General features: G+C 43.9%; 1 protein-coding gene and 1 pseudogene across 1 annotated transcript; both read left to right on the top strand.

Moving 5' to 3' along the window:
• The first annotated feature begins 42,037 nt into the window (after positions 1 to 42,037).
• LOC110194765 (N-lysine methyltransferase KMT5A pseudogene) lies at positions 42,038 to 43,564 on the top strand (annotated as a pseudogene).
• A 19,152-nt stretch (positions 43,565 to 62,716) lies between these two features.
• On the top strand, positions 62,717 to 70,470 carry NXT2 (nuclear transport factor 2 like export factor 2). The gene is made up of 4 exons (XM_020967291.2): positions 62,717 to 62,897; positions 64,308 to 64,394; positions 67,010 to 67,154; positions 69,638 to 70,470. The coding sequence occupies exons 1-4, from the start codon at positions 62,883 to 62,885 to the stop codon at positions 69,814 to 69,816; spliced, it is 426 nt and encodes a 141-aa protein (XP_020822950.1). The 5' UTR covers positions 62,717 to 62,882; the 3' UTR covers positions 69,817 to 70,470.
• Positions 70,471 to 72,089: the final 1,619 nt, after the last annotated feature.

Here is a 72,089-nt window from a genome sequence, read left to right as displayed (position 1 = left end):
GCACATAGTAAGTGCTACATAAATGTTATTATTATTATTATTTTATGGCCTTTTTACAGGAGAGAAGGGCACATAGATGAGAGATGTTGTGAAGGTAGAAATGTTAAGATTTGGCAATTGAATATGGGGTGAAGTCTAGCGAGGAGCTCAAGATTATACTATGGTTGTAGTCCTGGGTGAGGGGGCAAATGGTGGTACCCTTGGTAATAACAAGAAAGTGGAGGAAATTGAAGGATTGAAGGTGAGAGATAATGAGTTTAGTTCTGGACTTGTTGCCTTCAAAATGTTTAGTAGGTTTCAGAGAAATCTGGGAGGATTTGTTTTAACAAATGCAGAGCAAAGTAAAAAGAACCCAGAGAATAATTGATAGTGTAACAAAAATATTGTAAAGGCAAATATCTGAAAGCCTTATAAACTCTGTTAAATGAAATGACCAACCATAATTCCAGAGGACTTCTAATGAAACATGCTTCCTACCTCCTGAGAGTTAGTAGACTCAAGGCGCAGGTCAAGAGACACGGTGTTGGACGTGGCCTGTGTGGGAATTTGTTTGGCTTGACCATGCATATTTGCAGAGGACGGTGTTTGAAGTTTGTTTGTTTTTCAGTTGGAGGAAGGGAGAGAAAATCAACTTTTGTTCATTGAAAAATAAATAAATGACCACTAGGCAGCAGGTGATGCTCAGGAGAGAGCTTAGAGCTGGCTTCCACTAACCCTACCAAGTTGGAAAGGCTTTAACTGTGGGCTGTGATAAAGTACAGCTGTCACCTGAGGACCAGACTGTCAAAGTCACCAGAAGGCTCATCACCAAGCTGATGAATTTTCTTGATCACAGTAACTGCTGAAGTACTATCCACTAAGGTTTATGTGGCTAATAAGATGAAATATAATGAGGATAAATGTAAACTCTTACAATTAGGTTCAAAAATTAACTTCACCATTTATATGTAAACTGATGTAGAGGGAAGTAAGCAGAGCCAGGAAAACAATACACAATGACTAGCATGATGTAAATGGAAGGAACAGTAAAATAAATCTGAATGCTGTATAATTATAATGACCAAGCTTGGCTTGGGAGAAGAGTTGAGAAAATACACTTCCCTCTCCTCATTGCAGGGGTGAGGGAATATGGATGATCTATTTCATATGCTGCCAGACAACAGTCAAGGTCTTGATTGGTTTTTACTGAACTGCTTTTCTTCCTCTTCCTTTTGTAATTTTTTTTTGCAAGAAATGGTTCACTGGGTAGAGAAAGGCTATGTTCAGAAATGAAGAAAATCCATCAATAAAAAATAAATTTTCAAAAAACAAAAACCAAGCTCACAAATCAATGATACATGGCTAGACAGCAGATCATTTGAAAAAGATCTGAGGGTCTTAGTGGAATGCAGGTTCAATATGAGTCATCAGTATGACATGGAAGGCTAAAAAAAAGAGAATCCCATCTTTGGTTGCATAAAGAGGACTAGGGAGGTGATTGTCTCACTGACCTTTGTCCTGGTTCAGACCACATATGGAGTGGTTCTTGAGGGGGGTAGATTTTAAGGACACTGATGAGCAGGATATTATTTAGGTCAGGGCAACCAGAATTGTGAAAGGCCTTGAGATAATGTCATGTGGGGATCGGTTCATTCATTCAACAAACATTTATTAAGAGATTGTTACATATGGAGAAAACTTGGAAGGGAGTGACTAGGGAAGGGAGATCAGATTTGTTCTGCTTGTTCCAAAGGGCCCAACTAGGAACAGTGGGTAGAAGATGCAAGGGAACAAAAATAAACTTAGTTGCCAAAAAAAAAAAAAAGATGAGAACGGATTGTACAAATGTAGAACGAACTGCTTCTGGAGATAGTGAGCTCCCCTTTACTGTTGTGGATGTTGAAGGGTGGATTTTTGGTCAGGTGCCAGTTGGACTAGATGGTCTCTTGAGGTCTCTTTTAACTTGGAGATGCTATGACTATGTGATTTTGTGTGTAGGACTTGTGATGAAGTACCTTTGGTAAAATCACAAATCTTTTGAAGTGGCAGGAACTTGGTTCTGTTACCAGCTAGTCTGATGGTCTTAGACACATCATTCAGCTCCTATCTCTCAATCCCAACAGAAGCATGGATTTCAAGCTGGAAGGAACTCCACTGGGGCCACTAAGCCCAAATCCATCATTTTACAGTTGAGGAAACTGAGGCTGACAGGTAAAGAAGGTCACATAGTGAGCAAGGATCTGTGGCAGGATTTGAACTTGAGTCTTCCTGACTCATATCAGTTTCTTCATCTGTAAGACCAAGTAGTACTTTCCCTGCCTATTTTAAGAGGAAAAGAATGAAATTATAGGTGTGGAAGCATTTTGAAAGCTCATATCTTGGAGAGAAGATAGATACTGAGATCTAAAGCAGGGGTGGGGAACCTGCAGCCTCGAGGCTACATTTAGCCCTCTAGGTCCTCAAGTGCAGCCCTCTGACTGAATCCAAACTTCACAGAACAAATCCTTGCCCTCTGGGTCCTCCAGTGCAGCCCTCTGACTGAATCCAAACTTCACAGAACAAATCCTTGCCCTCTGGGTCCTCAAGTGCAGCCCTCTGACTGAACCCAAACTTCACAGAACAAATTCCCTGAATAAAAGGATGTGTTCTGTAAAACTTGGATTCGGTCAAAAGACTGCACCTGAGGACCTAGAAGGCCACATGTGGCCTCCAGGCTGCAGGTTCTCCACCCCTGGTCTAAAGATTCACAGAAAGTAAAAATCACAATAATGAAAAGTACCCTCAAAGTCCCTTAAATGACCCATAAAAGACAGTAAGGTATCTTTAAGTAGTTGTTGCTGGAAGGGGCTAGTTTCTCTTTAAGTGAAAGGGATCTGTGTCAGAGGCAGCCGACTGTGAGGTGGCTGCTATGGAAACAATTGAAAGTAAATTGTATTTTTTCAAAACACCTAGCTAATCTACTATTCAGGAGAGAGGCACGAATCAGGGAGAACGCAAAGACATGTCAAGATCTAGCTGGCAGGAGACCTCAGAATGGAGGGTGGGGAAGGAGCCACCCTGGAAAGGTTTGGAAAAACCAAAAGCAAGCTCCCAGCCCTCCATAAGGGCAGTTTCATTAGAGGGTCCGAAGTCCCAGGGGCACCCAGCAGGGCCCCTCTAGCTGACCAGGAATGCTAGGAAAGCCAATGGAGGCTGCCTTGCCCATTACTCTAGCAGCCTCAGCCAAAGGAATAGCCCGCCTATAGAACAGTAATACTGTAAGAAGACTGCAGACCTAGCAATCACCTTCACTTCAGGGAGACCCTCGACCTCTGAGAAGCCCTAAGGCTGAGAGAAGAACCAACTCATGGCCCCCTAGCTCACGCTCACCGGCGGAGAGTCTCAGTGAGTGCCGTGGCAGGAGGAACCTGGGGAATTCTTTAAACCATCGACGATAAGAGTGCCCGACTCAGAAAGATCCAGGTTCAAATCCTGCCTCAGATACTTCCTAGCTGTGTGACCCTGGGCAAGGCGCTTCCCCTCTCTTACTCTCAGTTTCCTCACCTGTAAAACACAGAAATATTGCAAGGACCCAGTGACTCTCTGACAAGTGTTTTGCAAACCTTAAAAGAGCTATGTAAATGTTAGCTGTTATTATTATTATTATTTTGTGTCCCTCTCCTTATCCTCTCTCCCTCTGCTTCTCCTTCTGTATCTCTCTGGCATTGTCTCTCTAGCTCTGTCTCTGTCTTTTGGTCTCCATCTCTGCTCTTTGTGTGTGTGTGTCTGTCTGTCTTGTCTGTCTCTCTGAATCTCCCTGTTTCTGTCTCTCTCTTTACCTCTCTCTCTGACTCTGTCTTTCTGTCTCTGTCTCTCTCTGAATCTCCCCTGTCTCTGTCTCTCTTTCTCTCTCTGAATCTGTCTCTCTGTCTGTGTATGTGTCTCTTTCTGAATCTCCCTGTTTCTGTCTCTCTCTTTATCTCTCTCTCTGGCTCTGTCTTTCTGTCTCTCTCTCTGAATCTCCCTGTCTCTGTCTCTCTCTCTTTCTTCGTCTCTTTCTGTCTCACTTTCTTTCTCTGAATCTGGCTGTCTATCTGTCTCTCTCTGAATGTCCCATCTCTGTCTCTTTCTTTGTGTCTGTCTCTCTTTCTCTCTCTGAATCTGTCTCTCTACCTCCTCTCTTTTGCCAAGCACAGAGCTGAGTTAATGTGAAGTTAAATGAGTATATGATGAGACTCCATTGTAAAAACCCTGTGCAAATGCCAGGTATTATTTCCTGATTTTTACTGGATGACATCTTGGGATAGAGGGGAATAACCCAGTCACCATAACTTCATGTACAGAAAGAGCCGGGGTTGAAGCCCCACATGGCTTTTCACTGTTCCCTGCAGAGCCTGGTGACCTCATTCCCACTGAGGGAAGAAGAGGAAGAAACAAAGACCGTGGGGTATGGCTAGAGTGATGTGACTGGTTGTTTGACAAACACACCAGAATCTCCATCCCAAAGAGTGCTCTTCAAAGCGGCCCCTTTGGGAGGCAGTGACTGATTCCAGCGAGGTAGCCACTACTCAAACCATATGTTTGGAAGCTACCTCCAGAGCCTGAACTAGTACAGGGAAAGAGTGCAGACTCTGGGGTCAAAGGACCTGAATTCAAATCCAACCTTGGAAGCTTACTACCTGTATCAACTTAAGCAAGCCCCTTCCCCTCCCTGGGTCTTGATTTCCCTCTCTGTAAAAGGACAGTGTGGAACTCAATGGCCCTGGAGCTCCTTTCCAGATCTAGGCCTATGGTCCCTATAGGTAACCTTGGACAGGTGCCTTCCCTTCTCAGGGCCTCAGTTTCCTCCTCTGTAAAATGAGGTCCCTTCCAGCTCCAGAGCTATGACCCACATAATTCTTCTGTACCTTCCCAATGTGAAGAGACAACTCTCCTCCATTCTTTGGAAGTGAACCTGATTTGTGGAAAGCCATTCTGAGCCCAGAATGATGGATGAATCAGGTGAGGGATCCAGCCCCTTGGGAGAAAATATGGCTCTAAAAGCACAGCCAAATTTTCTTCCAGGGCTGGTGAATTCGCCCATTGTATTTGAAAACAAAAAAAAACCCAAACCCTCCATCTGTGACCCCCCCTTTGTTCCTCCCAACAATTCTGTGAGTTAGATAAGGAAAGTATTATTCCCATTTTATAGATTAGAAAACTGAAGCCTAGGGGTGAATTGGTTCAGCCCAGGTCACATGATCAATTGGGGGTGAGCCAGGACGAGCCCAGGCTCCTGCTCTCCTCAGCCCAGCCCAGCCTGGGCTCCCCTCCTGGTGACATACTGGCTGGTCAGTGTTCCCAGGAACACCCAGCTCCCCCCTGACTTGCATATGCCCCAAAGGCTTTGGAAGCAGGGCAGCGCTGATGCAGAGAATGCTTGCCCTTCTCCAGGGAGGGGCACAGGAGAAATAGCAGAATTTGGGCTCACCCTCCAGGGACTTTAGCAGTTTATCTCTTTTGAGGAAGACAAATTGTCTTGGCAAACCAGAGACCATTGCTTCAAGAGCCCCAGCCGCTTACATACATACCTTCTGCAGCAACAAAACTTGGCATCTGTTCTGAAATCCAGAGATGAGCTCTTGGAGAAAATATGCTTGCAAAGATGCTTGGGGGCCCCGGCTGCCTGGGCACATGGTCCTGATTAGAACAAGGGCCTGAAAAGCCATTTCCCCCTGCAAACCCCCTCACCTCATGCCAGCAGCCAACACCCCACACTGCCAGCTGCTGAGGATGCTACGGGGGGGGGGGGAGAAGAAGGGCAAGGTAGCAGCAGCCCCAGGAGGGCAGGCAGGGAGGGAGCATGACCCCCTGAACCACTGTATTTCCCCCCTTTCCCCAACTCTGAGTCTCCTTCAACTCCTTCAAGCTGGAAAGGACTTTTGGGGTCATCCAGTCTAACCTTTTTACAGATGAGGAAACTGAGGTAGAGGTAAAGCTACTTACCCAGGGTAACACAGCTAAGCTGGGTTAATAGTTTATCAAGGGCTCCAATGCAGAGCAGTAAATAAACTGCCTTATGGGCATGGGGCACAAGAGGGGGCCTGGAATTCCAGCAGGTCCAGAACAATCAGTGAAGGTGGCACTGAGGGGCGGGGGTTGGGGGGGGTGGGGTGGGTGGGGAACAGATCAAGCTCCAGGCTTTCCAAGTAAGCCTGCCCAGACTCGCCCAGCCAGCCTGAAGTAAGCTCTGTTCCCATTCCCTCTCTCCTGGCCTCCCATAGCGTTGCCCTGCATCATGTCCTGAATTCCGTCCTGGCTTGTGCTAGAGACACTGCCTCATGTATGTACATCTTGTCCCCACCCCCCCCAGCCCCCCTCCAACTGGACTATGAGTTCCTTGAGGGCCTGCAGGGATAGCTAATACTTCTTTGTAACCCCCACAGAGCAGAGCCCAAGGCTAGTTCCACACACTGTGAGCTCAGGAAATCTGGGACTGATTGATCGACTTTGTAGTAGGGGATTCGTTGCCAGCCATGTTTGCATGTGAAAGGCAGGAATTTAGAACAAAGGGTTGGAGGTAGATTCTGGGATGCTCCCAGTGACTCCACTGACCCCTTTTTTGTTGTTGCCTTTCCCCACCCCTTGGTTTGTGTGGCAGACCCAGAGAATGTGGGGGGCTGAGCAGCAGTTTCTCAGGCCCATACAACACTCTGTGATTTGTTGGAATGCAGCACACCTCTCCCACACATACCCCAAAAATGATTTGGGGAGGAATACAGCTAATAATCAAGAACTGGCTGGATCTAAAGTGGGCTTTCTAACCCTAAGTCAGATAGAGACTTGGGACAAAGACAAAGATCCTATTAGCTCTAGGAAGTAAATTCAAAAGACAGACTATTAGAGCAGATGAACTCTTTAGCTGACTATCTGGTCTGGGTTCCAAAAAAATCTTAGCACTGGGTTGGAACCCGGAAAACCTGAGTTCAAATCCCACCTCAGCCACTTACCTGCTGTGTGGCCCTGAGGAAGTCACTTAACCCTATTTGCCTCAGTTTCTTCACTGACCTCTGAGGTCCCTTCTAGCTCTAAAATATGACCTTTTCTACTCGAATAGCTAATGTGTATGGGCCTGGCTTTCTCACTAAAAAAGAAAAAGACTGAGAGAAAGAGAAATACAAAACCAACTCTTCCTCTTGGGAGGATGTGGAACCTCAGCTGAAGATTACAGTGAAGTGCCAGTAGATGGCAGCAGTGAGAAGAGTGGGTGGAGGAGAGAGAGAGAGTCCTCAGAGTAAGGGAACAGGCCCAAAAGAGAGCATCATGAGGATGTTACTGGAAGACTCCAATTCTGTTGTATCTGAGGCATGAGTCTCCTTAAAAGAAAGTAATGTGGTGACCAACATGTGTGCTTTTCCACATGTATACCCCGATTCATGTGCACTGACCAGTGGTGTTCCATGTATGTGGGCCTCCCCCCACATGATCTCTATCACAGGATGGATGGGTGGCATGGGGGAGGGGCAGAATGGGTAGAGTGTGCTTTAGGTTTATGGAGAGGGAGTGTGGAAGAGCAACTCTTCTAACTGTTCTTTTCTGCTTCTTTCCAGTCAAATCCATCCCCCCCTCTCCAGATCCTGGAGGCCACTCTCCTTCAGGACCCAGATTATTCTTCCTCTTTTCTCAGTTCAGTACCTGGCATATGATCTCAGCTGCCCCAAACCTGGGAGACTTTGCCTTACATTTTGACATCCTCCCACCCCCCATGTCCTTTGCCCTCAGACTCACTCAGCCACACAGACGCCCTTGATCCCTCATCACTACGTGTTCCACCTGCGTGATCTACACCTTTTCTAGTTCTCTTTCAGTTTCTCCTAGCTTTCTATCCTTCCCTGTGCCTCAGCCTACCCAAACTTGTTCTCCATCTTTACCACAACTTCCAATCACTCTGCTCTTTCCTGCTGTCTTACTCTCTCCAAATTCTAATCACTTCAGCCTTATTCTCCTCTCTACCCTGGAATCGTTTGCTCTCTCATTCCAGCTTAAGTCCCAGCCCTGGATTAGTCTCCCCATCTGCCATCTCTACCCCTGTTCACATGCCATAAAAACTCTACTGGGGCAAGTCCCACAACCCTGCCGACCCGGTCTACTCTACGGACAATGGGCCTCTACAAAGTGATGTTAGGAAATCTTGACGGAGCTCTCACTGGCACCTGGCAAGGACTGGCACTCCTCCCTGATAGGGAGCCCCCACAAGATCTGTTCCAAAGTTTCTCTTTTCTCCTCAGGCCACCTAAACCTCCCGACACCTTCTCAGCACAGGACCTCACCCCATACATACTTTATTAAGAAAATCCACACTTGGAACCACCCCAGCATCATCCCTGGTTCTCTCCTCTCTTGCTCCAGCCACTAATCAAGAGGTGGCCCTTTTCTTGGCCAACCCAACCCCTCTACTTGTACCCCTGATCTCATGCCTTTCCTACTGCTCCAGTAAACTTCCCCTTCAACCACTTCTTTACCTCCAATTTTTGAACTCTCCTTATCCACCTGCTCCTTCTCTACTACCTAGAAACACACCCAGATCTTCTCCATCCTTAACAAACCTTTACTTAACCCTACTATCCCCTCAAGCCATCATTCTACTTTTCTCCTTTCATTGGCAACCAGACTCTTAGAAAAAGCTGTCTATACTACCTCCCATTCGCTCCATGTCTATACTCATCTCCCATTCACTTCTCAACCCTTTGCCATCTAGCTTACAGCTTGAAACTGCTCTCTAGGGTCACCAAAGATCTCCTTATTGCTGAATCCATGAACATTTTTCAGTTCCCATCTTTCTCTACCTTTCTCCCGTGTTCTACACTGTTAGCCACCCCCCTTGTCCTGACCAGGCTTTCCTTCCTGTGTTTTAGTGACACTGCTCACTTGTCCTCTTCCTACCCATCTGACCCATTCATCTTGTGTCTTTATAGGCTAATCATCCCCATCCTGCCCCCTGTGGGTAGGTGTCCCCAGGGCCCTGTCATGGGCCTTCACCTCTTTTCTTTCTGCCTATACTCACTCTCTTTCTCTGTCTCTGTCTGTCTCTGTCTGTCTCTCTCTGACTCTCTGTCTCTGTCTCTGTCTTTGTCTCTCTCTGACTTTCTCTCTGCCTCTGTCTCTCTGTCTCTGTCTCTGACTCTCTGCACCTGTCTGCCTCTGTCTCTCTGTCTGTCTCTGACTTTCTGTCTCTCTCTCTCTTTCTGTCTCTGTCTGTCTCTCTCTCTCTGTCTCTGTCTCTCTGTGTCTATCTTTGTCTCTCTCTCTGTCTCTGTCTCTCTGACTCTCTGCACCTGTCTGTCTCTGTCTCTCTCTCTGTCTCTGACTCTCTGTCTCTCTCTGTGTCTATCTTTGTCTCTCTCTCTGTATGTCTCTCTCTGACTGTCTCTGTCTCTCTCGGTCTGTCTCTGTCTCTCTCTCTCTCTGTCTCTCTCTGACTCTGTGTCGGTCTGTCTCTGTCTCTCTCTGTCTCTCTGTCTGTCTCCCTCTGCCTCTGTCTCTCTCTCTGTCTCTGTCTCTGTCTCTCTCTGTCTCTGACTCTCTGTCTCTCTCTGTGTCTATCTTTGTCTCTCTCTCTGTATGTCTCTCTCTGACTGTCTCTGTCTCTCTCGGTCTGTCTCTGTCTCTCTCTCTGTCTCTCTCTGACTCTGTGTCCATCTGTCTCTGTCTCTCTCTGTCTCCCTCTGTCTCTGTCTCTCTCCATCTCTCTCCCCCTCTCTCTTTCACAGTGAGCTTATCAGCTCCCATGGATTCAATTATGATCTCTGAGCTGTTGATGATCAGATCATATACAACTAGGTTTTGATTAGTGTAAATAATGAATCCCCTGAAGTGGCCGCATTATTCAAATTCACACTGCATATTTCCATTGGGCTGGAAATAATTACCATATTTTACATAATTATAACTTAGAATAGTGTGAATTCAAAAACATGTGACCACTTCTGGGGACTGATTCTCCTATTCATTGGTATCTAACTGTAGCCAGCTATCTCCTAAGCTCTAGTCTCACATTTCCAAATGCCTGTTGGACATCTCTACATCTGGATGTCCTGTCGGCATCTAGAATCAACATGTCCAAGAAGAGAACTCATTGTCTTTCCCCAAAACCCTTCTATCTTCTTTTCCCCCCCTATTTTTATTGAGGGCATCGCCATTCTTCCAGCTATCTAGGTTCAAAACTTTGGAATCTCCCTCAATTCTTCCTTTTCTCCTAACCCTCATATCACTTGCCAATTCTTGCCAGCCTCTTCCCCATCCATCTCTTCTCCCTCTCTGCTCTCACCACGACCACACCAGTCCTCATCACCTCTCACCTAGACTGTTGCAATAACCTCCACATTGGTCTCCCTGACTCCAAGCTTTCCTTCTCCAATCAATTCCTCATACGGCTGCCAAAACACGACTCTAATCATGGCACTCCCCTGCTCAATAACTTACAAGGCTTCTCCACTGCCCCTAGGATCAAAGGCAAACCCCTCTGCTTGGCATTTAAAACCCTTCACAACCTGGTTCCATCTGCCCTTTCTAGGCTTTCCACATCACTCCCCTTCATGTACTCTGGGTTCCTGCCAAACCTTTCTACTTGCTCCTTCCTATGCTCAACATTTCTTTTTTTTTCTTTTTTTGCTTTTTTAGGCAATTGGGGTTAAGTGACTTGCCCAGGGTCACACAGCTAGTAAGTGTAGAGTGTGTGGTCTGAGGCCGGATTTGAACTCAGGTCCTCCTGACTTCAGGGCCGGTGCTCTATCCACCGTGCCACCTAGCTGCCCCTATACTCAACATTTCAACAAGAGGTGGCATGTGCCACCTTGACGACCACCTCACCCCTACCCCTGATGAAGACAGCTGACGACTCTTGGCCCAAGGGCCCCAAGAGTATCGCTGCCCCAAAATATCAGTCCCTGCAGCCATCGTTCAGGGTGGCAAACCCTACAGAGAATGGACTTGCCATTTTTATTGCCAACAACACCACTAACCATTGACAGTTATTTATGGGCAGGTAAGGCCAAGAGCCAGGAAGTATAGTGACACCCCCCAGACCACCAACACTGTTCCAGCCCAACCCTTACAGCCATTATCCACGGGAGCAACCCTTTTGTCAATAAGTCAGTCAACAAGCCCTGGGGATACCAAAAAAAAAGGGCAAAAACATTGTCCCTGCCCTCAGGAAGCTAACATTCTCATGAGAGAAGCTACAAATAAGAAATATACAGTATAAATTGGAGATAATCTACAGAGGGAAGGCATGGTGGGGGGGAGGCAGGAAAAAAAATTGGGAAATCTTTAACAAAATAAATCAAAATATAATACCACATAAATAATGTTAAACCAATTGCCAGTTTGCATCTCCATGAGGGCTGATTTCCTGGATGATGGTGGCAGGGCCTGGGCTTATGGTCTGGGGAATGCTGCTATTCCCAGGGCTCTTGGGTTCAGGGGCCTGTACTCTGTCTGGGGATGAGGGGAGATGGTGGCTGAGGTGGTGGCTGGACTTGCTTGGACTGTGCACCTCTTGTCTCTCCCTTAGGGCACCTTGCTGCCTCAGCTAGGGTGGCTTGCCATCATTTACATGTGTACCCCTTCCATGTTCATGAACTCTGAAATTCCTCTATCTGATCATAATCTTTTAGCATTATATCTTTCTCTCTGCCTTATGACCCCCAAAATTATCCTTCATACTCATCATGATCTCTAAACCGTCCACCCCTCAATTCTTTCTCAGGCCATCACCTCATGCACTCTTCCCTTCCCTATCATTACCTACTCTACTTGAGCCCTTTGCCCTCCCATCCTCTCACTGATCATCCTTTGCCAAGTTCTCTGATGCCCACTATTCACTGCCTTCACACCTATTCACATGGTGCTGGAGTAAGTCACAAAACTGGGCTTGATTAGGTCCATTCCAACTTTCCATTACATAATTCTGAACTGATCCCTCCCGAATTGATTCACTGTCCCACTCACCACAGCAGCTTTTACAGATCTTTTCATTCTTCCTTGAATCTCTTATGGCTCCCTTTCTCTAACCACTCCCCCAAGATGAGGACCTTGCCTCATATTTTACTGAAAAAAAAAATGAGGTGGGGGTAGCTAGGTAGTGCAGTGGATAGAGCTTTGGCCTTGGAGTCAAGAGGACCTGAGTTCAAATCCAACCTCAGATACTTGACACTTACTAGCTGCGTGACCCTGGGCAAGTCACTTAACCCCAACTGCCTCACCAAAAAGCAAAACCAAAAAAAAAAAAATGAGGCCATCAGCTGTGAGCTCCCTCTTCTCCTCTGGCTGTCATCTTACATCACCTAGATGCCTTCTGCTACTATCTCCTTCTTCAGCTCTAGACCTCCCACCAAACTGACATCAACATGTTACTGATTACACTTTGGATCCAGTCTTTCAGCCAGGTCCAAATACAACCCAAATGCACTGGAATTTGCCCCTCACTTTGCTAGAAGGAAGGGGTAGTCACAGAATAGTGAAGGAGGCTGAGAACTGAGACAAAGCCATGGCATTGAGCAGTTCAGAGTCCTTCGAGAGAGGCTGCTCAGGAGAGTAATGGGGTTTGGAAGAGAGACTGGAAGAGATAGAGGAGCGAATACATAGTAAGGAACTGGAGGCAGAGGAATATAGAAGATATTAGGAGGAGTTTGGCATTGAATGGGAGGAGTAGAAGAGATCCATTGTTCAAAGGTCAAGGAGATTGTTTAGGTTAGATGAGAACTTACAGTAACAGGGAAGAAACCAATAGAAAGGGAGCAACTGACGATGAGTTCATCAATGAGTTACCTGTGTGTAGTCACCCTCCTCCCCACCATGTCCATTTTCTTCCCCACCATAATCATTTGTATCTGTGTTGTCAAGACTTCATTCTTGAGTGTCTCCCACCTCTTTTCAGATGACTTCTCTTTCAGAGGAGCATCTTACTTATCCCATGTCTGAATTTGCAAACAAATTCTGCTTCAATAGGATCATAGGTTTGGAGCTGGAAGGGACCTCATTCTAGTCCAAATCTCTCATTTTATGGATGAGAAGACCAAGGCTAGGGAAGGGACATGATTTTTCCAGGATCACACAGCTAGCAAGAAGCATCAGAGAAAGAATTTGAACCCAAGACCGCCTGATTCCAAGCCCAGTTACTCTATATGCTACACTATACTGCCTTGGCTTTCCTAAAGTCCAAGGTACAAATCAGACTGTGCTGTGAGTTTCCCTCCTAATCTATCACAAACTAAGATAGCTTGACCACCACATCTCCCCCCGAAATTCCCATCATTTCTTCTTCACTAACCAACTCCTTTTTATACTTTTTTTTTAGGCAACTGGGGATAAGTGACTTGCCCAGGGTCACACAGCTAGTAAGCATCAAGTGTTTGGTGTGAGGTCAGATCTGAACTCAGATCTTCCTGACTTCAGGAGGTGCTCTACCCACTGCGCCACCTAGCTGCCCCTCACTAACCAATCCCTCTTTGGTCAGCATCACAGTCGCCCTCATTGACTTTACCTTCTGAACTCAGAGAATGGTAGAGCTGCCAATGAATAGCCCCAGTCCACTTCCTCATTTTTCAGAGGAAGAAACTCTTCTGAAACTTCCAAAGAGTTCACCACTTGCCCAACATTGTCAATGGCAGAGGGAAGACTTGAACCCAGACTGACCTCTCCATTCAGGGCACTTTCTACTGCTATGCTGCCTTGGAAAAGGTGGAATTCGCATCAAAGTAAGTCAAGAATTGATAAGCGGTTTTGTTTTGGCCACCATGAAGCTCCCACATCGTTCAAGCACAAGCGGTGGTCACATACTATCCACTTCTGTCCATAACAGTGGCCCCTGGGAACAATGCTGACAAGGCCAGCTTTTCATTTATTCAAAAGGCCTTGGCAATTGGCCAGTTTCCAACCACACTGGCAATATCGTGCCCAATTCTGGACTCCAGATTTTGGGAGGGACATTGGCAAACTGGAGCTTATTCAAAGGACTATAATGGTGCCAGAGCTGGAAACCAGTCCACCTGAGGATCTGTTGATAGACAGTAGAGTGCCAGACTTGAAGTCAGAAAGAGCTGGGTTTGAATTTTGCCTGTGACGATGACTAGCTGTGTGGCCCAAGACAGGTCATTTAATCGCAGCCTCAGTTTCAGCAAACTAGGGATAATACTTCACAGGATCATTCTGAGAAGAAAATGAGAGAATGTATGTAAAGCGCTTTGGAACCCTTAAAGTGCCATAGAAACATTAGGACTATTCACTGAAGAAGTCTGGGGCTTTCACTTGGAGCCCAGATGGTTTAAGGGGCATTACAATTACTGTCTTCAAATATTTGCAGGGCTCTCCCACCGAAGAAGGATTGTGCTTTTTCTCTTTGGCCCCTGAGGGCAGAACAAGTTGCTGTGGGTGGATGTTATAGGGAGGGCAATTTGTCTCACTATAAGGAAGAGCTTTCTAACAATCAGAGCTAGAATGGCTGCCTCAGGTGGTAGTGAGCTCCCTGTCGGGACAGGCAGGATAATTCCTTGCCAGGATTCCTGCTTCAGGTAGGGGTTGGAATAGATGGCCTGGAAATTCAGTCATTTCCCTTCTTTCCCTTTTCAGGCTCTCTTACTAGGGCTTCATGAGTTTGGCCAGTTGGTAACATCAGTCCTTATCACTGTCTCAGCTGCCCTTTGCCAGTGGTCTTTAGCACTTCAGAATCCTCACTGCTTCCTTCTGAAAGGAAATGGGTTCATATTGCAGGAGGAGGAATAGGAGGTTAACTCTGAGGAAGCTCAGATTCTCCCAGGAGAAAGAGAGACACAGAGAGAGGCAGAGAGAGAGAGAGAGAGAGAGAGAGAGAGAGAGAGAGAGAGAGAGAGAGAGAGAGAGAGAGAGAGAACCTTCAATATGAGGATGGATTCTCATCTGGCTGGAGGGGCATTTTATGGCGGTTCTGCCTGAAGTCTGGGGATGGCCTTGGTGACCTCTCAAGATCTGTTTCCTGCCCGAATAGCCTGCAGTTTCAAGGTTCTCATCAGAGGTCTGGAGGAAAAACAGTTTTAATCCAAAAGCCATCTGCCCCTTTGCACCTTGCCCTCTTCTCCTTCACGTGTGTGGGTTTCCTGGGCTGGCACTTTCAGACACATGTTTGAGCTCTGATGACTTTCCTGCAATGGGTCAGCAGAGGCAAGAAACAGCACTGAAGGAACGAATGAATGAATGAATGAACAAATGAATGAATAAGTGACAGGCCCTTCTTGGGCCCTTACTTTACTATGTGGCAAAGGGAGAGACCACACATATAGCAGGATGATGGCCAGGGGAGGCTGTTTTGGTCTGAGAGGTCACAGGGCTGGTGAAGGGAACAATATGGCAATGCATTGGAATGTCCTTTTCAGAGGCAATTGCAGTGGTGATTTTATTACTGTTCTCGGGGGAAGTTGGGGGGGGGGGTGTCGGGGTACCTGTGTACCCCCACAGGAAGATGGCTGGATGGTCAGGTCTGGGGCAAACTAGGGATGATGAATTCTCACAAATCTGGACAGCATAGACCCAGGGTTGGGGAGCTGCAGGATTGAGCAGAGTACAGAGGGGTGGAGAGGCAGCAGCAGCCAGTTAGCAAGGCAGGAAGATGACATAGGAACTACATTAGGAGCAATTTTAGGGGTACCCTGGTGTCAGGAATTCCTAGGGCTTAACCCTGTCTTGGCTGTAGGGACAGAAGAACTGAGAAATTTGTTTAGATGAGTAGATGAGTCTCTGGATCTGTTTCATTCTCTCTATAATAAGATAAACCACACGGTGCCTTCCTCTTAGGGTTATTCTGAACATTTGAGCTACCAAGGTCTGCTACCAACTTGCTGTGTGATCTTCAGCAAACCCCCCCACACACACACACACACTCACACACTCTGGGCTTTGGTTCCCATGTCTGCAAAATAAGAAAGGTGACCTAAATCTGGCTCTTCATTTCAAGTCTCAAATTCTCCTTCTAATTTTACAAATTCGATGAGTCTTTCATTTCTAATATTTTTCTAATTTCAAATTAGTCTGAGTGCTGTAGAGAAGACAAATGTTGGAACTGACCTTGTCACTTAGGCAAAAAAAAAAAAAGAAAGAGAAAGAGAGAGCAAGGAAGCCAAGTTTAATCAGCACTTTTCAATCCAACAGTTTAAAAAGAAAAGGAAGAAAAAAATAAAAAGTATAGCTCTGACAAAAGCCTAGACAGATCATCTAGTCCCTTCACCTGACCTCAAACCTTCCGAGAGAGATAAAGTCTTATGAAGATTTTCCCACACTTCCCTTAGTAGTAAATATTTCCCAGTGTATCACATAACCCAAACAGTTGGTAAATTCTCCCTAATGTCTAAATCCTTCTCTGCTGCAGTTAAATGAATAATTGGTTATTGGACTCATCCGAGTTCCCAACAGGACATTACCGCCCTATTGAATTAAGTTGCATAGTCCTGCTGCCAAAGAGGGAATGCGGCTGGTTCTGGAGAACAGCCAGGCAACAGTTTGGCCAACTCTGCATACAGTATGACTCGAGAAATACTATGAAATAGAATAGGTTCCATAGGGGTTTAAGCTCCATTTTTTTCTTGCTACCCTTTAAGACTTTACTTGGGTTCCAGATTCAAGATGCTCTTCATTGGCTTAGCCCCCATCCCCCAGGAAATTAGATCCCTCTTAGATCCAGCTGATATTAACAAATCACCTGCACTTCACATCAGAATAAAGAAAAAAACAGTTTAATCGAATTAGGGAAAAGCATGTTTAGATCAAGCAGCAGTATGTACCTAGAGCACAAAAATGCAAGATAGCACCACCTCTCAAGGTCAAAATTCTCTTCTTCCTGCCTCCTTCTTGGCACTGAAATGACTAGGGCACCCTCAGTTCAGGGTCATCCAGTCAAGTTACTGTCTCAGAGTCATTCTTAATCTAGGGGGAATAGATGAGGGAGGAAAGGAGCATCACCAAGGAACACTGGCGTCTGCATGATCTGAAAGCCACTGTTCAGCTACAAAGGAATGCTGCTCCCATGCAGGATGTGAGGTCTGTAAGAGTTCAGAACACAATGAGTCCACAAGCTAGGCAGGAGTGATGAAATCTCCAAGAACTGCCTTATTGCTCAACATCTGACTTTAGCAGGAGGGGCGGTAAAAAATCTCAAAGCCTGTAAAACCCCTGGTAGGACGAAGTACACCATCCTATTCATCTCCCCTCTTCTCCCCCTTCCCTCCTTTCCTGTCTTCTTCCCAGTGTTCATTTTTTAAATTCCCATGACTGTGTGCACCAGCATGCCTCCAATAATAGTCCACATCCCCCAGGCACTAGGCATCCTGGGAAGAAAGGGCAAATGAAGCTATATGAAAGTGTCAAGACACAGGCAAAATAGAGGAACACCCCTCTTTACATTGTGTTTCATCAATCCTCTGACTGGGCAAGACACCCAAGGAAAATTACTGGAAGTTTATCCATTTTTTCAGTCTTTTCAAAGAACTAATTTGGTTTAGCATTTCTATAATCTCTTTGTTTTCCATTTTGTCTATTTCTCCTCTAATTTTCAGGATTTTCTCTTCTGTGTTTACTTTGTTTTTTCATGTTAATTTCCTAGGCTTTTTTTTATTGTGTACTCAGTCTCTCAGTCTTCCCTTTTTCTCTTTTGTTAATATACTTTCAGAGTTAAAAATGTGTTCTCTATAGACCACTTTAGCTGCCTCCCCGAAATTTTATGTTGTCTCATTACTCATCATTCTCTTTCACGAAGTTTAGTGTTTTTGATTTGTCCTTTAACTTACTCATTATTTACAATATCACTAAGTCTCCATTTAGGTCTATATCTGGGGCAGCTAGGTGTCGCAATGGATAGAGTACCGGCCCTGAAGTCAGGAGGACCTGAGTTCAAATCTGACCTCAGACCAAAGATTTGACACATACTAGCTGTGTGACCTTGGGCAAGTCACTTAACCCTGATTGCCTCACTAAAAAAAAAAAAAAAAAAAAACACAACATTTAGGTCTGTATCTTTTCCTTGTGTTACCTGTATTAATTGCTACTTTATTTCATTATAGTCTGTAATGGATTGCTAAGTATTTCAGCTTTCTTAAATGTATTTCTAATTTCTTGGTGCCCTTACACATGGTCTATTTTTATAAAGGTACAAGTCAGTGCTGAGAAATATGCATATTTTAATGATCCATTCAATTCCATTTTTTTCCTTTCTCATTATCTGTCATATTTCTCTAGCTCAGTAATGGGTACCACATTCAACAAGCATTTCCCAAGTACCTAAGACAAAATTAAAACAAAGCCCTGCTTTCAAAGAGCTTACATTCTTGTAGGGAAATGCAGTGTCTATATAGAAAAGTAACTGCAAGATAATTTAAGGGGGGAGACCAATCAATAGTCCAAATAGAGGTTCATGTTGGAGACTAGGGAGCAATCCAGCTGGATAGATTGAAGGTAGCTAGATTAGAGGGGGCTTTAAAAGCAGGCAAAGAAATTTAAAGCTTTATGTAGTAGGCACTGTGGAGCCATTGTAAGTTTTCAGGCCGAGAGGCAACAGTCTGAAAGTGTTTTAAGAAGATGTAGCCTTCAGTGGTACACAGGGGATTGATTGGACAAGGAAGAAGCTGAAGGCAGAGAGGTCGACTAGGAGGTTGTTGTGGTAATTCAGGCAGGAAGCCATGAGAACTTGGGTTAGGGTAACAGAAATAGGAAGAGAGAGGAAAGAGTCGATCTGAGACACACTTCAGAGGCACAGTTGAAAGAACTTTGGGAATGTGTTGGACAGTTGCATAGAAAGAAAGGAAGAGATGGTTTCCAACTTTTTGATCCTGAGTTACTAAGAAAATGGGGATACCATTGACAGAGTTAAGAAAGTTAGGACAGGAAACTCCCTAGGGTTGAGGAGGAAATGACTAGGTCAGTTTCCATTTGAACTGACTATAGGGCATTCACATGCAAATGGCCAGTTGGCTTTTAGAGATACAAATGGAGCTAAGGAGAGAGATGTAAAGATATAGAATATAGAGTCATTGTCACAAAGGTGCCAGATAAAGCCACTAAGCTCTCTGAAATAGAATAGAGAGAGGAGATGCCTAACCCTAGAGATGGACAAAGAGAAGTATGGGTCACAGTCCTGACACTAGAAGAGCTTACGTTTCTAATCAAACTTTCCTTTAAAATTCCTGGCATTCTTCATAGACTTCTGAAGCTTGGTACATTGGAGACTCAGACTGAAATATAGCAGAAATTCCAGTATCTAGAACTTTCAATTGATAAGTGACATGCAAAGTAGATTCTAATGTGTAGGCTGCAGGCAGAGTCCAAAAAGCAACCACCTCTCTGTTTACTGTTCCTTTAATCCAGTTTATCAACAGTCTAAGGCAACAGGCCCATAGAAACTTCATTCCAGGGTACTGAAGGACCTAGGTAGATGCTGCTGCTGAACCACCATCTATCTGCCTGTGTGACCTTGGGCAAGTCACCTGCCTTCACTGTACTTCACATCCTCATCCATAAAGTGAAAGGGGGAAAGGGAAAGGGGACTGGATCCAGCTCTCAAGCTAGATCATCCTCTGGTTTCCTGAACTAGGAGAAGAGCCATGTGAGCAGAGATGAGGACAAATGTGATTTTTTTTTTTCTGGGGGTAGAATTGTTGAGATTTGACAATTGACTGGACATTGGGAGCAAAGGAGAAGGAAGAGCTGAGGATGACTGGGTGACTGGAAAGATGGTAGCATCCTCAACAAAAACAGGGAAGTCATGAAGAAGAGTGGTTTGGAGGGGAACAATAAGAAATTTTGTTAGTACATGTTGAGTTTGAGAGATCCCTATGGTCCAGCCAGGGGATGTTTCTAGCAAAGAGTGGGTGGTGATGCAGTCCTATAGCTTAGGAGAAGCACAGTGATCAGATAGAAATCATCCCAAGGAGGGCACCAGGATGGCGAAGGGCCTATAGTTCATGCCATAGGAGGAGGGCACCAGGATGGCGAAGGGCCTATAGTTCATGCCATAGGAGGAGGGCACCAGGATGGCGAAGGGCCTATAGTTCATGCCATAGGAGGAGGGCACCAGGATGGCGAAGGGCCTATAGTTCATGCCATAGGAGGAGGGCACCAGGAGGATGAAGAGCCTATAGTTTATAACATAGGAGGAGAGCACCAGGATGGTGAAGAGCCTATAGTTCATACCATAGGAGGACCATTTGAAGGAAAGGGGCATGTTTAATTTAGAGAGGACTTAGAAGAACAAGAGAATTATCTTCAAATATTTGAAGGGCTGTCATATGAAAATGGAATTAGGCCTGTTTTTGCTTGACCCCAGAGGGAGAAACCAAGAACGATGCAGGAAAATCCCAAAGCAAACAGGCTTTACAAAAGGAAAATCTTCCTAACAGGTAGAGGTGAGATGGAATGTCTTGAGAGGTATTGAGTTCCCCATCACTGGAGGCCCTCAAGCAAAGGCTGGATAACCAACCTGTCAGATATGTTGAAGAGAGTACAGGGCCTCTGAAGTCCCTTCTGTCTCAGAGATCCTATGATTCTGGGCTCGTCCTCCTTGCCCAAATGGCATTATAGGCTGTGTGTTCGTGTAAATCTGTGTTCACCTGTCAGTAGTTATGCCATGAGTGTGTAACACTGGCTCTTTCTTTTCCAGAGTTACCTTAAGTACTCTTGGCAGGGAGCTGCTTAGAGATGTGGGAGGTCTTGCTTTTTACTGTTTGTTTTGTAAACCTGGATTTCTAGCTCCAGAGGTCTACTCTCCCTTTCTCTCCCTATCTCTAGCCTTGCTTGCACCCCTCCATCAGCATCTAATGGAAGGATTTCTGAAGCAATGAAAAGTCATCTCCAAGACTGCTCCTGAACTGATGGAAAACTTGTATGTCTGGGAAGGACAAATTGACTTAGTAGAAGAATACCACCACTAGACTAAGCTTTCTGGGACTGAGACCACATCTTCATCTTTTTAGCCCCTACAATGCCTCAAAAGGTTTCTTGCACCTAGTAGGTGGTCAGTACATTTTGTTAAATGAATACAATATAAATACGTGGAACATGGGACAACCTTCTCTCTTCACAGATAATGCCCCTAGAAATGTTTGCCTTAGGTTCAAGGCACTGTGTGGATCTGACTCCATTCAAAACTGCAGCTCATTAGGCCCCCACTGATGTGGCTGTTTTGACTAGTTAGCCAAAAGAAAAAATTAATTCAGAGCAAAGACATTTAACAAAATAGCATCATCATCATCATCATCAGAAGTAACCATGGACCTTTTCCCCCCCTAAATCTGGAGTGTATTTTCCTATACATATACCACCAGTGAGAAGTAGAGACTCACCTAGGGACCATGCCTGGAGAGGCACATAGAATGCACAAGTATGTCCAGTGTACATGTGTGAAGGTGCAAATATATAGCAGACACATGTGGCCAGGGAACACATGTTGAGAAGCTGCTCATACCTCTGAAACTACAGGGCCAGTAATGCCATTGTGCTACTCCCCCAGACTTGCTCCTCACTGGCTTCACATAGCTTCTAGTCTCTTTCTGCTAGGCAGGTAGTTTCTTCAGGGAGATGCTCCTTGCTGGTCTCATGTGACCACTGGGCAGTACTCTGCTGGTCCTGTGGTTGCTACCAGGAATGGCTCTGTGGGGCACATGGCTATGGATGCTCCCTCTGCTTCCAGCATCGCCAGCTCCATTCCTTAGCTGAGATGCTCCCTGTTCTCCATAAGAGGAAGAGTGAGCTCTACCATCTCCCTTTTAGCTTAGAGCACAGACTTAAATTTTAGCTGTCTTAGGGAGACAGGCACTTTGCACAACCAGTATCAGATGAGGGAAAACCCTAGCTACTTTTCTTCCCATAAGATGAGTCTGTCAGTTCTCAGAGCCTTGGCTATGGATTTTTTCCTCTCCAGAAGAAGACAATGATTGCCTCAAGGGGCCAAACTCTTTTGGAACACATAACAGGCAGCCAACTAAGTAGAACCTACCGGAATTAATTCACTTTTGACTTTCCCCTTCTTGCTCAACCAGGGCAAGGTCTCTGTTCTAAACCTCTATGTGACTTAGGGTTAGAAATTCACTGTTAAGTCCCTAACTCTCATTTAATTCCCTTCAGAACCATTTTAGGGGCTAAACTTCCAAAAAACTGCCAAAGTTATTTGGGTCTGAGGCCCTAATACCCCCTTTTTTCATCCCAGAGATTTATTTTTATTTCATGCAAATAAATGGGAGGGAGGAAAAGGCAAACAAACAAAAAACCCCAAGTGGAGCCTCTTTGAGACATCACCCTCCAATATAATCCTTCCCCCCTCCCCAGTTCCTGACTTCATTACCTACATACAACTGGTAACAAGCCTCTCCAGGCTTTGAGCTGCCCTACAGATAATTAATGAAGTTATACTGTAAGTTAAAACAGCTTGCCCACATCGATATTGAATTCCTTTTGCTACACAAGGGGCAGCTAAAACTATGTCCGATCATACTGATTTATAAAGAAGTAGAGAAGAAAAGGACAGAGCAACTGTCCCCCAGTGTGAAATGGCACTAATATGTCTTATGGTAAACAATGGAGTGGGGATAGATGAAACCCCAAAAGAAACAGCTGACCTTGGGTAATCTAAGACCTTATTGGGTGTGGGTGTGGCTCATGTAACCAGAGAACCCAGAGCATGGAAGAGTAAAACCTTAGAAACCTAGCCCAATCCTCTCATTTCTTGAACAGGAAAGCCAAGACCGGGAAAGGCCAAATGATGGCTGATTAGCTGCAGAACCTGGAATCAAGCTTAAGTTTCCTCTTGGCCTCTGAGGGGAAGTGGGGAGATAAGCAAACTCTTTATAATACATTAGAATGGGACAATTCATGATAGGCACATAGAGTGAGAACCTAAGAAGGGGGAAGAGATGAGTAACAACACTGAGACATGCATGGTGATGGTGTTATAGGTGTCATGGTACAGAAGCAGCTTGGCAGTACAGTGGCTAGAGAGCTAGGCCTGGAATCCAGGAGACCTGAGTTCAAATCTGGCCTCAGACACTTACTAGCTGTGTGACCCTGGGCAAATCACTTTACCTCTGTCTGCCTCAGTTTCCTCATCTGTAAAATGGAAGTAATAACAGCACCTACCTCAAAGGGTGGTTGTGAGGATAGTATTTGTAAAGCACTTTAGTACAATGCCTAGCACATAGTAGGTGCTTACTAATACTTGTTCCCTTTCCCCATAGGCAAGTCTCTGGATGCTTGGGCCACACCCTATTGCTATCAATGGAAAGCCTGCCTTAGCCCCAAAACAGCCCCACCTCCACCAAAACAAGCTGTCAACATCTCCTCTTCCCCCAGTGCTGAGTTCAGTGCTGGATGGCCAATGGCCCTTCATTGTAGCCCTCTCCTTCTGCCTCTGGTGGAAGCCAATTCCTGCCTTTTCTCTAGGCCTTCATTTCCCCACCTGTAGAGTGGTTCTCCTCTTCACTTGCTTCCTGTCTTGTAGAAAGGGTTTTGGTCAAGGCAAAGCCTCAGATAAGAGGAAGCATTAGCCACAGATAACCAAGGTTCTATAATCACCTTTAATGAGATGCCTGAAGGAAGTCATACATACAAGGGGCCTTCAGCTGTTATTATGAACAAATTAATCACATCTCTGGTATGAACCTCACCACCCCCTCAGACACACTCCCCTGCCCCTCAGCAACTAGTTTAAACCAGCAAAGAAGAAAACAAAGACTTTTCCTTGATAAAATGTGTCCATGTTGATAAACTAACAATCTTTAGAAGGCTCCTCGGTTTTCCTGGCCGTTAGCACAGGCTTTCCAATGCTTTTCTCTGCATAAAGGAATCACCTTCTTTGGGGGTTGGGAGGGCAACCTAGAGCCAAAGGCCTGGGGCCTGGGAGCTACCAACAGGTAGGAAAGGAGGGAAGAAGAGGCACGACTATCTTGTCAGCTAGCTAGCACAAGGAAGGGAGGGAAAATGGAGGGTCCATAGGAGAACTGGGGACTGCAGAGAGCAGGGAGTGTCTCTCTCAATATTCCCCAGAAGTGTTAGGCTGTTCAGGTTGGGAGGCCCAGTGTTCTGACAGGTGGGTGGAGCCCGAGAGGAAGTAGACAGGGCCAGCTAGAGGAGAATTAATGAGGAGAAGCTGTCAGAACCAGAGGCAAAATTCTCCCAAAGAGAAAATACAAGGAACTTCAAGGTTGCGGTTGAGCAAGTTAATATGAGTCTCCCTGAGCAAGTAGAGAAAAAAAGGAGGGAGAAGGAAGAGAGAGAGAGAGAGAGGAGAGAGAGAGAGAGAGAGAGAGAGAGAGAGAGAGGAGAGAGAGAGATAGGAGAGAGGATGAGAGAAAGAGACAGTGAGGGAGGGAGAGGGAGAAAGACAGAGAGGGTGGGAAGGAATGAGAGGGGAGCAGACAGACAAACAGACAAAGGGAGAGAGAGAAGGAGAGGGAGGGAGGGAAGGAAGAAAAGAGAGGGAGAGAGAAAGGCAGGTGGGCAGGCAAGTAGAGAGGCAAGGAGAGGAAGGAAAAAGACAGACAGAGAGGGAGGAGCCAGACAGACAGACAGGGAGGGAGAGTGAGGAAGCAGACAGAGACAGAGAGGGAGGAATAGGGAGGAGCCCGACAGACAGATGGAGGCAGTGAGGGAGGAGCAAGGAGACAGGCAGACAGATAGATAGACAGACTGAAAGGCAGGCAGGCAGACAAGAGGGAAGAAAACACAGAGGGAGAGGAGAGGAAGGAGGCAGAGGCAGAGGCAGAAAGGAAGAGAGGGTAAGGAGATAGACAGATGGACAGACAGACAAACAGAAAAGCAGGCAGGCAAACAAGACGGAAGGAGAGGAAGGAAACAGACTGAGAGAGAGGAAGAGGGAGGAGCCAGACAGAGACAGAGAGAAGAGGGAGGGGAAGGAGACAGACAGATAGACAGAGGCAGTGAAAAAGTGAGAGAGAAGAGCCAGCCAGAGGCAGAGAGGGAAGGATGGAGAAAGGGAAAAAGAGGGGGAGAAAGAGAAAGAGGCTCAGGCAGGGGAAGAGAAGGTAAAAAAGGCAGCAGCAAATGAGGCACATTTGAGGGGAGCCTTAGAGGAACAAGAAGTAGAAAATCAGGATGTGTGGTCACTGCCCCTTCTCCTCCCAAGGTCACCTCCTGCTTTCAGACTTCAGCGTCCTTCCCCAGCATGGAGGTCAAACATCATTATTCCAATTCTCCCCACTTTGAGATTCCCGATCCCGTTCCCAGCCTTGGCCAGGTACCAATAGTCACTGGAGCTAAGCAGGCTCCTAACCTAGGCACCCAGGGCAGCCCATCCCACCCAGTCACGGTAGTGAAGAGGAGTGTGTGCCTTTAAGAACAATGAATCTTGACTCAAAATGCTCGTTTCATAGAAGCATAAGCCTCCTAGTTCCAGCTGGAATGAACCTTAGAAACCGTTGTCGTCTTTTGCATACATTTCCTTAGTGAACCCTTCAGGGCTAGCTTGGAGGGGGTAAGGCTAGGGTTCAAGGTTGGCCCAATTATACCCTTCTATCTATTTCTTGGCACTCTACCCAGCGGGGGCCCAGTGCCTGCTTGAGTTTGTGTGTTGGTGGGGTGGGGTGGGGGCAGGAAGGCAGGAGGGGGAGTTGAAAGTCATTCCAGGAGCCATGTGCTCCAGAGAACTGCTCCGTGGCTTATCTCACCTGTCTTCTTTTGTTGGGGTCCATTATCCCAGGTCTGACATTTGTACCTCTCCTATACTCCTGTTTACTCACTGGTGACCCAAGGAAAATCTTAGATAGCTAATGATATCTGGGGAGATAGGTGAGGCAGGGTGGTAGGGTTAATGAACCAGTCTCAGAGTCAGGAAGCCCTTGGGTTCAAGACCCAGTTGTGTGTCCCTGGGCAAGTCACTCTAAGTTGCCTAGAAGGTGCCAACTTGCATTGGTAGAGGGTGTTTTCCCATCGAGAGTTGCCTATACCAGCTAAACTCACAGGTCCAGTCCAAAAGAAAAGAAAATTGAGGGAGATACCCAAGTCTCAGTCCTTTTCAACAGCCCGGTGTTTGGCTCACCACACCCTAAAGGCCCTGAGCTTACAGATTCTTTCTTGGTTGCTGGCAGTTTGGTGGGCAAGAGGGGCTGGAGGAGGGGGCGTCAGCGATGGCTATTTAGGCCAACCTTGGGGCCTTTCAGGGTGTCTGCTCTGCGTGACTGTAAAATCTCAGTCAGAGACAGAAGACTGCTTGGGGGGGGTGAAGGGGGGGCACACTGAGAAGGTTTAAGCCCCAGCCCTGTCTGAACGTGCCCTTGGACAAACAAATTCAAGGGAGAGAGGCTGAAGGGAGCATGGAATGCTTTTGCCATCTACCGGTGGGATAAAAAACAACATGCCACTGTGGATTCTGACAAACACACAAACAAACCACCATCTCCTCCAACAGAAAGGGAACCCAAAAGACCATCGTGTCCATCACCTCTGTCCAGACAGAGGCCTCACCATTCCAGACGTGTTCAGGGAATGAGCCAAATTCAATGTCTTTGGAAAACAGGGATTCGGCTCGAACCATGGTGGGATTTTTTCTGAAACAAATGAACAAAGAAAGGCTCGGTTTCATGGTTTAGTAAATATATAGCTAATAGACAAAGAGCAGCCTGATAACAGTAGAGAATTAGCACAACCTGGTGCCAAGCCTCACCTCTGACAGCCACTGACTGACTGTGTGATCCTGTGTAGGTCTCAGTACCTACCCCCAGAGACCTTGCTAAGAGCAGGTGCCACTGCCCCTAAGAACTCTGTACATTGAGGAAATCCCAAATCCAGATAGAAAGATGGATAGATAGATAGATAGATAGATAGACAGACAGACAGACAGACAGACAGACAGACAGACAGACAGACAGATAGATAGATAGATAGATAGATAGATAGATAGATAGATAGATAGATAGATAGACAGAAAGACAGACGGATGGATGGACGGATGGACGGATGGATGGATGGATGGATGGATGGATGGATGGATGGATGGATGGATGGATGGATGGACGGATGGATGGATGCATGGATGGATAGATGGATGAATAGATGGATAGATAGATAGATGGATAGATGGATGGATAGATAGATGGATAGATGGATGGATATATAGATGGATACATGGATGGATAGAGTGCTCCAGAGTCCTTCAAATCAAGTCCCATCAGCCCTGTCTCTTCCCCCCAGAGTCTCCTTCTTTCATCTTTCCATCCCATCCCCATTTGAATCAGAGATTTAGAGTGCAAAGGGCCTCACGAGCCATGTAGTCCACCAACTTGGGCCCAGGTGGGATTTGAACCCTTGCTTCCTGACTCCAAATTCAATGTTGTTGGGGTGGGGGGGGTTTCACTGTGATCTGCTGCTTTTCAGACACCAACTTTCTGTAACCCTTGTGTCAGCAGCTTCTGCCTGACATGAAGAGCCCAGGTATACTTGGGGGTTCGGGGGGGGGGAAGAGGGCTCCCAAATAAATCTCTGTGAATAATCTGCCCTTCCAAATCTGGTACTCCCCCAAGAGTGGCTATCAGTTCCCTCTGCTCACTGATTTGGCTCTATCTCCTGGAACTGTAGCCCTTCTCCCAGATGTCCTCAGGTGCAACCCACCACTGGTGCCCCACTCCCACTCCTCCTTTCCCTCTTCCCCCTCCACCCCTGTTGTTTCTCCTCCTTGGGAATGGGCTGAGCCCTCAAGGCTTATAGCTTTCTCAGAACACCTCCAAGGTAAGTGAAACCTTTTAGCTCTTAGGGTTCCAAGACTACATTAGGCATGTTCTTGTTTAAGGCTTTTAGCACCTTAGGATAATGACTAGATTTAGAAGACCTGCGTTCAAATCCCACTTCTGATGCTTACTTCCTATAAGACCCTGAACAAGTCATTTCTTGACTTTCTTGGGCCTCAGCTTTTTTTGTAGATAGGCCTCTGGATCCTATCAATTCTATCCAATGAGATGATCTTTGTAAAGTTCTCATCACAGTGCCTGGCACAGGGTAGACATTTAATAAATGCTTATTCCCTTCCCCTATGTGTGACCTTGGCAAATCACTTCATTTTTCCTGGGCCTCAGTTTCCCCCTCTGTAAAATGAAGGGGCTGAGTGAAATTGCTTTTGAAGTCCCTCCCACCTCTAGGTCCCTCCCTGCTGTTGGGGATACACTTCTTCTAGACTCTTTTCAGCCAGTCTGCCAGCCCCAAAGTACTTATACAAGATCTCCTCAGGGATGTGATCTTGGTCAGAGTTCTCCAGGGCACCTATGGTTCCCATTCCTAATGAACTCCTGTTATGCCCATCCCAGTTTCCTTTCCTTCTCAATCCATGTCTCCCTTCCTGTTACCTTGGGGCTTGGAAAACCACTCAGACTCTCTCCTCCCCTCCCTTCCCCTCCCCTCCCCACGAAACATCTGAGCTATGGTTACTGAGTTTCCATGACCCCCAAGCTGAGCAAGCTACCCTGACCCAGAGCTGCCCTGAAGCATGGACTTAGAATCCCCTCAGGAACTCAATGTAACCAGAGACCAAGTCCTGGGCCAGCTTTTTGCTGGATTACCAGTTAGCTAGGAGACAACTAGGACTCAGAACTGAAGATCTCAGATATAGGGTGTTCCAGAGAAGAGACAGGGTGGAAAGGGGGGTGGTACCAGGTAGGAGGAGGAGCATATGACTAGTGCCTAAGTTAAGGCTTGTTGAAGAGAGAAAAACCAAAGATCTAAAGGGCTAAAGAATTAAGAGGATTAAAAAAGGCAGGAGAGGGGAAGGAGTAAGAATTGAATTAACATTCCATGGGCTAAAACCCACCCACGTTAGCTCATAACTGAATCAATATGTTTTTCTGAGTTGGGGAGGGGGACCTCAGCGGGAAGTTTCTTGAGCAAGGAAAAGGAAGAAAGACAGCAAGAAGCAGGAGATGTGTCCTGGCTTGGAGAGGAAAAGGGGAAGTGTCCTCTTTAGTGTATGGATCTGACTGGGAGCAGGCCTCGGGACAGCAGGGTCAGAACAGTCAAGGGACATACATGACCTAGGCTGAGAAGGCACAGGAGGAGGTGGTATTGCCCCAGGTGGGGGGATGATAGGAAAGGGCACTGAAAAACATTCACGAAAAGAAGTGTGTGTGCATGCATGCATGCGTGCATGTGTGTATGTATGAAAGGGGGAAAGAAAAACGTCATATTGATTAAGTCACATCCCTACCAGATGTCCTTCCTTCCTCAGTTGTTCTTTGCTAAAATTTGGATTGCTTTGCATGTGGCCAAGTCCAAGCTCCCCACTGGTTGTCTGTGTATCACTCCCTTGGCTCATTCTTAGTTCATCTTGGCCTCATTTTCTGGCTGTTGCTCCATTCTTGTGGTCTTTCTTGTGGCTATCTCTCCGTTGACGTCCCCCTGAAGGGATCTAGGCCAATTGGTAAGTCGGTATCTAGTGATATTTGTTGAGCCCTACTTCAGGGGATGCTCTGGTGGCTGAAAGGCATTCTGGATTGGGTCCTTTGGTCCCTGAGAAATTGATCAGGAGTCTTCTCTGGGTATGATGGCTAGAATGCTGGAGTCAGGAAGCCCTGAGGCCTCAAACACTTCCCAGCTGTGTGACTCTGGGCATATCACTTAACCTCTGTTGGCCTCAGTTTCCTTGAGGGTATATTAGGGATAATAATAGCACCCACCTCCCAGGGTTGTTATGAGGATCCAGTGAGATCCTATATGTGAAATGCTTCACAAACCCTAAAGCACTATAGAAATGCTAGCTCTTACTCTCCTTGGCACTTTCATATAATGCACAACATTATGGCCCATAGTCTGGCTGCAAGCATCTAGAGACATTTCTCTCTTTCTGTGAGTAAACCCTTCTGCAGTAAGGAGGCCTCCCATGCCTTGGAGGGAGGGGGCTGACGTGGAGAAGTGAGATCAGAAGGAGAAACATGCGGGGGCGGAGGGCCAGCCAGGTTGGGGTTTGGCAGGAACTGAGGGGGACAGACACGCCAGGGCTGGACACTGATTCAGACAGGAGATGATGGGACACGCAGGGACTGGGGTCATACTCTCAATACTGGAGCCCAGAAGGAGGGGCCAGACATACCTGGAAGGTGGGCAGGGTATGGCAAAGATCTCCTCTCCAGCCAAGCCCCCCATCAGAAGTGGCTGTCTCTTCTCTTTTCTGCTTTTCATTGGAGGGGTTTTTTAGGCAGGGCTTCTTAAACTTTTCCCACTCACGACCCCTTCAGCACTTCTTAAACTTTGGGTCTCAACCCTATGTGGGGATGTGACCCAAAGTATTTAGGGTGGGGTTGTTTAGGTTTTTTTCTTGGTGCAAGAGTGAGAGGCCACAGAGCACCAGGCCAATAGACAGGAGCAGAGAGAGAGAGAGTACAGTACTGTACAATAAAATTAAAATAGATGTTCTTTTGGAATGGGGATTTCTTTTAGAATTCTTTATGTAAAGTCAAAGTAGTGTAATTTGAATTTACATAAAGCAAGAACTGTCTGTACTATGTTCCATGCACTGTGCTAGGCCTTAGGGATACCAAGACAAAAACCAGAAAGAATCCCTGCCCTCAAGAAGCTTACATTCTATTGCAAAGAGGGGCAGGGAACACAGAACACGTGCATAGATAGATAAATAGAAAATAACACCCAAAATTTCAGGAGGGAGAGGGTACTAGCAAATGGGAAGATCATTTGCAATATCTGTGCTGAGCTTTGAAGGAAGCTAGGGATTCTCACAAGAGGAAGTGAGGAGGAAGAACATTCCAGGCATGGAGAATCACCTGTACAAAGCCATGGAGGTGGGAAATGGAATGTGTTGTATACCAGGAGAAAATAGCTAATTGGTTTGAACATGGAGTCCCTGGATGGGAGTAATATGAAATAAGTTAGGAAAGGTATGTAGGAATCAGATTGGGGGTGGGGCGGTTTAAATGCTAGGCTGGGGTTTTTGTATTTTATCTTAGGGATAATAGGAGGTCATTACTGATTTTTGAGTTGGGGGGGTGGGAGTTAGGGAACAAGGTCAGGTTTGTGATTTTGGAATATCAATTTGGGGGCAGCTAGGTGGCACAGTGGATACAGCACTAGCCCTGGAGTCAGGAGGACATGAGTTCAAATCCGGTCTCAGACACTTACTAGCTGTGGGACCCTGGGCAAGTCACTTAACCCTGATTGCCTCAAAAAAAAAAAAAGGAATATCACTTTGGCAGCTATTTGGAGAACAGATTCAAGAGGGACCTTGAAGGCTATCTAGTCTACTACCCCACTCATTTTGCAGGTGAGGAAACTGAGGCCCAGAGAAGTAAAGTCATTAGAGAAACTGAAAATAAGGAGATTAATTAAAAGACTAATCAATAGTCAGAGGCTATGGGAGTGGAGAGAAGGGTACAGATGTTGGAGATGTGGTATTGGAACAGAAAAGACTTGGCAGCAGATTGGATGTGGGACTGAGGGAAAGGGGAGTCAGGGTTCCATGGTGAAAACCTGAGTGTAGCCTCAAATAAAACTGGGGAAGTTTAACAGAGGGGTGGTTTGGGTTGTATTGAATTTGAATTATATATAGATGAGGGCAGTTATCCCGCAGGTAGTTGATAATGCTGGCCTGGAAGTGACTAATGAGAAAACTGACCTTGCTTAATGAGGTAGGTAAGTGGTGCTGCAATAGAAAGAGCTCTGGGCCTGGAGTCAGGAGGACCTGAGTTCAAATTTGGCCTCAGACATTTAGTAGTTGTGTGACCCTGGGCAAGTCATTTCCCCCTGTTGGCCTCAGTTTCCTCATCTGTAAAATATGGATAGGGACAGCTAGGTGGTGCTGCAGTGGACAAGGAAATAAGGCAGGCAGGAAATAAGGATTTCTGTAGCACCTACTATGTGCTAGGCACTGTTATCTCATTTGATCCTCATAACAACTCTGTGAGGTAGGGGTTATTAGGTCCCCATTTTATAGCTCTAGGTGCTAGGAATATAAAGAGAAATATGAAAATGAAACATGCCTGGCTTTCTAAAAGCATGTTTTCCTAAGGAGAGATAACATGTACACGGATTGGTATATATAGGAAAACTACAAAATAAGTACCCAGTAGTTCAGGAGGGTGGAGGAAATCAGGAAAAGCTTCATGTAGGAGGTGGCCCTTGAAGGAAATAGGGACTTCAAGAGGCAGGGTGACATACCTTCTAGGCATAGAAGATGGCCAGGCCTAAGGCAGGAGACAGAGGGTCCTGTGTGAAGAGCCAAGAGAAGGCCAGTTTGGTGTGATCATCTAAGAGAATAAGGCTGGAAAGGTAGGGTGGGGCCAAGTTCACACCAAGATCATATGTCTAGAGCAGGGGTGTGCAACCTGTGGCCTCAAGGCCACACGTGACCCTCTAGGTCCCCAAGTGCGGCCTATTGACTGAATCCAAACTGCACAGAACTTTGTTCTGTGGCAAGGTACAGGTCTATAACTTTGTCGAGGCTGTAGGATCTCCACCTCTGGTACAGAATAGTGAAATAGACACGTCAGGAAAGATGTGGTTTTCCCAAGGTAAGTACTTGAGAGCTGGTTCCGACTGAGAGGGTAATAGCATACTGGCCAATGAGGGCCCAGCTATGGGAATATATGCAGAAGACCCAAGTAGACATTTAGGGAGCCTACTGCTGGAAGTTCATGATGCCATGGAATGGAAGAACCTAGCTTTCCATTCTGTGTTTATTTCCTGTTCTCTCACTGGGTGATAAAGAAAAGTCTTGAATTGGCTACTGAGTCAAAACTGAATGTGCATACAAAGGGCACTAACTGGCCAGCTTGACTTTTCTCTTGCTTGGTGATGATGGAGACAAAAACCACTCTGGGCCTCCCAGTAGGGGAGACACCTTAGGTACTCCCCACCCAGATTCTATGTGGCTTAGGACAGGGCTTCTTAAACTTTTTCCACTTGCCACCCCTTTTTGATTTTTGCACTGCGTGGCCTGAGGGCATGTACAGTGCAAAGTGCACGTGCTTTGTGTTTAGAACTGAGGGTTCAGAACTGGTAGGGTGCAACACCAGCAAACGCTGCCAGAAACACCTCAGATTCATTACACCCGTTTGATTTTTAGTTAATTTCTGGTTGTTGCATGTTCAGAAATCTTTTACTGTTGCCAAAGACAGGGTTGGTTACCTAGTTTAAGAAGTACTGTCCTAGGACATATGGTACTTAATGTTGCTTCTGTTTCTTTTTGTATCTATTCTTTCTTATTTCTAGCTAAAGGAGGACTGAAGATAAGCCAGCCTTGTGATCTTCTGAAGGACAGAAGAGCCAGTGGAGTTTGCCACAAGTTGTGGATTTATTATGTGGTCTTGAAGAGCAACCTGCTTGATCCAGGCAAGCTATATGTCTATCTGGCAGCATGGACACCATGACCTGAAAGTGAGCCACCCTATCCATCAGCTATGCAACAAGCAGATGTGAATTTGTTGGGGCAAATGTTTGGGAGCAACCATTTTAAGTTTAAACCCATTTTCCCTAGGGACCAAGATGAAGGCATGCCAGAGATGAAAGGGATTTGTTTGGCCTTCTGTTCTTCTCTCTTCTCAGTAAATATCCTTTTGTAAATGCTAATTGCTATGAAATGATTAAATTGTTAGTGGGGTGGTAATCACTGGGTCGATCAGTGATGTACGGGAGATGCTAACTACAATTGGTAATTGATATTGGGGGACTATGCCGTAATAGGGGCTGAAGCTTAGAGAATTAGAGAAAACCCTATCACCTCTCAGAGTTACCCCTAGAACCCTGATGGGGATATGTGGCCAGCCACATTCTGGAGACTGGATCTCCCAGAGGGATTGGGAGGCAAAGTCCTCACATCTTTCTAATCATCATAGGTATAGGGAAATCTGCAATCATCACAACCCCTTCATTAGTGAGAAAGGGTAGACATTTAGAGGTCCCAGGAAGAGATGAGGGATAGAAGGTCCTCCCCTCTCTGAGTACCACAGGGAGCTTGCCCAATCCTCTGGCAATTCTGGTCAATGAGGTGGAGCAAAAAGGCCACCAGAGTGAGGTCCAGGACCTTGTCTTTCTTAGTGGCAAGGACCAATTTAGTAGTGGGCACCTGGGTGGGGCTGCAATGGATAGAGCAGTGGGCCTGGAGTCAGGAAGACTCATCTTCATGAGTTCAAATCTGCCCTGGGTCACTGACTAGCTGTGTGACCCTGGGCAAGTCACTTTGCCCTGTTTGCCTCAGTTTCCTCATCTGTAAAGTGAGCTGGAGAAGGAAATGGCAAACCACTCCAGTATCTTTGCCAAGAAAACCCCAAATGAGGACACAAAGAGTAGGACACTACTGAAAAGCAACTGAACAATAAATAACAACCAATTTAGTGGCTATCAATGTCACTTCTAAGGTGACATAAAAAAAAGTAAGCTGTGACAAAAGAAAAAAAGCACAAGCCAGACACTGTGCTAAGTGCTTTACAATTATTATCTCATTTAATCCTCAAAACAACCCTGGGAATAGATGGCATTATTATCCCCATTTTCCAGTTGAGGAAATTGAGGCGAACAATGGTAAAGTGACTTGCCCAGGGTCACACAGCTAGTAAATGTCTGAGGTTAGATTTGAACTTAGGTCTTCTTGATTCCCGGCCCAGCCTTCTATCCACTGAGCCACGTAGGATTTATTGGAATAGAACAGTTGTGTTGTCTTAAAAGGGAAAGATGAAAAATAGAGAATTTGTCTAGCATTTTCCAGGGGAGAGGAAGCCCTTATTGTTTGAGTCTAGTGTTTTTGTTTGTTTGGCTGGTCTAAACCCCTAGTGGGATATGATTCCCTTAAGATAATCGATCTGTGCTCAGTAAACTGCCTTCTGACCTTCACGTCCAGCCAAGAGGAGAATCAGAGGCCTACAGAACATGTCTACCCCTCTCCCAGCTTGGCTCACTCTCAGGATTGTTCTTCCTCCTCACCAGAAATCATAGCCATCTATACCCAGGTGCCAACTCCTATGATTGAGTGAGGAATCCCTAGTTGGGATGACCATTTCTCAAGAGGGCCCAGCCACACTCACTTTTCTCCCAGGTCAGCTACTCTCCAGAATGCTCCCTCACCACCTTACCAGGAAACTTGCCTCTGTGGGTATCTCTTCTCCCTCCTCCATTTTTCATTCTCTCTCTCTCTCTCTCTCTCTCTCTCTCTCTCTCTCTCTCTCTCTCTCTGATGAGGCAATCAGGGTTAAGTGACTTGCCCATGGTCATACAGCTAGTTAAGTGTCAAGTGTATGAGACCAGATTTGAACTCAGGTTTTCCTGACTCCAAGGCCAGAGCTCTATCCATTGAGCCACCTAGCTGCTCCTTTCATTGTCTCTTGATAACTAGTCTTCTCCTAGTCACCTGGAACCATCCTATTACGAGAAGGCCCAGCCAAGCTGCTGCCCCTCCACACTAGCAGTGGGGCCCTTCCGTGGGTACCCTAGCTCTATGTGGCCTGGGACAGATGGTACCTGTGTTGCTTCTATCTCTTTTGTGTCTGCTCTTTCGTTTTTTAGTTTTTACTCTTTAGTCTTTAACTAAAGGAGGATGGAAGATAAAGCAACCTTGTGACCGTCTAAAGGACAGAAGGGCCAGCCACAGTTGTGTTTTGTCCTCCTCTGTTAGAATGTAAGTTCTCTACAGTAAGGATGGTCTTGTTTTCTTCTTAGTACCCCCAGAACTTAGCACAGTGCCTAGAACATGGTACCAGCTTAATAACTTGATTTTTATTGATATATCTACTAGAATGTAAACTCCTGAAGAGTAGAGACCATCTTGTTTTATTGTCTACCTGCGGAGCTTGGCATAATTCCAGGCATATAGTAAGCACTTAATACATGCTCGTCTGTCTGTGTAAATGGATGAATTCCCATTTTGCTTCTTTAATCAAGCTTTAATGCATAGGCATGATTGGATGATGTATGCTGGCATATCTGGACATCCCCACCTACACTTTTGTACACTCAAGCTCTGTATGTATGAATTGCATCAGCAATGCCTGATCATTTCTCATGCGATTGATGAACGTGGAGTTTCTGAACCTCCAAAGCTGAGGAGCAGACCCTTGGGCTGTAGGGAACTTCCCAAGATGCCAACAATCCAGGTTGGTCCAGCCCCACAGCCTCTCTCTTTATTATACTAACTCTATACTATGCTCTATCTCTGTACTACACTAACTCTATACACTACGTTCTGTCTTTATACTATGCTAGCTCTACACTATGCTATATCTCTATAGAATACTCTTGCTATGCTATATCTTTATACTAGCTCTATACTATGCTATATCTCTATACTGTACTAGCTCTATACTATACTCTATCTCTATACTATACTAGCTCTATACTATATCTCTATACTATACTAGCTCTATACTATGCTCTATCTTTATACTATACTAGCTCTATACTATGCTATATCTCTATAGAATACTCTTGCTATAAGAGATAGAAAGATAAATCCCATTTAAACTTACTGTAGACATTATAAAATATTTAGGAGTCTACCTCCCGAAACAAACCCAGGAACTCTATGAACACAATTACAAAACACTTTTCACATAAATAAAATCATATCTAAATAATTGGAAAAACATCAGTTGCTTATGGATAGGCTGAGCTAATATAATAAAAATGACAATCCTACCTAAGTTAATTTACTTATTCAGTGCCATACCAATCAAACTACCAAAAAATTATTTTATAGAGTTAGAAAAAATAATAACAAGATTCATTTGGAAAAACAAAGGTCCAGAATATCAAAGGAACTAATGAAAAGAAATGCAGGGGAAGGTGGCCTAGCAATTCCAGATCTTAAATTGTATTATAAAGCAGCAATCATCAAAACTGCCTGGTACTGGCTAAGAAATAGGGAGGTGGATCAGTGGAATGGGTTAAATATGCAAGACACAGTAGTCAATGACTATAGTAATCTATTATTTGATAAACCCAAAGACCCCAGCTTCTGGGATAAGAACCCACTCTTTGAAAAAAACTGCTGGGAAAACTGGAAAAGAGTATGGCAGAAACTAGGCATAGACCCAAATCTCACACCATATACCAAAATAAAGTCAAAATGGGTTCAGGACTTAGATATAAAGGCTGATACCATAAGTAAACTGGGAGAACAAGGAATAGTTTACCTATCAGATCTATGGAGAACAGAAGAATTCATGACCAAACAGGAGATAGAGAACATTATGAAAAGCAAAATGGATAATTTTGATTACATTAAATTGAAAAGTTTTTGCACAAACAAAGCCAATGCAACTAAGATTAGAAGGAAGGTAGAAAATTGGGAAAGAATTTTTACAACCAGTCTCTCTGATAAAGGCCTCATTTCTAAAATATATAGAGAATTAAGACAAATTTATAAGAACACAAGCCATTCCCCAATTGATAAATGGTCAAAGGATATGAACAGACAGTTCTCAGATGAAGAAATTAAAGCCATCTATAGTCATATGAAAAAATGCTCTAAATCATTATTGATTAGAGAAATGCAAATCAAAACAACTCTGAGGTACCACATCACACCTATCAGATTGGCCAACATGACAAAACAGGAAAATGATAAATGTTGGAGAGGATGTGGGAAAATTGGAACACTAATACATTGTTGGTGGAGTTGTGAAATGATCCAACCATTTTGGAGAACAATTTGGAACTATGCCCAAAGGGCTACAAAAATGTGCATACCCTTTGATCCAGCAATAGCACTTCTAGGGCTATATCCCAAAGAGATCAAACAAATGGGAAAAGGACCCACATGTACAAAAATATTCATAGCAGCTCTTTTTGTGGTGGCAAAGAATTGGAAATTGAGAGGATGCCCATCAATTGGGGAATGGCTGAGCAAGTTGTGGTATATGAATGTAATGGAATACTATTGTGCTATAAGAAATGATGAACAGGCTGACTTCAGAAAAACCTGGAAAGACTTATATGGTCTGATGCTGAGTGAAGTGAGTAGAACCAAGAGGACTTTGTACACAATAACAGCCACGTTACGCGATGACTAAGAATGTTAAACTGAACCCTTCTCAGCATTACAAGGATCTAAGACATCTCCAGAGGCCTCAGGATGGAAAATGCTGTCCACATCCAAAGAAAGAACTATGGAAGTCGAATCGCTCTCACTTATTTTTACCTTCTGTTGAGTTTTGTTTCATCTTTCTGGTGGTTCCTCCTATTGGTTTTAATTTTTACTTACAACTTCACTAATGTGAAAATATGTTTAATGGGTATGTAAATGTAAAGCCTATATCAGATTGTGTGCCGTCTTGGGGAGGGTGGGGGGGAGGAAAAGGGAGAAACATTTTCAACTCAAAAGCATATGGAAAAAAAAACATTAAAAAAAAAGAATACTGTTGCTATGCTGGATCTCTATACTAGCTCTATACTAAGCTATGGCTCTATACTGTACTAGCTCTATACCATGCTATATCTCTAGACTATCAGGTGTCACATGACAGTTTGCAAGCTTTAACCCACTGGAAAGAGCCAAAGGCCCCAGCCCAGCATTAGCAGCTACGCTGCCTGGTCAGAGTAAGAGAGGATAGGAAGCTGTCCCATCCTTTCCAATCAAAATGCAGTCACTCATACGAACAGTCCTCTTTTCCCTAGTTCCAATTTCATATACACCTTCAAGCTAAGATGTCATGTGGTAGCAGAATCAGGATCATAGACTGAAGACCAGAAGCAACCTAGCCCAACGGCTAGGTCCAACAGAGAAGGAAACTGAGGCACAGGGAGGGGAAGGGACTGACCCAAGGTCACACATGAGATTTTAGCTCTAAGGCTGGAAGGGACCTCAGAGGCATAGAGCCTAACCTCCCTTATTTTACAGATGAGGAAACTTGAGGCCTAGAGAGGAGAAGGGACTGGTCCAAGGTCGCAGAGTCAATAAGCATTTACTAAGAGGGGAGCAAATGACAGGCTGGCTTCCTGGAAGAGATAGCCCAAAAACAGGACTTTAAAAGATGAGTAAGAATCCCACATGTGAAAAGAACAGAGGTGAATCTCATTTAGAGCAGGAAACAGGACTTGTTTAGGAGGCAGGGAGTGATCCAGGCTGGTTTGGATGAGTGAGGAGTATTAGAAGAAAAATCTGGAAACAAAGGGTGGCACCTGCTTGCAGAAGGCCTTGAATGACAGGCAAAGGAGTTTGAACTTAGTCAGCAAGTATTGATTAAGTACGGAGTGGTGTGCTTCCTACTGAGAGAGACAAGATGCAAACAGAGGTATGTGCATACAAGAGTTAAATAGAGTAGATGGCAAGTGATCTCTCAGGGGAAAGGTGCTAGCAGGTCAGGCCAGGGATTGGGAAGAGGGGGGAGGCGAGTAAAGGTGAGATTTAAGCTGAGTCTTGAAAGATCCCAGAGAACCCAAGAGGCAGAGATGAGGAAGGAGAGTATTGAAGGCATAGGGGACAGCTAGTGAGGAAGGAGATGGCATGTGCGTGTGAGGAACAGTGATGAGGACAGGGTCACTGGGTCACAGAGAAGAATATGGATGGAATTAAAGTTCAAGAAGACTGCAAGGGTAGGAGGGGCCAGGTTGGGAAGAGCTTTAAAAACCAACCCTACTGTGGGACCCTGGCCAAGTCATTTAACCCCAATTGCCTTGCCAAAAAAAAAAACCCCAACCCTAGGACTTTATATTTGATCTTGGAGATAAAAAAGAGCCATTGGAGTTTAGTGAGGGGAGGAGGTGACATGGTCAGACCTGCATTTTAAGAAAATCACTTCAGCAGCTGAGTGGAAGATGGATTGCAGTGGGGAGAGATATGAGGCAAGGATCCAGGCATGAGATGATTCCAGCATTAACTAGGGTGCCATTGTGAATGGAGAGAAAGGGACCTTGACATGATGTGTAGGCAGAAATCACAGGACTTGTTAACAGATTGGGGGAGGGGGGTGAGAGCTAGTGAGGGGTCAAGGACAAAATTGAGGTTTTCAGCCTGGATGGAAAATTCAGAAGTTTGGATAGACGGAGTTTCAGTTATCTACAGAGGTAGGATATGCAGGAAGTTATGATGTCCGCTGCAGTGGATAGAGCGCCAGGCCTGGAATCAGGAAGACTCACCTTCCCAAGTTCAAATCTGGCCTCAGACACTTATTAGCTATGTGACCCTGGGCAAGTCACTGCACCCTGTTTGCCTCAGTTTCCTCATCTGCAAAATGATCTCGAGAAGGAAAAGGCAAACCAAGTTGGTATCTTTGCTGAGAAAACCCCAAATGGGGTCACGGAGAGTTGGATAGGACTGAACAACAATGTTAACAATAGGATATCCAGTTTGAGATGTCCAATAAACAATTGGTGATGTGAGGACTGAGATATTAGGTCTGGATATATAGGTCTAGGAATCAAGTGTGTAGAAATGATGACTGAAATAGGGGAGCTGCTGAAATCACTGAGGGAGAAGATAAGAGGGCCCAGGACAGGGTCCTGTGTGTGGGACCCCCATGGTTAACTGGGTAAAGCCCCAGCTAAGGAGAATGAGAAGGAGCAGCCAGACTGGTCAGAGAAGTAGAAGAGGGTAGGTTATGAAAACCTAGAGAAGAAAAAGAATCCAGGAGAAGGCAACTGACACTGAGTGCAGAGAAACTCAGGAGGAGTGCCCAGGGAAGGCCGTTAGGTTTGGGGATGAAGAGATTATTGGTGATGTTGGAGAGAGCAGGTTCAGTTGAATGATGAAGCTGGAAGGCAGATTTCAGAGGGCTTAGGAAAGAATGAGAGGAGAGAAAGGAGAGGCACATAGTGTAGATAACTTTCTGAAACCAAAAAGGAGAGAACTAGGACGATAGCTAGGAGGAGGTGGGGGTGCGGATCAAGGGTTTTAAAGAGGAGAAGAGATAAAGGAAGCCAGATCTAGAGCTGAAAGGAAGTCCAGGGTCCAGTGAGCCCAACACTCACATTTTACCAAGCAAGAAGCTGAAGCCCAGGGAAGTTCGATAAATTGCCCATGGTTCCACAGAGAATCTTAGATTTAGAACTGCAAGGGTCCTTTGAGATCCAAAACACTCTTTTTACAGATCACAGAATCATAGATTTCAAGTTAGGAGGGACCTCAGAGACCATCTAATCCAAACCCTGCCCCTCCCCTTATCTTAAGGATCATAGCTTCATAGAAGGTTCTGAGAGGCCATTGCATCTAACAGTCTATTTTTACAGACTATGGATTTAGTGCTAGAAGAGACATTGAAGGTCACTGTGTGCAACCCTTTCCTTTTACAGAAAAAGAAACTGAGGCCCAGGGAGATAAAATGACTTGCCCAAGACCATAGTGCACCTCTGGGCTCTAGTCACATATGTGTGGTCATAGAACCACAACCAAGCTGCTCTCTTTTTCTGAGCCTCAGTTTCCTCACTGGTAAAATGGGATCAGTAACATTTGTCCTGGGTACTTCACAGGGCTGGAATGTAGAAAGAATTTTGCGTAATTGGAAAGCACCACATAAATCTCAAATGTTGTCATTTAAGATGACTTTTTGGGACTAGTAATTATCTATTGATGGACAAATCAACATTCTAGATTAGAAGTACTTGAATTCTGAAGTAGATGAGGGAGAAAAAGGGGAGGGACAGTCTGGCTCAGAATGGGTGGGGGGCAAATGTATTTGTGGACCATCAAGGGTCTACTTGGACATCAGCACCTATAGATATTCTGGAATTTACCCTCCACTTCAAGAGGTAAATTGTGTTTCATATTTTAAGGTCACACGCCAAGGGAAGGCCATCAGTGAACTGCAGAAGAAAGGAGAGGAGGAAAGAAAAAAAAAATGGCAACACAGTAAAAGAGCAACACAGGGAGTAGACCTCTGATTTCATTGCTATAGGGAACTTGGCCTTAAGAAGACTCCTGTTCATTCCGGGATGAGAAAACTCCCACTTTCCCTGCTAGTGAGTTGTTTTCTGCAACTTCGAGCCTTAGAAAGTTGCTTCAGGCACGGACGGTATGAGACTTTTGTTTCTGGGTATGTGGCCAGCACACGTCTAAGGTGGGACTTGAACTCACGTTGCCGGCCCGGGACCGCCCGCTCGGCTTTGGCCCCCTCCGCCCTCCATTCTGCCTGTGCGTTAGAAAGTAGCTAGCCTCAGATAGGACGTTTCACGAAAGTCATCTCTGCTGAAGTTCTGGCTCGACCCAAGATAAGGAACTAAGGGATGGTGGCGGAGGAGGAATCAGTCTTATTCTGGTCAGTCCTAGGGGGTGGAATCAGGAGTAATGGGAGAGCTTTCCAGGAAGACAGATAAAGGCTTGATTTTTGTAGAGGAAGCCTAGCAAATAGCATTGCTCCCCCCCGCCCCAAGAAGTATCGGTCTTTGGAATTTTCTAGTATGACATATGCCGGATAAGAAAACTCACCCGCCGGATGTAGATTACAACTTATTTGTATATCCTATCTCTAAAGAGGCGCAGAGTAAAGGACCTGAACCCAGGACTTCTTGGCTACAAGACACCTCCTCTTTCCCTCCCTTTCCTCCTCCTCTACTGCTGCCGCCCACCACCAGCTCCCTGCTAGTTCATCTCTGCGATTCTCTGGGGAAGAAGCACCATGAAATCAAAGCTGCAAACAGGGAGAGTAGGGAGCAGCAGCATCCGAAGAAGCCAGAGGCTCCTTTCTCGCACCGACACCTGGAGAGAAGGCTTGAGGGCCCAGGCCCCAGCAAAGGCACCCCCAATGAATGCTAATACCACCTCCCCGGAGGCAGCCGTGACTCCTACCAGTTCCGGGAGTGCAGCGGGTCCAGGCGAGCAGGCTATCGGGAACCCCAAATCTTATAAGTGCATCCTAAAGGCGGAGGACCCGTCCCAGAACCACAGGGTAACTGATTACTTCTCAGTCCGGCGGAGTACTAGGAAGAATCTCAGAGAGCTGCGTACTGAGGCCCGGATCAGGCTCAATGCGCTGATTAAGAGCGGTAAGGAGGAGGGCATGCGAGTCGGACTCTTCGAAGGGAAAGGCCGTGGAGTGATCACTACCAGGCCCTTCAAACGGGGCGATTACGTGGTGGAGTATCATGGAGACTTGATTGACTTGCCGGCTGCCAAGAAGCGGGAAGCCCAGTATGCAAAGGACCCCGCCACCGGCTGCTACATGTACTATTTCCATTACCTGAGCAAAGGCTACTGCGTGGATGCCACCAAAGAAAGTGGTCGCCTGGGGCGTCTCATCAACCACAGCAAGAGTGGCAACTGCCAGACCAAGTTGCATCCTATTGACGGTGTTCCTCATCTCATTGTAATTGCCACCCGGGACATCAAGGTAGGCGAAGAGCTGCTCTATGACTATGGGGATAGAAGCAAGGCCTCCATAGAGGCCTACCCCTGGTTGAAATACTAGGGGCAGGTAGTCCCATGGAGCAACCACGCTGCAGGCCTCCCCAGATAAAGGAGTCCAGTGAACCCACCCTGTCTAACCCAATGACTCTAGCTTCACTGGACGAAAATGCCCAGAACACTCATGCTGCCCCCTAGACTGAGCTGCCCCGGAAACCCACCCTGCCTACCAATTCGGACTTTCTTGGACTGAGCTGCCCTGGAAACCCACCCTGCCTGGCTTAAGATACTCATTTGTATTTCACTAAACAGACCTGCCCCAGAAGCCCACCCTGAATGTTAACACTGATTGGAACTTCACTGGACAAAGGCCCCCTTGAAGGGAATTAATTTCTGGGTTGGTTTTTCTTTTCTTTTCTTTTTCGAGGGGGGGAGAGGTGGAGGCTCTACCTAATCTTAGTGGATTATTTCTGATGTTTTTAAATCTGTTGAAATGCCTTTTCACTTTATGAGGTTAGTTGTTTTTTTTTAATTTAATCTGCTGTAGGTTCCCAGGCAGGCTTGCACAGGTGGCCTTCGGTTACCCAAACTTTTTCTATTTCTGGTTGTTGTGTGCGTTTCCCAGGGCTGCAGGGCACTACCATAACCTGGTGAAGTCAGTTCGGTTTGTCTTCAGCCTCGGGGTCTCCCCTTACCGGAACTTGCTCTCAGATCTCTCCCCCAGGAGCAGGTGTCTGAGATGCACCGTGGGAGGAGAAGGGAGGGGGCCGGGTCGGGAAGGGGGCTGGGGGAAGGGATCTGGGGGAGCCCAAGGCCTTTAGCTAAGTAGCCTCCGCCACCTATAGGTGAGACCTTCGGGTCCCAACCAGTGATTGTGGCTTTGAGGAGTGAGCCTGCTTAAAGGATCCTGTTTTGCGTGGCACGTTAGAGGTGGGGAGACAGCATGGCTGCACTTCTGTACTTGGAGTCAGATTAAAGGCCTAGCCAAATCACTTTTCCCTGGTGAGCCTCAGTTTCCTCATCTGTGAAATGCAAATAATAGTACACTCCCTATCCCACCGGGTAAACTTTGTGAAACTTACAATGCTAAAAAAAAATCAGAGATGGGATGATTATAGTCTCTCTAGAGAAATGGAAAAAATTATTATTTAATAATGCATATGCAGCTTTAAGGTTTACAAAAGTACTTTTCATCTGTTGTCTCATTTGATTCTCACTACAACCCTGGGAGCTAGGTATTATTACCATCCACATTTTACAAATAAGGGAACTGAGGGAGAGAAAGGCTAAAGAACTTACCCAGGGGCATCTGGGTCTTTCTGATACACTACCAATCTATTTACTATGCCAAGTTTTGGGGCGCCGTCTAGAAATTCCTCCCACTACTTTTACTATGCCTGCTCCTGGCCCCAGCAGCCTCTGCTGGACTAAGTCCCCCTCAGTTCTTTCCCCATTTCCCTCCCCTCAATGTGTTTCTCTCCTTCTCCCTTTGCCTTCTATATTACCAACTTTACCTGGGGGTTCCTTCCCAGCTACCCCTTAGGAATGCTAGTGGTCATTCCTCTGGTTGAAAACTAAATAGGGCAGTCCAGAAATAAATTGTGCCTTTGCAGTGGAAAGTCCCAGAGACTCCACTAATCCTGTCCCACTCCTTAGGGGAGGAAGAATCAGTCCTTTTTAGTTTTAGAGAAATCTTTATGTGGCTACCATTTTCAAAAACCAAGTTGGCATTTGTCCTGATTGCTAAAAAATGCCAGTACATTGGGGGATGTTCAAAAGCCTTGGTTAAATATGTCTCATTGCTGAATAATATGCCAAGCCCTATAGGAACTTCTGTCTGCTTCTAAGTGAGTCATCCCATTTGCTTTAGGACCCTTTGAAGGGGTTGGAAGGGTTGGGGTATGCAAAACAATAATCTGTCCTGGGATGGGGAGGGGGAGGGTTCTGCCTTTAATTCCTGCAATATAGTTGGGCAGAAATTATTGCCTTCTTAACTTAACCCCAATTGCCAAAAAAAAAATATTGCCTTCCCTTGCTTTTTCCCCAGTTATATATCAATGCTCATAATAAAATGCCCATAATTCAAGGCTCTGCTGTGGTTTGTCTGAAACTAATGACTTTTACCCAAGGCTCTCGTGGTGGAAATGGCCCTGCACAGAGGCAGTGAGCGCAACAGACTGATGATAGCACAGATGAGAGGCAGTATAGCTTGGTGGTTAGTGTACTGTAACTGGAGTCAGGAAGACACCTTGGGAGAAGTAGCCAGAATGGGAAGCCACGCTGGGTAGAAGCAAAGATGTTCCAGGGATCGCTGGGAGAAAGAGAGGGCAACAAGGAAGAGCTGGTGCAGAGGGCCTGCCGCATGGGTGAGGACTTCTGTAAGTAGGTACTATGTGCATCGCAGCAGGTGCCTCTGTGGAGAGGAAGGTATCATTACAAGGCAAGGGACTACTCCCTTCTGACTGTCTATGGGCTTCAATAGGGAAGCCCTTGCTCTATTGTTTTTTTTTAACATTCACAAAAAAAAAGTGTAATTTTGGGGCAGCTAGGTGGTACAGTGGATAGAGCACTGGCCCTGGAGTCATGAGGACCTGAGTTCAAATCTGGCCTCAGACACATAATACTTCCTAGTTGTGTGACTCTGGGCAAGTCACTTAACCCCAATTGCCTCACTTAAAAAAAAAACCACACACACAAAAGTGTAATTTTATTTAATCAGTTTTCATATTCTAGATCAGGTGTGGGGAACCTGCAGCCTGGAGGCCACATGTGGCCTAGATCCTTGGGTGCAACCTTTTGACTGATCTAAGTTTTATAGAACAAATCCTTTTATTTATTTATTAATCCTTTTATTATTTACTAAATTATTATATTTATCAACTCCTGTGTCCAATGGCCTTGGCAGGAAAATTGCTTCTGAACTTAGCTCAAACCATTCCACTATTTCCATGAACCACAGTAACTTTCCCCAGATCACTCTTGTTCTATTGGGTTTCCCACCAGGAGTCATTGCGTTGTTTCATGCTTTGTATACATAAGCATGTCTCTTTCCTAAACAGAATTCAGTTTCATCCCGAGCATAGACTCTTTCAATTTTCAGAAGAGCATTATGTTCCCTCTGGTTTTGTAGGCCTCGCTTCTAGCCAGCAAAAATGGCCTTGGACTACAGCCTTCCAGGCATTTTGCTTTTCTAGAAATCCTGGTTCTAGCAGGCCTCCCAGGCTCCAAGATGGAGGAAAGAGTCCTTGCTCTATTTTTGACTTGTATTAAATAAAATCTATCCTATGCGTATAGCCTGCTATTAATCTGACTTTGGCAAGGGACCTGAATTCCCCTCAAGGAGAACTACAAAGGAGTCAAATTCAAATGCTCCTGGATATGGGGAGTGGGGAGCGGGGTGGGGAGCACAAACCAAAAAGTAGGATCGTTGAGAAGCCCTCAAGATTAGAAATCAGAGTAATGAGGTACAAGTTATACACACACTAGAGTATGAATGTCCCCTTGGCATCTCCTTGGTGGGGAGTAAATGAATAGCCTGGGTAAACTGACAATAAATGAATGAATGAATGAATAAATGAATGAATGAAACTTTTATTAAATGCTTACTACATGTGAAACGCTGTACTATGTTCCAGGGATAAAAATAAAAAAGACAGACAATACCTGCTGTTAGGGAGCTCACAATTTAATGGGGAGGAGAGAGACCAGACATATAGAAGGTTTGATCCTCAGGTCACATGGAAATGTCACAAGATCCTTAGGGCAAAGCAGATAGGAATGCCTCTTCTTTTTAATGGCATTCCCACTGATAAAATATCAGTTTCTGATGTTGAACCCTTTGGCAAGGCCAAGGATTTTGGGGAGAAGAATTTTCTTTTCTGGGTCTGCAGTAGATGTAGCTGTAGCACCTGCAGGAGCAGGGGCCAGGCTGCATCTCTACAGGGGTTGCCTTCCCAGGATAATGGCTGTGGGCACTGGGTTAGAAGCATCGCCACATCGAGGACTTCGGGTTCTGGGTCTCTGGGCTGTCTCCATCAGGGTCCGAGGGGAGAGGGTGGCTAAGGTGGTGGCGGTGGTTTGATGTGCTGGGCACAGGCTGGCCCAACTCACCTGTGAATGGCAGTTGGTTAGTAGCTGACCAGGATGGCTGGCCCCTTCTTCCCCAGGTGATGGCTGTGACATCTGGGCTGGAAGCAGGAGCGATGAAGAGTCTGGAGGCCCTGCCATTTTCAAGGTTCTTTGTGCTCATCTGCCTCTAGGGGGTGCTTGGTCAGCATTTGATGCTGGTGGTGACAAGGGAAAGTGGACTCCTCCTTGATAATGGCAATGGGGGCTGGGCTGGAAACAGGTCCGGTGGTTGAGAGACACTGTTATTCTCACTATTATTCTCTTGGGCTCAGGGTCCTGGACTGAGTCTGGGGGAGGTGGTGGTCAACGTGGTGATGGTGGTTTGAGTAGCCTGGCACATGTTGCTTCCCATCTCTCCTTCAAGATGCACTGCTTCTTCAGCTGTTTGTCCTTCGTTTTCAAAGAGGACCAGTGACATCACAGGGGGATGCCTTGATTTGCACATGAATTAGATTTAAGTGAGGCAGAGCTGCACAAAGTCATCAGCCTCACTATCTCTTCCACAGCCATCAAAGTCCGGTGGCAGGACAAAAGTCAGGATTACTGGTGATGGCTCAGGATGCAGGGGATGACCTTGGAGTCTTCTGTGTCTGACCTCGGAGTCTTCCATGTCTGACCGAGCTGTAAGCGCTCCACAGCAACTGCTTCAGCCACCTTCATGGCCATTGGAACAATTGTTCTCATCCGCCCATTCTGCTGGGGGACATCCCCAGACACAAGAGTTGCCCTTAAGCAAGTCACTTAACCCAAATTGCCTCACTTAAAAAAAAAAAAACAAAACAGGAGTTGCCCTTAGACGCAGGCCTATAAGGGAAGCAAACAAATCTGATGGGGATGTCAGAGAACTAGGGTGAACTGAACTGAGTCCACACATAGGATCCTAGCTCAGGGACCTACTACCTAAAGCCCTGGAGATAACAAGAGGCAAAAGACAGTCTGCCCTCAAGGGGCTTACAATCTAATGAGAGAGACAACCAAACACATTTGTACAAACAAGCTATAGACAGGATAAATAGGAAATAATTAAGAAATAACTAATAAGTTATAATATAATATAAATATATATAACTAAGAACACTGGAATTAAGAGTGGTTGGGAAAGGATTCTGATAGAAGGTGGGATTTTGATGAGGACTTGCAGGAAGCCAAGGAAGCCAGTAGGTAGACATGAGGAGGAGGAGGAGGAGGAGGAGGAGGAAGACCATTTTGAGGTAATAGGGGACAGCCAGAGAAAATGCCCAGAGATGGGACACAGAAGGGACATACTCTTGGAATAGTGACTTGCCCAGGGTCACACAGCTAGTAAGTATCTGAGGCTGGTTCTGAACTTAGGTCTTCCTGATTCCAAGCCCAGGGCTCTCTCTATTCACTGTACCACTTAGCTGCCCTAAATCTAAATGTAGCTAGCTCTTTTTCCATCACTTGGTCTCCCTTTGGGAAAGAGCACAGGATAGGATTTTTATTTCATTTTTTGGTTGGGGGTGGTGCTGGGGGGAATAAGGATAGCAGAATGGGGTGGGGGGGAGAGGGGGGTATTGGGCAGCACAGAATGTGGCTATGATCAGAGTTGGGATTGAAGGTACTAAAAAGAAATGCCCAGGTTACTGAAAGAATAAACTTCCTTCTTTATTTAGCATTTTGCCCTATCAAAGGCACAATTACTCAACTCCCAACTCTTAGGTATTTAATAATACAGTGTTTTCTGATGGCGGTGTCAAAGATACAGCACTTAAAAGCTGGGTAAGAATGTGTAATAATGCCTCCTCTACACCACCAGATGTCACTCTAACACCACTGATTAATTTGGAGGGGTTTGCTAGTTTGGTTTGGGTTTTTTTTCAATTCCCAATTTCCTATCAGGGAGGCCCAGCAACTATTATGGAAGGTGACTGATTGCTAACCCTGTAGAATACTTTTTTGCAAAAGTACAAATAGTACTATCAATCAAAATGAATATCTATGGACAATTTCATGTACATATTACATGAAAAAGACAATGGATATTAAAACATCTGTGAAGATTTGGGGAAACAACAATATTATTAAAATATTGGACTGTGAGGAACAAAGCCCCACCCTCTACCCTCTTTCATTTTTTTTTCAACCTGACTTATGATTTAATTAGTTTAGGAGACAGCTGGTGGGGCAGTGGATAGAAAACTAGCTCTGGAGCAGGAGTGGGGAACCTGCTGCTTCGAGGCCACAGTCAGCCTTCTAAGTCCTTGAGTGTGGCCTTATGACTGAGTCCAAGTTTTACAGAACAAATCCTTTTATTAAGGGGGTTTGTTCTGTGAAGTCTGGATTCAATCAAAGGGCTGCACTTGAGGACCTAGAGGGCTACCTGTAGCCTTGAGGCCGCAGGTTTCCCACCCCTGTGGAATTAAGAAGACCTGAGTCTGGCCTCAAATACTTCTTCCTAGCTGTGTGATCCTGGCCAGGTCATTGTTTGCCTGTTTCCTCAACTGTAAAATGAAAATAATCATAATAGCACCTACCTCCAGGGGCTGTTGTGAGGATCAAGCGAGATTATTATTTGTAAAATGCTTAGCAGGGTGCCTGGCACATAGTAGGTGTTATATAAATGTTTATTCCCTTTCCCTTCTGCTTAGGGAGCTCCTAGGGAGGAAATCTCTCTGCCAATGAAAATCAGCCATTTCTCTGACACATCCCAGTGCTTTGACTCTGGGCAAGTAAGTCATCTCTCAATGCCCCAGGCAGCACTTTTAACTGCAGAGCCAGGGGAGAATGGGCGTTTCCTCCCTGGGAGTTTGTGTCCCAGACCTGTTGGCTCTCTGGTGTCAGCAATTCTCAGCCAAGGAAATTCCTCCCAATGCAGGCCTGCAACTGTTCTGTCATTTATAGTCTGAGAGAGCTGCCTGGAGAAACTGAGGTAAGTTGTCTGGAGTCACTCAGCCTGTCTGTCAGAAGTAGGACTGGAACTCGAGCCTCCCTGACTGACCAGCTCTCTACTCTACCACACTGCCTCTCATTTAAATGCTATAGTATTATCATAGAATATAAATGATATCATGAATCATTATAACATATAATGTATAAACTACATAACAAATCAAAATATATAATGTATAATGTAAAATATATAATCATAATATAAATGTAGTATAATATTTTGACCAGATTTGTGATTTTATTGGTAAGGAGAGCTCCCAGATAAGGTAACTCCCTCTCTCAATGCAGACTGGGTACTAATAATCTTGGAGAGTTTCTTGGGTCACTGAAAAGTGAAATGACCCACCAGAGTCACACAGTATGTATTAAAGGCAGAACTTGAACCCAGGGCTTTTTGACTCTAAGGTCAGGTGTCTATCCATTATGGTACACTGTCTCTCTTTTACACATTTAACAAAGGATTATTGGTAGATTATTGATCAATTCCAGCAATCTGACAACTTCAAAATTCAAAATGAAATCTGTGGCCTGGCATAAAACCTAAGTCTAAAATGCAAGAAAGGTGACTTCTCTTAGATTTTAACATTCAAAGCTAAAAGTATGGGAGGGGTGTTCAGAAAGGGTTATGTCCCAATGCCAATCACTTGAGCTTTCTTTGAAGAATCTGTGGGGATGCTGCTGGCTTTGAAGCTTTTCAATCAAATCTGGTTTCTCTCACTTTGACTTATGCCAAATCACAACCTCCCTGAACCTCAGTTTTCTCATCTGTAAAATGAGATTAGATAGCCTAGAGGCTCCAAGTCCATTATCCAACGAACTCCCCTCCGGTTACATTTCCTTTACCGAGTCAAGGTAGAATTCTAATGGTACAATGCCCAGAATTCCCAGCTTCAGAGCAACCCTAGGGAAGGAGTGTTTGCAGCTATTCAGTATTATTGTTTATTATGCTTTTTTTTTTTATTACATCTCTTTATTTTTAAGGAGTATTAATTTACTTAGGGAGTCAATGCTAGGAGTAAAAGCAGTGTAGACAGCATTGGAGAATTCGAATCCGCTTCATGGGGAGCCTACCTCATTTTGCCCAGGACACATGACTAGCAGTGTCCTTTGGTTTTGAACCCATTTGTTAGAAACATTAAATTAGATACACATACATGGTGTGGCATTGAACTCAGACACCTTCTATTGGACACGATAAAGTTTCAGTACTTTAGTTGAACCCAAGGAAAGGATAAGTAACAATAGTTAAATACACAGAAGACAAGGTCTGTAGCTTTAACATAAGAGGATTATTTCTTAGTTGGCATTAATTCAAGGAGGAAGGAGATTTCTATGCTTTTTTTCCCCTTGCAATACCCAAAATACCTGTTAAAAAAGAAAAAGAAAGAAAGAAAGAAAGAAAGAAAGAAAGAAAGAAAGAAAGAAAGAGCACAGGCAAACTGTACAGATCTGGAGCATAGCGGGAAATTTATATATATACAAGTGCACTCGGACAACAAAGGTTAATTCAGATGGTTCCCAGTAGGGAAAAAACACAAGAGAGGGGAAAAAAATGTTCTCTTAAAAAAAAACAACACATTTTCTTCAGATAAAATTCTAGGGAAATCTGTAGGATTCTGGGAAGTACTATGAATTTGTATTTGGAAGCTTTGAGAGAAAAAAACACATAGATTATATATATATATATATTTGTATGTACGTATGTATGTATATGTGTCTATATATAAAATAAATCATAACAATCCCAGATGAAGGCCCCACATGTAGCCATCAGGTGGCGCTGATAAGCAATTACTCCGGAGTCCCATTCCCCTGCAGGTAGTTTGCGCATGCTCTGTTAAGTCTAAAGCGCGAATTGTTGCGATCTCCATGGAAACTAGACACTGGCGAATCACTGACCCCCTATCCCTTTCTCTGCAAGGTCGGCCTCCTCCTTTCCTAGGAAAGTGGTTTCCAAACATTTTTAATAGAGCCCTCTCTATTAAAATGTTTGAGCACCCCCAAAATATATGTACCTTTATTTACAAATTATACTTGTGTATTATTGTACTAATATATCATATATATAAAATATAATATAATTGCACTATGAAATACATAAACTAGACATTTTAAAGGATGATATAGGTGAAATTAGCAATATTTTAAAAATAATTATTTTATGGTACAAGAACTCAGCTCTCACTAAAACTATGAATACTATTTTTAATGACTAATTAATGATAATTTATAATGGTTAATTATCTATTGCATTGCATTGATAATGGTAATTATTAATAATTTTAGGGGGCTTCTTTGACTGTGCTTCATTGTTTTTGAAAATCTTACTTTGACACTGCAATCCAATGAAACCACAAGTCCAGCCAAAATATTAGCATAATACATTTAATGCAATATATCATGTTATATTTTATGATGATATTATAACATATAATGCGAGGTACATAACAAATCATGGCATAGTGGATAGAAAGCTAGCCTCAGGCTCAGGAAGACCAGAGTTCCAGTCCTGGTGCCTGCTGCCTATGTGACCCTGGCCAAGTCACCTAAACTCTCAATGCTCCAGGCACATCTCTAATTTCAAACCAGATTTCACAGTCTGCTTCTAAAGTCAGTTTATTTTTGATACTTAGTTTTAATGGCTATAGCTGTAAAGGAAACCTCACAAAGACCCACAGATTCAAACAGAAAAAGTGGCCTGCATTTACTAAATCATGATCCTCATTCTATCCATCAATAATGTAAAGTTCTTGTTGGCAACTGGCTAATAAATTTGTCTTCACTGACATCAAGCAGTTGTTTTTACAAATTAATTAAAAGGATTTTTATAAACAGTCTAGAGGGAGGCCATATGACCCAGCAAGATGAAGGACTAGAATTCTCTCTAATCCTCATGACCTATCAGACATCTCCAAAATAGTAATTGTATGGAAGATATAAAGCAGTTTCAGCTATCTCCATGGTCTAGTACACCAAGAACCCCATGGAGTTTTGTAAAAACCTGACTTCTACTAATCCCTAACTCCTAACATATTCAGTGCCCCCTCCCTCCCCCACTGCCCACCACACTGGCAGAGCTGCACAAGCTGATCATGGGCTTTTAACAGAATTCAGTTCAGCTCATACCCCATCCTCCTAATGCCTCGGAAAACCAAAAGGCAGAAATTTGCTCAGTCTGGGACAAGTGTGGCAGCTCTCTGTGCTATAATAATACTCAGCTAGAGAACTGAGGAACAGAGGAAACTGAGTCAGGATGTCAGAGTGTTCACGGAACCACTAGGCTTGCTGAAAGCAAAGAGCCCAATATTTAGCTGGGTTCAGTTCAGTCCCCCTCAGAAGACATTTAAGAGGGAGACTTAGGCCATTGTGGGAGGAGACTGAAATGTCTTAGAAGTCCAGTCCCCAGGGAAACTGCCATCAAAAAGGAAGGAACTAGAAAGTAATGACAATATAAGGGAGAAAGACTGAAGATCTCAGAAGGAAGGAAACTCAATTAAACACCTTGACTATAAGCAGATAACCCAATAGGTAAGATAATAATAAACAAAGGGAATAAGGCCTCCAGAATCAACTGAGTCCAGACATGTATGCATAAATATTGCAACACAAAGCCTGCACCCATCAGAAAGGAAAAGGAATAAACACCTGATGAGGGGAAAGACCCTATGGATTCCCAAGAGACCATAGAACCACAACAGGATATTCCCAAATGTCTTTAAAGAGAAATAAGAGGGGGGCAGCTAGGTGGCACAGTGGATAGAACACTGGCCCTGAAGTCAGGGGGTTCAAATCTGGCCTCAGACCAAACACTTGACACTTACTAGCTGTGTGACCCTGGGCAAGTCACTTAACCCTAATTGCCTTTAAGAGAGAGAGAGAGAGAGAGAGAGAGAGAGAGAGAGAGAGAGAGAGAGAAATAAGAGGGGCAGCTAGCTAGGTGGCACAGTGGATAGAGCACCAGCCCCGGAGTCAGGGGGACCTGAGTTCAAATCTGGCCTCAGACACATAACACTCAGTAGCTGTGTGACCCTGGGCAAGTCACTTAACTCCATTGCCTAGCCAAAGAGAGAGAGAGAGAGAGAGAGAGAGAGAGAGAGAGAGAGAGAAATAAGAATTGTGAAAGCAGAATTTGTAGCCTGCACAGCAGAAACAATTGGCAGAATAGAAAAACTTCATCCATAGTGCCAAGTCACACTAAAGAAACAAAAGAAAAAATAGCTAACTGGGAATGCAAATACAAGGAAGTAAAGGACAATCAGGAAGAAGAGAAGCAAAAATCAATAACATTCAAGGAAAGCATAATATCCATACAAGCAAAATATACTGATCTCAAAAACAGGATGAGTAGAGATACCTTAAAGATTAGGTCTCTCAGTCTATCCTGCCCTACAGGAAAATAGAAGGGGAAGGGGATAAGAGAAGGGGAGAGAGACAGAAGAGAGGACAGACTAGGGGAAGGGATATTCAGAATGCATGCCATCTTGGGGTGGGGGGAGGGGGAGATGGGGTGAAAATTTGGAACTCAAAAACTTGTGGAAGTGAATGTTGAAAACTAAAAATAAATAAATTTATATTTAAGAGAGAGAGAGAGAGACACACACACACACACACACACACACACACAGGCGGGGGGGAGGTGGCAGAATCATAGGATCATAGATCTATAATTGTAAGGGACCTCTGAAGCTATCTAGTCCTCCCCTCCCCCATTTTATAAGTGAGGGAAATGAGGCTCAGGAATATTAAGTGACTGGTTAACAGTCACAGAGGTGAAAGCATCACAGGTAGGATTTGAACCAAGGTCCTCTGACTCAAGAACAGAGGTTTTTAAACTAAAGTCTGTAAACTTTTTTCCTAACTTTTGATAATTTCATACTTCATTTTAATAAACTGGTTTTTAATTAAAAAAAAGCTTATTTAAAAAAAAAAGTTAGGTCTCTCAGAACACTAGTCTCCCAGACAAGTAAAAAAAAATCTGAACACCATAATGCAAGAAGTAATACAAGAAAATTGCTCAACAATTCAAGATGTCCTGCCTCTGTTCCCTTTGTTTCTCAGAACATCTGAAAATCTGAAATAAAGTGACAATCAGAAGAATTCACAGATTGCCTCAAAAACAAACAAACAAAACCCTATGCTGCAAACTTCAAGGCATATAGCAGTTAAATCTAACAATTCCTGTGACAAACAATAAATTTTGCAAGTGACCAGGAGAAAGACTTCCAAATATAAAGGGAAGGATTTTTGAGTAACACAGGACTATTCTGCACCCATTAGAAACTACAGGAGGGAATGGAATAATGTCTAGAGAGCAAAGGAGCTCAAGGTGCAACCCAAGGTGGCATCCTTTGCAAATCTGAAACTAACCATTAATGAAAAAAAGGACCTTCAATTTTAAAAAAGTGTTCAAAAATTACTAGAAAGAAAATCATAGCTGAACAAATTATTTGCTTTTAAAGCACCACAGACAACAGAAATACAAGAAGGGTAAAACACATACAGCCAACATGAACTATATAACAATAGAGAATTCATTATGAGATATCTTCCTAAAAGTATACAAGAAGATATGGGTGAAATCAGAAGTCATATAGAAATAATGACGGAGAGGTCTGAAACATTGTCGACTAAATCTTGCAACACCCAGCCTACAGGTAAATAAATGTTTTTATGGGACTAAAGTAAAGAATGAGAAGGCACATAACATGGGAAAGGGGAGAAAGAAGACAAATGAAAATATACAGTGTACTCTAATCAAATCAAATGTTAACAAATAAGGAAAAATAACTTCTATTGTCTTTCAGGAAGAAGAGGACCTACAGGAGAATGGGTGAGGAGAAAAGAGAGATATTGAAATGTGAAAAGAGTAAATCTTGTTTCAGTGGTGGGAGGGGGGACTATTGATGGAGATTCCTATAGGGGAAGAGAGATATCCTATGAAGGGTGATGGAGACCTTACAATGAGAATGGTCTGCAGTGATTTGGTGCTTAGAGATCCCAGCCATCCTGCCTCAGGAAAAGAGGAATCAGAGTTTCTGGAGGCAACTGACATGGACTCAAAGATATTTCATGGTAAACTGGGGAGGAAGTGACCATGAGGAAGGCAAAGATTAATAATAAACTTTACAATATTCTAACCAATATCTTCTCTATCACCTGCTAGAATCGGTATTTCTAAGAGTGAGGAACAATGGAATAAGAGATCAAGGGTAAGATCTACAAGGCAATAACATTGAAACTGTTCAAAAGAGAGAACCCAAAACAAGGACTTTAGAAGCATTCATTCATAAGGAATCCACAGAAGAAATAAATGAGTATAAGGACAATGTATCAAAGAATAAACATCTAGAATAGAAAGAAAGGGAAGATAAATAACTAAGAGAAAAATCCTTTTAAGAAAAAAGCACCAAAAATGAAATAAAAAACTAAAAACAAGTTGAAAGAAATCAGAGAGAGAAGGATATTATTTGACTACTTAACTGAGAGAGAAAAAGAGGGGAAGAATTAAACAATGAGATAAAAGGAAGAAAAAGCAACTAATAAGTAAAATACCAAAACTATGAAAAGGGACAACAAACAGAAAGGGAGGAGGCTTGAGGGGGAAGACAAGAGAGACAAGTGAGAATGGGGTTGCCTTATAGTAGATTAAGGTAAAATAACTGAAGAGACCAAGTGCTATGCTTGTGATACACACACACACACACACACACACACACACACACACACATACACGCACACACACGTGTGTGTGTGTGTGTGTGTGTGTGTATGGGGGAAATTCCTAATTTTTAAAAAATAAAATAAAAACACAGACTCAAATGGAGACTTAAAAATGAAATCCTAAATTAAGGAATAAATCAAAGAACAAATCATGAAAATAATGAATAATCATGTAAAAGAAAATGACAGCATTAGAAAAACATAACAAAATTAATTTAAAAACTTTTTCAAATGTTTGATTTTTTCCAATTTCATGTAAACATTTTTAACATTCATTTTTAAAAATTTTGAGTTCCAAATTCTCTCCTCTCTCTCTCTCTCTCTCTCTCTCTCTCTCTCTCTCTCTCTCTCTCTCTCTCTCTTCTCTCTCTCTCTCTCTCTCCCCCCTCCCTCCTTCCCCTCCCCCCTCATTGAGAAAGCAAGCAATTTCATATAGGTTATACATGTGCAGTCATGCAAAAGATTTTCCATATTAGTTATGTTGCAAAAGAAAACACAGATCAAAAAAAAGCCTAAGAAAAATAAAGGAAGTTTTTAAAAAGTATTCTTTGATCTGTATTCAGAATCTGTCACATAACAAAATTTCTAGGATGCAGCTAAAACAGTCCTCAGAGGGAAAATCATGTCCCTATAAACATACATTAACAAAATAGAAAAAGAGAAGGTGAATATGTTTAAAAATTAGAAAGCCAACAAACAAACCTGAAGTAAGCACAAAAGAGGATTTTAAAATTAGAGGAGAAATATTAGAGAAAAAATTAGAGGAGAATCTAGAAAATCTATTAAAATGATAAGTAAAAAAAAAACTAAAAACTAGTTATTTGAAAAGACAAACAATTGACAAAACTTCAGCCAACCTGATTACAAAGAAGGTAGGAAATCAACAAAATAGCAAAGGAACAAATGTGAAATCACAGCAAAACCAGAAGAAATAAAAAGAAGAATTAGAGTATGTTATGCACAGTTATATGCTAACAAAACTGAGGACACAAAAGAAATAGAGCAATACCTTCAAAAATATAAAATACTCTATGTAACAGAAGACCATATAAGGATTTTAAATAATCCAATGTCAGAAAAATAATGAACCCAAAGACCCCAGCTTCTGGGATAAGAACTCACTCTTTGACAAAAACTGCTGGGAAAACTGGAAAAGAGTATGGCAGAAACTAGGCATAGATCAAAATCTCACACCATATACCAAGATAAAGTCAAAATGGGTCCATGATTTAGATATAAAGGCTGATACTGTAAGCAAACTGGGAGAGCAAGGAATGAATAGTTTACCTATCAGATTTATGGAGAACAGAAGAATTCATGACCAAACAGGAGACAGAGAATATTATGAAATGTAAAATGGAGAACCTTAATTACATTAAATTGAAAAGTTTTTGCACAAACAAAACTAATGCAAGCAAGATTAGAAGGAAAGTAGAAAATTGGGAAAGAATTTTTACAACCAGTCTCTCTGATAAGGGACTTATCTCTAAAATATATAGAGAATTAAGTCAAATTTATAAGAATACAAGTCATTCCCCCAATTGATAAATGGTCAAAGGATATGAGTAGGCAGTTTTCAGATGAAAAAATTAAAACCATCTATAAGTCATATGAAAAAATGCTCTAAACCACTATTGATTAGAGACATGCAAATTGAAACAACTCTGAGGTACCACATGACACATATCAGATTAGCCAGCATGACAAAACAGGAAAATGATAAATGTTGGAGAAGATGTGGGAGAAAAGGAACACTAATGCATTATTGGTGGAGCTGTGAAATTGATCCAACCATTTTGGAGAGCAATTTGGAACTATGCCCAAAGGGCTATAAAAATGTGCATACCCTTTGACCCAGCAATAGCACTTCTAGGGCTATATCCCAAAGAGATTATACAAATAGGAAAAGGATCCACATGTACAAAAATATTTATAGCAGCTCTTTTTGTGGTGGCAAAGAATTGGAAATTAAGAGGATGCCCAAAAATTCAGAAATGGCTGAACAAGTTGTGGTATATGAATGTAATGGGATACTATTGTGCTATAAGAAATGATGAACAGACAGACTTCAGAAAAACCTGGAAAGTCTTGTATGGTCTGATGCTGAGTGAAGTGAGCAGAACCAAGAGAACGCTGTACACAGTAACAGCCACGTTGTTCGATAACTAATATTGATAAACTTAACCCTTCCCAGCAATACAAGGATCTAAGACATCTCCAGAGGCCTCGTGATGGAAAATGCTATCCACATCCAAAGAAAGAACTATGGAGTTTGAATGCAGATCGAAGCATACTATTTACTTTTTTTTCCCTTCTGTTTTGTTTTGTTTCCTCCTTCTTGTAGTTCCTCCTATTGGTTCTAATTCTTCCTTACAACATCACTAATGTGAAAATATGTCTAATAGGAATGTATATGTATAGCTTATATCAGATTGTATGCCATCTTGGGGAGGGAGGTGGAGAGGGAGGGGGAGAAAAATTTTAAACTCAAAAACTTATGGAAGTGATGGTTGATAAATCAAAATAAATTAATTTTTAAAAAAAGAAAAAGAAAAATCATGAGAACTGACTGTTAAGAAATTATTCAAAAGAAAAAACTATTTCTTGTCCTGGTGGATTCACAAATGAATTCTATCAAACTTTTAAAGAATAATTAGTACCAATACTACACAAATTATTCTCAAAAAGTGAAAGAATCCAATTGGATTCTTTTTACAAGACCAATATAGTCCTGATACTTAAACCAGGAAAGGATAAAGCATAGAACTATAGACCAATATCATTAATGAACAGTGACTACAATTTTAAAAATCTTATAAATAGACTACAGTAATCCTTTAAAAAAAATCATTCATCATGACCAAGTGAGATTTATTCCAGGGATGCAAAGATGGTTCAACATTAGGAAAAGAAAAATCATAATCATATTAAAAACCAAAACATCTGAAATCTGATAATTACCTCAAAAGATGTGAAAAAAGCCTTTGACAAAGTACAACACTCAGGAGGAGGAGGAGGAAGAGGAGGAAAAGAAGAGACATAAAGGGACTTTAAAAAATATCATCAAAAGGGACAGCTAGGTGGCGCAGTGAATAGAGCACCAGCCCTGGAGTCAGGAGGACTTGAGTTCAAATTTGACCTCAAACACATAACACTGGCTAGCTGTGTGACTCTGGGTAAGTCACTTAACCCCAATTGCCTCACCAAGAAAAAAAAAAATTTAGTTTATATCTGAAACCAAAAGCAAGTACCTTATGCAATGGAGGTGCACTAGAACCTTTCCCAATAAATGCAAGAGTTAAGCAAATATATCCAGGGCCTGTGGCCTTCTAGGTCCTCAAGGACAGCCTTTGACTGAGTCCAAGTTTTACAGAACAAATCCTTTTATCAAGGGGATTTGTTCTGTGAAGTTTGGATTCAGTCACAGGGCTGCCCTTGAGGACCTAGAGGACCACATGTGGCCTTGAGGCTGCAGGTTCCCCACCCTTGGCACTCTTCCCTCTATTATTTGATATTCTTCTGGAAATGCTAGCAATAGCAATAAAACAAAATAAAGACATTAAAGACATAAAGATAGGTAAAAAGGAGATAAAACTATACCTCTTTGCTGATGATAAAATGTTTTACTTAGAAAATCCTAGGGAATCAGCAAAGATATTAATAAATAACTTCAGTAAAGTTTCAGGCTACAAAATCAATCCTCAAAAATCAACAGCATTTCTATATAATAGTAAAAAAAATACACGAGGCAATAATATATAGGGAAATCCTGTTCCAAGTAACTATAAAATGAATAAAATATCTGGAGATCAATCTACCAGAACATACAAAATACTTGTATCGATTCAGAGAAGAGGGCATATACAAGGAATGTTATGATGGCAGGACCAATACTACTTGATTGGATTATGGGGGTGAGATAGAGTGGGAGTTGAGGATGCCACTTGTGATCCTGGATGACTGGGAGGATGGTGGTGCCCTTAACAGAATCTGGAAGTCAGAAAGAAAGGAGAGTTTTTTGGGGGGAAGATGAGTTCAGTTTTGGACATGCTGGGTTTGAGATGTCTATAGGACATGTAGTTCAATATGTTAAGAGGCAGTTGGAGGTTACAGACTGAAGGTCTGAAGAGAGGTTAAGGCTGGACCAGTGGATCTGAGAGTCATCTAAATAGAGTTGAGAATTGAAACCACAGGAGCTGATAAGATCATCCAGTGAAATAGTATGGAGGGAGAAGAGAAGAAAGTCCAGGACAGAGACTTGAGGGACACCTACTATTAGCAGGAGTAACCTGCATGAAAAATCCAGCAATTGAGATTGAGAGACCAGATAGGCAGGGAAGAATAAACATTCATATAGTGCTTACTCTATGCCAGGCACTGTGCTAAGTGCTTTTTACAAATATGACCTCTTTGATCCTCACTACAACCCTGAGAGGTAGATGCTTTTATTATCCCTATTTTATACTTGAGGAAACTGAGGCAAATAGAAGCTAAGTGACTTGTACAAGGTCATATAGCTAAGAAGTATCTGAAGGCAAATTTCAACTTGGGTCTTCCTGACTCCAGGCCCAGAACTCTACTCACTATATCACCAGCTGCCTCCATAACAGATAGGTAAGGGGAGAAGCAATAGAGAACTATGTCTCTAAAACCCAGAGAGAAGAGAGTATCAAGGAGGAAAAGGTGATTAAGGGTCAAAGGCTGCAGAGAAATCAAGGAGAATGAGGACTAAGAAAAGGCCTTTGGATTTATCCCAGCGATATGCCAGGGAGGGTCCCAGCCTGAGCCTCTGGCTTTACTTTACTGGAAAATACTGAGGCCACTGCTTCTCCTCTAACCCATCTATTATGGAGGCAGCTGGTGATACAGTGGGTGCCGGCCTGGATTCAGGAAGACCTGAGTTCAAATGAACTAAGAGATCTTTGGTAACTTTGGAGAGAGCAGTTTCAGTTGAATAATGAATTTGGAAGCCAGATTATAGAGAGTTAAGGGTAAGAGGAAGGGAAGTGGATGGCCTTCTCAAGGAGTTTAACCACGAAAGGGAGAAGATACATGGGAAACATATGGGATGATAGCTAGAGGATGGATGGATCAAGTCGGTTTTTGGTTTTGGTTTTTTGAGGCTAAGCATGGTTGTAGGCAGTAGGGAAGCAGCTAGTAGACAGGGAGAGATTGAAGATCAGTGAGACATCAATCTGCTGGAGAAGATGGGACGGCATGGGGTCTCTTGTGCATGTAAAATGGTTGGCCTTGGCAAGGAGAATGGTCAATCCATGGAGTGAAGGAGGAGACAGTGAGGGAGGGCGTGAGGGTGATGTGGGATGGGGAGGAGGAGAGGGGAAGGGAGGGGAACAGAGGCAGCTCTCAGCTAATCACATCACTTTTTCTCAGTAAAATAGGGATTCCAGAGTCTTAGGCTGGGATTCGCCCTCCCCAGATTCTCGGGAAACAGGGAATCCATTCATTTTAGCAATATTTTTGATTTAATGGCAAATGCCCTCCAGTTAATACAGATATCTTCAGTCCGCCCACCACGCCGTTGCCAGGCTACCGTTCCGCCCCTTTGATTTGACTTTTCCCTTCTGCCACGCCTCCCCAGATTTTCCCCGCCCAGGAGCCGCATTCCAAGCTTTTCATTGCACTCTGGCTGCATCTTACACCCATCGGACATTTTCTGGCGGCTCAGCCAGCCAATCAGCGTTGGGCAGACATTGTGGCACGTGATCGCTCCTTAAAAGGCGGGGGAGGCGGGGCAGGCCGGAGAGCCTCCTGGAGATTTGATTCCAGCGGAGGGGTCAGAAAACTTGAGCCCTCTGCCCCTGTAGAGTTCAGGAGCCTCGAAGCCTCCTGTGCACCTCGCCCTCGGGGCCGCTGGGCAGAAGCTGCGCATTCTCGCTTGGAAGCTGCGATGGCGACAGCGGCGGTGAGCCCTAGCGCAGCTTCTCTGTGTGCAGTTGGGGTGCTGGGGAGGGGACGTGGTCGGGATGAGGGTGGGGGACGGGCATGGCTACACCTGTCGGCCCTTAGATGCAGCCGCTTCTCGGCCTCCAGAAGCCGGGCAGGCCGAGCTTTGGCCTGCGCCTTAGGGAGAGAGCCAGGGCAGCCATAGAGAGAACCCGAGAGATCGAGAAAGGGGGAGAAGAGCCCCCTGCGGATGCGCAGGGGGCAGCTCTCCGGGGCCCACGGAGGGGCGGGGGGCGGAGGGCGGGAGGCGGGAGGCAATGTCGTGATTCCAGAGGGGGCAACCGCCTCCGGTCCTTGAACTTCGCGCAGAAAATTGCCCAGGGTGAACGAGACACGTGCACGTCTGGCTCCGATCCCCCAATAACGGAAACTGGACTCCCGAGGCTTAGGAGAGCCTCCCAGGCTATTGGGGGGGGCACGGGGGGGGGGTACTGAGGCTCAGGGCGGAGAACGGACTGGCCCAACAGCACAGCTAGGATCCTAGACCTAGAGACGGGAGGGCTCTAAGCCCCCGACCTCTCCTTTTACAGAGAAAGGAAACTGAAGCCGCGGGAGAGAAAGTGATTAGTGTGAAATCGCATATACTGTCCTAAGGCTAGAGCTGGGAGGGGCCTCAAAGGCAGTCGAGTTCAACCCTTTCGTTTTACAGAAGGGGAAACTGAGGCCTAGGGAAGGGAAGGGATCTGCCCAAGGTCACATATTGCATCATAGGCTTAGAGCTGAATGGGGCCTCCTAGGCCATCTAGCCCTACCCCTCTCCTCATTTTTTTTTTTCATTTTCCACTAGAGGAACATGAGGCCCAGGAAATTCTTTGTTCAAGGTCACACACAGAGGAGAAACGTGAGGCCCAGAGATGGGAAGGGATTTGTTCAAGGTCAAACACCGAATCATAGCCTTGGAGCTGGAAGGGCCCTCCAAGGCCATCCAGCCCTACCCCCGAATTTTTCATTTTACAGAGAATGAGCAGAAGGCCCACTAAAATGATTTGTTCAAGGTCACACTGAAGAAACTAGACCTAGAGATGGGAGAGGCCTTAGAAGCCATCTAGGTAATTTATACTCAAGTTATCCTGCCTAGAGACAGCTAGATCACCCCAAATGGATAGGGCTGTAGGCCTAGAATCAGGAACATCTGAATTCAAATGGATCCCCATATACTTAGTAGTTGTGTAACCCTGGGCAAGTCATTAAACCTCTATCTGCCTCAGTTTCCTCAGCTGTAAACTGGGAATACTAATAGCAACTACCTCTCAGAATTGTTGGGAGGATCAAATGAGATATTAAGGGAATGCTTATTCCCTTCCCTTTGTGGAAGTGAGATGAACTTGGCCCAACTTTGATAAGCGTATATGCTGATTTTTTCTTTTAGGACTTTAAAACCAATGCGGATCAGGCTTGTAGAGCTGCTGAAGAGTTTGTCAATGTTTACTATGACACCATAGATAAAAGAAGGGGGGTAAGTATTATAGGCACTTAAAACAACTGAGACCCATTTGGCTTTACTCACAGCCTCCTCGGCTGCTTTGCATAAGTGACTGGATATTTCTGTCCACTTTACTACCAGCTGTTTTATATTTCTTAGCCATGGATTTAGAACTGGAATGAGCCTTTGAAGTCATCTAGTCTAATCCCTTCATTTTACAATTAAGTAAACTGAGGCTCAGAAAAGTCAAGTCTTTGTATGGTCTGATGCTAAGTGAAATAAGCAGAACCAGGAGAACGTTGTACACAATAACAGCCATGTTGTTCGATGACTAATATTGATAAACTTAACCCTTCTCAGCATTACAAGGATCTAAGACATCTCCAGAGGCCTCATGATGGAAAATTTTATCCACATCCAAAGAAAGAACTATGGAGTTTGAATGCAGATGGAAGCATACTATTTGCTCTTTTTTTCTTCTGTTGAATTTTGTTTCTTCTTTCTGGTGGTTCCTCCTATTGGTTCTAATTCTTACTTACAGCATCACTAATGTGAAAATATGTTTAATAGGAATGTATATGTATAGCCTATATCAGATTACATGCTGTCTTGGGAAGGGAGGGGGAGAAAAATTTAAAACTCAAAAGCTTATGGAAGTTATTGTTGATAATTCAAAATAAATTAATTAAAATTAAAAAAAAAAAGAAAAGTCAAGTCTTGCTTAGTGTCACAAGGAATAAAAAATAACAGGCAGGATTTCAACACAGGTCCTGTGATTTCAAAGTCAAACTGCCAAAATAGGATAATGCTAGTGAGCCCACCAGGTACTAGATGTGACATTTGATCTAATGCTACCTGATTTGAACCTTTTTTTAAATTAATTTATTTTGATTTATCAACAATCACTTCTATAAGCTTTTGAGTTTTAAATTTTTCTCCCCCTCCCTCCCCACGACAGCACACAATCTGATATAGGCTATACATATACATTCCTATTAAACATATTTTCACATTAGTGATGTTGTAAGGAAGAATTAGAACCAATAGGAGGAACCACCAGAAAGAGGAAACAAAACTCAACAGAAGAAAAAAAAATAGCAAATACTATATGCTTCGATCTGCATTCAAACTCCATAGTTCTTTCTTTGGACGTGGATAGCATTTTCCATCATGAGGCCTTTGGAGATGTCTTAGATCCTTGTATTGCTGGGAAGGGTTAAGTTTATCAATATTAGTCATCGAACAACATGGCTGTTACTGTGTACAACGTTCTCCTGGTTCTGCTCACTTCACTCAGCATCAGATCATACAAGTCTTTCCAGGTTTTTCTGAGGTCAGCCTGTTCATTATTTCTTATAGCACAATTGTATCCCATTACATTCATATACCACAACTTGTTCAACTGATGGGCATTCTCTCAATTTCCAATTCTTTGCCACCACAAAAAGAGCTGCTATGAATATTTTTGTACATGTGGGTCCTTTTCCCATTTGTTTGATCTCTTTGGGATATAGCCCTAGAAGTGCTATTGCTGGGTCAAAGGGTATGCACATTTTTGTAGCCCTTTGGGCATAGTTCCAAATTGTTCTCCAGAATGGTTGGATCAGTTCACAACTCCACCAACAATGTATTAGTGTTCCAATTTTCCCACATCTTCTCCAACATTTATCATTTTCCTGTTTTGTCACGTTGGTCAATCTGATAGGTGTGATGTGGTACCTCAGGGTTGTTTTGATTTGCATTTCTCTAATCAATAATGATTTAGAGCATTTTTTCATATGATTATAGATGGCTTTAATTTCTTTGTCTGAGAACTGCCTGTTCATATCCTTTGACTACTTATCCATTGGGGAATGAATTGAACCTTTTTTTAAAGTAACTACTGCAGGTGGTATATTAGATGAAGCCCTGGACCTGGAGTCAGGAAGACCTGAGTTCAAATCCAGCCTCACTTACTAGTTATGTGACTCTGGACAAGTCACTGAACTTCTGTCTGTATCAGTTTCCTCATCTGTAAAATGGGCATCATAACAGCATCTCTATCCCAGGGTGGTCGGGAAGATAAAATAGAAAATACTTGTAAGAGAGAGGTATTGAACACTCAAGCAGCCACAACATTCCCAAGTGTGACCTGAACTAGATTCAAATGTAATTGGGAAATGTTGAACGAAAGAAAGAAAAATACAACAGAGATGATGTTAATTTGTGGTTCTCTAAGTTAATATGCAGCAGCAGGGATCCATTTCTATTTGAGTCTGACACTTCTGCCATAAAGCACTTTGCAGGCCTTGAAGCCTATGCACATGCTACCTATTATTTGTCCCCCCTCTATTACAGACCATTTCTGGTTACATTAGAAAGGTATTTGATTCACAGCCCAGTTGATTTGACACTATACAGCTATAATCCCTAACCTTTCCCATACCAGGTTTTTTTTTAATTAAAATTTTTTAAATTAAATTAAATTTAAAATATTTTCATTAAAACTTCATGCCCTTCATTTCCCTAAAGGGAAGAATTGAGTATATATTCCAGTAGAATTGATGACATGGGGTTGGGAAAGTTCCACTAAAAGTGGAAGACAAGTAGACTTGGTGTCAGAAAAAAATTACACAGAACAGAAATCTCTATCTTTACGTTTTCCTTAGATGATGACAAGACTGTACCTTGATATGGCTACTTTGGTTTGGAATGGAAATGTTGTCAATGGACAAGATGCTTTGGGTAAATTTTTTGAGGCGTTGCCTGCCAGCGAATTTCAGGTCAACGTAGTGGACTGTCAACCTGTTCATGGTAAGACCAGGGGTTTTCTTGGCAATGAGCATTTTGTTCTCATGTGCTAAGCATTAGACTTTCATTAGTCAAAGCAGGTTGTTGAGGAATTTTGTATTTTACTACTAGTCAATCACAGAATCTTAAAACCTGGGAAAAGACCTTCTAGTTCAGGCCCATCATTTGGCAAATGAGAAAATAGAGTCGGGGCAGCTAGGTGGCATAGTGGATAGAGCATCGACCCTGAATTCAGGAGGACCTGAGTTCAAATCCGGCCTCAGACCAAACACTTGACACTTACTAGCTATGTGACCTTGGGCAAGTCACTTAACCCCAATTGCCTTAAAAAAAAAAAAAAAGGAAGAAAGAAACAATAAAATAGTCCATTTTCCAATAGTCCAATAGTCCAAAAAAGAATATAGTCCACACCTGGACTGTAGCCTGCTGGGGGTGGTCTGTCTCCTCAAGTCTCTCCCCACTCCAATCCATCCTCCATTCAGCCACCAAAGTGATTTTCCTGAAATGCACATCTGATCATGTCATGCCCATACGCGGTAAACTTCGCGGGTTCTCTTTTGCCTTCAGGAGCAGATACAAAATGCTCCATTTGGCATTGAAAGCCTTTCATCACTTAGCCCCCTCCTACCTTGCCAGTCTTCTCACACCTAATCCCTCCCCCCCCCAACCCCACCCAAGACATATTGTTCGATCTAGTGACACTGGCTTCCTGGCTATTCCACCAACAAGACATTCCCTCTCTCAACTCCGGGCATTTTTTCTGGGTGTCCCCCATACCTGGAACAGCTGCCTTCCTTCACTGTGAGTACCGATGTCCCCCCCCTTTGACTCCCAACTAAAATCCCACCTCCTACAGGAAGCCTTCCCTAATTCCTCTTAATTCTAGTTCCTTCCCTCTCTTAATTATTTCTTACTTGTTCTGACTGTAGTTTACTTTGTATATATTTGTTTATATACTGGGTCCCCCTTTAGATGTAAACTCCTCCAGGCAGGAACTGACTTTTGCCTCTTTTCAAATCCCCCACACTTAGGCCAGTGCCTAGCACTGATGCTAAATCAATGTTTATTGATATAAATAAAAGTGCTTAATCAATGTTCATTGATTGCTGGTCTAGGAGCTTAGAGATCTGGGATCTCTTCGAGTCTTGACCTCTGCCCCTTAACTAGTTTTCAGAACTGAAGCAAATCACAGAAGCTCATGAAAGGAGAGATATTTTAGGAGGGAAGAAAACTTGAGAGTCATTCAGTAGTCAAGTATTTGGCCTGTAAGCTCTTCCATTCGAAAGGCTTTTCTCTCTGTATCCTGGAATAGTTTCCTGTTTGTGGTGATTCATGGGCTTACAGAGAAATGTCAGGGTTAAATGGGACTTTGGGTGCAGAGGAAGGAACTAGAGAAATTCTCAAGCACATACTTGCCTGCTGTGCCCTGAAAAGTCTAGTTGAGAGTTACCCAGAATTGCTGAATAATGTATTCAGATTTCTTAGAGTCCTTTAATGCTTAAAAAAGTAATTTAGGCCTAGACTCAAACTGTAACAGTTACTATTTCATGATCTCTTTCCCTTCTAGGTGGGCCAGAAGTCTGTCTTTTCTTTTTCTGGTACTATTTCTGGGTGACTTGAGTTCCCCAGCAAAAACAGCTTTGTGAAATGCAGCCTTCGACTTTACATATTCAGTCATCCATTTAGAAGGAATGGAGCTTTGATATGTCTTTGAAATGCACCTGTGGCTTTTAGCTTTCTGACTTTGTGGGTCACATAGTACAGGCAGGATATCTATATATCATCTATGGTGACACTGGAGATTTTCTAGTTAGAGTAGATGGCAAGGTCAATTTAAGAAACATTTCTACTGGGTGCAGGGAATAGTGCTTGGCCCTATGGAAGACGGAAGGAAGGAAGAAGAGGGTAAGGGAGGGGAGAAGAGTTCATTTTTGTCCCTGAGGAGCTTAAATTCTGGTGGGGGGAGAGAGCATGTTATAGAGACCCAAGATAATTGGAGTAGGGAAAGAGTACCACCAATGGGGGAAATCAGGGAAGGTCTTGTGTGGTACGTGATCTGAAAGTTGAATGAAAAGAAATATTGAGGCAGAGGTGGTAAGGATGGGAGGATATTCCAGAAATAGTATTATTACTTTTTGGAGAGGGAAGGAAGATAGGAAAGATACCACCTGTATGAAGACAGAGATGGGGAAGTAGGATGTGGGTTTACAGAACAGCAAATAGGAGAGGGTTTTAAGGGGACTCCTATAGAAACATCTCCAAAGGGAGTTTGGAGCCAGATGGTGAAGGACTTTATATGCCAACCTGAAGAACCTGTGCTTTGCCCTAGGGGCAATAAGGAGGCAGCAGGTGGCATTTGGGCTGGCGAATGACATGAGAGCCAACCTGTGCCTTAGGAATTGGGATTGGAAAGAGGAGACACTATTTGGGTCTTAGTGTATCTAACTTTTATGGGTGTTGCCATTCTCTCCCTCTTCTGTGTGTAGAGCATGCAACTCAGAGCCAAACAACCGTCCTCGTGGTGACCTGTGGAACAGTGAAATTTGATGGGAACAAACAGCGATATTTCAACCAGAATTTCCTGTTGACTGCCCAAGTCATGCCAGACAGCACCGTGTGGAAGATTGCAAGTGACTGCTTCCGTTTCCAGGATTGGTCTAATTAGGCCTGGCCAAAAATGGGACTCTCTTGTCTCTGGCCCAAATGGTCCAGTATTCTTTCTTTAAAATGTTTGAAATTTATTCATGTTTTCCTGTTGTCCACTTCATTTCAGAAGTGCTGTAAACCCAGGGTACGCCAGAGCTGATATATCTTTAAAAATGGTTTAAATTCCTAGAAGCAACTTTCATGGTTGCTCTTAAAAGCAGTGGAATTGTGTTTGGCTTAACATGCCTTTTAAATACTCTGTAACTGAAATGCTGAATGCTTACTGCTTTGTTAAAAGGGTAACTACCCCAAGATAACAAACAGTATAAACCTGATCCATCACAAAGATGGAATTCTTTGTGTCTCATGGGCCCTCTCATTAGCTTAGCATCACATAGGGTTGTACAGGGTAAATAATATACAAACACTCACCTTCTTTCAGTAAATGTGAAAGTAGCCTCAACTTAGGATCCATCTAAGTCAGGACAGTTGAAACACTGTTGATTTTTACTGGCTGGGTTTTCATAACTACTCAGATGTTCTGGAAATGTATTTGTGAAGTGATATTCAGATTGTGATTTTTAATGAATTATAAAGTTAATATTAAAAACCAGTAGAACCAAACTGTTTGTGAAACTAGATATATTTGAATAAAAGAGTTTGAATGCATAAATGTCTCCATTTTGTAATTACTACAAGTATTCATCAACTTTGCCCTTTCTCATCACTTTTCCTTTTGCATGGTTGTCATTAATATAGACTCTTTTCTCTGGTTCTTCTGTTTTCACTTCGTACTGTTTCACAAAGGGTTTTTTCTCCACATTTCTCTATATTCTTCATGTTTGTTTATCTTAATTATTAGCTGATTTAACTGTATTGTGGTATGCTGTTATAGTCACATACCATGATTCATCTTAAGTATTCTTCTGTGGTTGGATGTGTCACTTCCAGTTTTTTTAAATTACAAATGATGCCATTTTAAGCATTTCTGGATGTAGTGCTCCTTTTTTTCCCTTTCCAATGATACTCTTAGGGTCTATTTCCCAAAACTGAGTTATTGAGTCAGAGGTTATAACTTGTTTTTGTAATTTCCACTGTGTACTGCCACATGGCTTTCCCAAAAGATTCGAGTACTTTGCATTTTCACTGGTCAAAAGGGAAGACAGCAGAGTCTGTTTTGGAGTAGAGTCCAGCTCATAGTACCCAGCTCATGGGAAGTACTAAGATAAGCCCTGTCAATCTTGCCCCCACACTCTTGCCATTTACTTAGTATGAAACCACTGTGCTTCAGCAGGGAAAAAATCTGGATATATGTGTCTTTGGTTCCATTTTTATTCAATGATGCCCATAGCTAGCCAGTTCTAGTAAAGGTGGGTACCTTTAGTCACTGAAAATGTCCCAGTTAAGTTCCTTAGAGATCATATCTTCTGTACCCATGGAGCTACACACCAATGCTCAATACCACATTTGTTACTAGGGAGGCAGCTTAATTTTAATTGTTCATTTGTTACATACTCTCCTGGAGCCTGGGTGGCTCAGTGGATAGAGCACTAGGGCTGGAGTCAGGAGGACCTGAGTTCAAATCTAGCCTCAGATACTTACTAGCTGTGTGACCCTGGGCAAATCACTTAACCTCTGTTTGCCTTAGAGCGCTGGAGAAGGAAATGACACACCACTCCAGAATCTTTGCCAAGGAAACCCCACGTGGATAGAGCTCTGGTCTTAGAGTCAGGACAACCTGAGTCCAAATCCGGTCTCAGACACATGATACTAGCTGTGTGACCCTTGGCAACTCACTTAACTCCAACTGCCTCACCAAAAAAAAAAAAAATTAAAGAAAACCCCATGGACAACACTGGTGTGCTATGGTCCATGGGATCATGAGGAGTCAAACACAACTGAACAACACCCTTCTAAGATGCTATTTCTGAATCTTGATTGGCAGTCTCCACCTTAGACTTTAGAGTCTAAATGGGGGGGGGGGGCAGTGGATAGAGTGCTGGGCCCAAAGTCAGGAAGACTCATCTTCCTAAGTTCAAGTCTGGCCTCAGGTACTTATTAGCTGTGTGACCCTGGGCAAGTCACTTCACCCAGTTTGCCTCAGTTTCCTCATCTGTAAAGTTAGCTGGAGAAGGAAATGGCAAACCACTCCAGTATCTTTGCCAGAAAAACCCCAAATGGGGTCATGAAGAGTTGGACATGACTGAAAAGTGACTGAACTGATGAGAAGATAAGGTGAGATCTTCATTCTACTTTGGGATCTTTGCTTTGACATGTATCAGTCTTTTAATT

This window comes from Phascolarctos cinereus, unplaced genomic scaffold (assembly GCF_003287225.1).
Source record: "Phascolarctos cinereus isolate Bilbo 61053 unplaced genomic scaffold, phaCin_HiC Scaffold_8;HRSCAF=390, whole genome shotgun sequence".
Classification (NCBI taxonomy): Eukaryota; Metazoa; Chordata; class Mammalia; order Diprotodontia; family Phascolarctidae; genus Phascolarctos; species Phascolarctos cinereus.
Note: the sequence above shows the minus strand (reverse complement) of the source record. Positions and strands in the feature narration are given on the sequence as shown.

Bases quoted from the DNA above. Each gene is read 5' to 3' on its own strand.
- NXT2 (XM_020967291.2), top strand. The intron at 64,395-67,009 runs GTAAGTATTATA...CGTTTTCCTTAG, and splicing joins CCATAGATAAAAGAAGGGGG to ATGATGACAAGACTGTACCT. The intron at 67,155-69,637 runs GTAAGACCAGGG...TTCTGTGTGTAG, and splicing joins GGACTGTCAACCTGTTCATG to AGCATGCAACTCAGAGCCAA.